We start from the raw sequence: 72,089 nt of genomic DNA on the forward strand, positions 1-72,089 counted from the left end.
CACATAAACACACACACACCCCAAAATAAAAACAAACAAAAAACCCACAGAAGTCTTCCCTAGAATTCATTTTTTTAAAGGTAAAATTTAATACACATTACATCTATGCTTTGTCATACTTTCAATCTTTATCTCACAAAAGGTCACATGCTTTGTTTAGTCTCCAACCAATGCTGATGTTGGGAGCTTTAAAAATATGGGTCCTAGTAGACAGCAGTAATGTCATTGTTCACATTCTTAAAGGAGATATTGAGACCTTGGCTCTTCCTTTTCTCTTTTGTTTTCCAGATATGGTGATATGGAGAACTTTAGTCTACTACATTCTCCCTTGTTCATCACAGGTCTCATACCACAGGGCTAGGGGCCACTGGCATTGAGTTTTCAAACCACAAGACAAAGTAAGTCTTCCCTACTCTCTAGTGATTTCTCTTTAAAATTTTGTTATAGCAGTGGAAAACTACTGACATACATGTTTCCTATATTACTTTATATAAGGCTTCCTCATTATTTTCTCTTCTAGAATGGAATTTTAGTAACTGTATTTGTACCTAATATCTATACTTGTAAACATGCATAAGATTGTAGCATTTATCACCTTTACATAATGTCTAAAGAAGGCATTTAATTCTCCTCCCTGTTTTATATGTGTTATTTTTATCTTAGAACAGAATATGACACTAAACAAATTCTGAGACCTTATTCACAGCCTGTTTTACAAGAGTAGTCAAGAGTTAAACATGCACCAACTTTGTCAAATTTTTACTTTGGTGAAACTCATATGCTACAGTTTCCTTTAAAAGAATTTTATGTACAGTATTCCATGAAGATTATAAGGGTTTTGACTTTTTGCTTGTGTTTTTGTTTTGTTTTGTTTTCCTGTAATTTCTGAACTTAAAGAACAGCTGGAATGGAATAACTGATTTTATTACCTTTATTATCTTGGCTTTCTTACAGTTTCAATCCTGGGGTTGTGAGGATAGCTCAGTTGGTAGAGCACTTGTTTTCCAAGACTGTGGACTAAAATTAAATCTTAAGCACTCTGTGAAATACCCAGGCTTGTCTATGTGTTGTTGTAATCTCAGCACTTGAAAACAGACGCAAGTTAATGTTAAGAAGTTTAGGCTAGGGAGCCTAGATGAAACTATGACATTCTGATTCAGTAAGAGACCCTGTCTCAAGATAATAAAGTATAAAGTGGAAAAAGATAGCCAATGTCTTCCTCTGTCCTCTGCATGTATATTCACTCTTAAACATGAATGCACTACATACATAGATACACACACACACACACACACACACACACACACACACACACACACACAGCAGGTTTGAGACACAAATAGTTTGAAGTTTGAAGTCTGGCATTTCTGGATAGTCTCTGAGCTCAGTATAGAACAATGGACTCCTTTTCTTAGTTGGGTTCCCACAATGCCTGACCTTGGAAAACCCCAGATTTTCTAAGGAACATCATATATCCCTCAGCAGCCAGTGCTCTTATCTGGTGAGCCATTTCTCTAATCCCAGTATGTGGAGAGCCATGTTAAATTCAGCCATGTTAAAAAATCCTGTGCTTAGACTGCATGCAGTGACCTTATCTTTGGATTGTTTACCTTTGTATGAAATAAGGAAAATTTTACAGGGAACTACCCAGAGAAATAGGGAAGTTCTTACAGGGAACTACCCAGAGAAATAGGGAAGTTCTTACAGGGAACTATCCAGAGGATTGTATTCTTGCCTGGGGGCTAGGGAAAGTGAGATTACAATAGAGCTTGTGGTAACCTAGCTATATAAAGTCTATTCACCTGCAATAAAGTCTTGATCAGAAATCTCCACATTTGACACCATTTTTCTTGTGTCTCTGTGCCCCACTTCCAATCACCACTCCCTCTTCCTTGGAACCCTGTTCAATTTGTCCCGTCGGCTGGGGCACCAGTATTAAATACTTTCTTGTGTAATTTGAAAAGCTAAAGCAGGCTCTTTTCAACATATACTTTAATTTTTAAAATATTTTCTTCATGTCTTTTCTGCCTTCTGGCAGTTTTTATGATAGATATTTTACTATTACTATCCTGTTTATATTCTTAATTTTAAATCTCTAATTTACATTACACTTTTGGAATTATAGCTGCTTTTTAAATTACTTTTAACTCGTTCTGAACTTTTGCCTGGATTTATGTCTGGTTTTGTTCTAATACTTTAATTTCTCAGATACCTATTTCATACTTTATAGTGTTTATTCATGAGTTCTTGGTTTTTACTTTTATATTTTTATAATTCTTTGTGTTAGATTTCCATATCTTGAAATAGCATCATATAGGTGGGGAAAATTAGTGTTTGATTGGGCCTCAATGTCTCCATCTGTATTGACACAATAAAATGTAGCTTTTAACATAACTATGACATAGAATTTTCTTCTTCAACTTCTCCAAGTTATATATTACCTATATAAATTGGTATGTTTTGATTTTTCTTTCTTTTTTCTCAACCTGAGTGATACTGAAGAGACCTTCCACCTTCCAGTCTTTCTTTTTATCTTCCAAAAGAAGAATTGTCAACCCATTGCTGAGTCTGGAGATGCTCAATTTTCAAGTCCATTCCTTTAGCTATTGGTAGATGGCTTCCTAATTTTTCTAAAACTACAAATTCTTACTATCTCCACTCAAAACAGTTCACAATCCTGTAATTAACACTATGAAATTAACATTATTAAATTAGTACCAATTTTACTTGCACATTAAAGATTTTTACTCAATTCCTTCTTGATACTGCTTGAGTGTAGACAAACAAAATTTTTTGCCACCTATAAAAAAGAAATTCCTTGCAAAACAAAAAAGGGGGCAGCAGTGTTCTCATTGATTGTTCTTATTGATATGTAAGGCTCCTTGGATGAATTGCAATAAATCAGCAAACAAGCATTTTTCATTAACACTCTGCCTTGGAAATGAAAAAAAATTACTCAAAAGGAGAAGATGAAGCTGTTCAAATGGTATAGAAGTCTACCTTACAGAGTTTAAATGGGTCTAGTTTAAAGAGTTGGTTCAAGCTGAGCAAAAAATAAATAATAACATTGAGTCATATGCTAAGATGTAAAATATGTCATTGACTCTGTGCTGTTATAAAAAGAAATCCAAATCAATAAACAAGACCAGAAAAGGAACAACTTTTCCTGATAGGCTTTCATTAGTAAGCAAATATTCACAGTGTCCAAGGCAATTTATTAAGAAAGAAATTTAAATCATGGTGGGAAAAGCAGCAGTAGATGGAGAGGCAGGCATAACACTGACACAGTAACTGAGAACGTATATCTTAACTTGCAGGCAGTATGTAGTAAGAGAGGAAGACTGGGCCTGGGGTAGTGCTTTGAAACCTCAAAGCCCTACCATGCGCAGTAACTAACCACATCTCCTAACCCTTTTTAAGCAGTTCTACTAACTTAGTATGCCACATTCAAGCATGTGAGCAATGAGAGTAGTTCTCATCCAAGCCACCATATACAAAGAGGAGCCAATTAGAGAAGTCCATTATTCACATAAAAGATACTTATAACAGCAATGTTTCAAGAAGAGATGAAAAAAATCAATAGTTATTGAATAAAATGCCCAAAGTATATTTTTCAAAATATATGTAATGATTTTAAAGGAAAAGATAGGAACTTTATACTTGTTCCTAAAAGCACATTGCCAAAAAAGCATGTGTAACATGCTCAATAATAGAGTAGGTTGGCACTACTTGTGGTAGCATGCAATCTTTAACGTTGCCTCAGTGTTTCACTAATAAAGAAAGTCGATACTTGCGAAGGGCCAGAGGAAGATAGGCATAGCAAAAATTTACAAGCTTTGGGAGAGTGGGATCTTGGGAAGAAGCAGATTATATGAGAGGATTGCCATGGGATAGAAAAGAGCCATGTGAGCCAAGAAGAGAAACTTTGAAGCTCCATATGGAAGAAATGACATAGATGAACAACCTTAGCATGTATGCTGCTATTACAGATGGGAAGTTTCCCAAAGAGAAATAATTAGAAGCAGATGGAATGGGATGAAGATAATGGAAAGTAGTGGAGGGTTAATATCTGCCATGTCCAAGGTGGTAATGTTATTCTAAAATGTATCAGGTGTCTGTATCTTTATTGATTTTGAAAGCAGGTTAAACAATACTTAAATAATAATTATAGATATAATAAACATTTATTAGGTGATAATTTTATATTAACAACAAATCCCTGTAATTGCTGCTTAGTTGATCCTTTGGGCCATGTTCTACTGGTGTCAAGACAGGGAAAGGGTGTCCAAAATAGATCCTGCCTCACAAATATGTCTGTCAGATACGTTGGGCTAGAAAGCTGAAGAAGATGCTCCAACATTATAGAGAGTTTTGGGTGACTGTTCAGGTAGCAAATTGTCTCTGTCATCTTCTCATTTAGAAACCTACTAATCTGATTTCCTGGTATACTCAGGTAGTCAATTTTATTCCTTCCAAGTCTCTGAGGGAGTTGAAGACCAGACAGTTTAGTTTTATAGTTAAGCTTAGTTGTTTATGGGTTAAGATGTTTTTAGGTCTAGTTAGTTGGTTTAACTTCATAATGATGAGGTTTGATAGATATTGATTTACATTCAGAATTTTAGACACACCAACATAGGAAAGATTTTTTCTTCAAAGCTGCCAAATACACATAGCTGAAATACTGAGAGTGTAACATTCAGATAATTCCTGATTGTGTCATGGTTCTTCTTGACGTAGTAGTTGATTTTTTTATCCAGCTACTTTGCTAAAGGAGTTTATTAGCTGTAGGAGTTCCTTGATAAAATGTATTCATTCTTTGATTGATGGAGATATTTAATCATCTTAAGCATTCAACTTATGTCATCTTTAGATCTTTGTATGAAATCAAATAATAGTTAATATTATCAGTCTTGTTATAGAGACTAAGCCAGCACTATGTTTCATAGATGATAAACAAATGGCAATTCGATCATGAATATTGTCAACTTATTTTACTCATGATTTCATTTAACTTTTCAATGATGCAGTCTTGCAGAGTATTATAAATATTTATTACAGAATTAAATACTTTAGATTTATTTGGATGCCATGGGAAACAAGAGAAAATCTTTGCCTTCTTTGGTCAGCAACGAAATGTCTAAGGTCATTTAGTTACATCCTACTGTTAATACCCTCAAGTTGTGAACACTTAGATTAGTGCCAGATATAAGGATCATGAAGCATTGCTGATCTGACGGAACTCATGACCTGTAGATGGTAAAAACCAGCACACAACTACATTTCCAGCAATACAAGGCATTGTCATGGAACAAATGTGCATGCTCAGTTTGCCTTTGTCCTCTGCATTCTGGAAAAGTGCCTAGTATTCTTACTCATCCCATTCACAAATTTCTAATTATTCTATTTACTTAAATTTGCACATCACAAGTTCCTCCTTTCATTACCTCAATTATTCATCTTTCATTTGAAATTTCTTTCTCAAGTTCTGCTGAAGATTTAAGGAGAAAATATCTAGCTTTTCTATTCCTACAGATGCCTTTCTGCTTTGTGCAAATGATTTGTATGATTTTATATCAATTGAACCACATAACTCACTTTTGCCTTCCACTTTAAAAAATCATTTCAGTCTGCATCTGAAGATCACATTGATGCCAGGAACTCCTTAGTCAACTTAATGATCTTCATTACACAGTAAGTGAAGACCCACAGTAGTAATTTTAGTCAAGTGAGCCCTCTGTATTTGATTTGGTGAAAAGATCAAATCATTCTGTTAAACCTAAGTGACCCTATTTGAACTTTATATTTAACAAATTCTAGATTAGCTTTGACTTGTCAGTGATCATCTTTGCATAAGATAAAACATAATTATAGGACATTACTAACCTATTGAAATTGCCTGTAGAGGGGAAAGATATAATTATTTGGAATTATTGAAGGAAGGATGGAAAAAGAGATGAGATTTTTTATTTAGTTATGCTAAATTCATATTAACCAATGTAAATATTGTGCATAGAACTTCTCAGTAATGCAGAGTGATGGCTAATCCTATTGATGCTGAGATGAGGAATGGTGTTTGAGAGAACCAACGTCTGAGTTTTACAAATACCACAGAAATAAGTTTCTTTTCTTTCAGATACTGAAAAAAGACACTCCATAAAACCATGTAAGTTAATATTTTACCCATAAAAAGTAAGTGTAATCTTGTAAGAAAATATCTTGTAGTGTTTTACACTTAAAGCGCAATATGTTTCGTCTATTACATTTTATTCTATGTTTAATGTGTGTGTGTGTGTGTGTGTGTGTGTGTGTGTGTGTGTGTGTGTAATGCTATGTTTAGTAAATACGTATATGAGGGATATGCAAATATTTATTTATTTATTCACTTTACATCCTGAGCATAATCCCATCCCTTCTCACCTCCTAGTCCTAATCTTCCTCCCTCCCTTCCCTAGATCCTTGTCTCTTAATTTGCAGAAAAGAGAAGTACCCATTCCAATACACTCCATTTCATGAAGTCATATAAGAACTGAGGGGGTACTCTTCCCCTGGGTCCTAGGAGGCTGTCTTTCACGGGAAAGTAATTACAAAACTGGCAAGATAGTCCATGTAAGAGACAGTTTCTTCTCTCAATCCTAAGGGACCAATATTAATCATGAGCTGCCCATCAGCTACTTCTTTGTAGGCTAACTCTAACCCAAACCCTAACCCTAAGCCTAAATTCTAACCCTAGTCTTAACCCTAATCCTAACTTTAATCGTGGCCGAACCTTAACCCTGAACCTAACCCTAAACATAAACCTAACACTAAACCTAACACTAACCTTAACCCTACCTCTAACCTTACCCTTACCCTAAACCCAAACTCAACCCTAACACTAAACCTAACCCTAACCCCAAACCCAAGCACAGCCCTAAACCTAAACTGAACCCTAACCATAACCATAACCATAACCATAACCATAACCATAATCCTAACCCTAACCTTAACCCTAACTCAACCCTAAATGCAACCCTAAACCTAACCCTAAGTCTAACCATAACCTGACCCTACCCCTAACCCTACCCTAACCGTACCCTAACATAACCCTAACCCTAATGCTAACGCTAACCTTAACCCTAAACCCAAACCCTAAACCTAACCCTAACCTAATCTTGATCCTAACCTAATCCTAATCTTAACCCTGACCCTAAACCTATGCCTAACCCTAACCCTAAACATAACCCTACCCCTATCCCTATCCTAACCCGAATCCTAATACAAACCCTAACCCTAATCTAATTCTAACCCTAACCCTAACCCTAACCCAACCCTAACCCTAACACAAACTCTAACACTAAACCCAACCCTAACACTAAACCTAACCCTAACCCCAACCCCAACCACATCCCTAACCATAACCCTAACCCTAAACTAACCTGAACCCAAATGCTAACACTAACGCTAAGCCTAGTTCTAACCCTAACCTAACAATAACACTAACACTACCCTAAACCTAACCCTAGTCCTAAGCCTACCCCTACCCCTAACACTAACACTAACCCTAAACCTAAACCTATCCTTAACCCTAACACTAACCTAATCATAATGCTAACCCTAACCTAACCATAACCCTAAAGCTGACCTTAACTCTAAACTTAACCCCTAACACTAACACTAACACTAACCCCTCACCCTAACCCTAATCGTAACCCTATCCTAACCTTAACTCTTACCCTAACAATAACCTAACCCTAACTCTAAGGCTAAACACTAACACTATACCTAACGTAACCATAAACTAACCCTAAAGCTAACATAACCATAACCCTAATCATAATCCTAATCTACCCCTAACCCTAAAGCTAACCCTAACCCTAACCCTAAGCTTAAGCCTGACACTAACCCTAACCCTGACCCTAACCCTAACTGTAACTCTAACCTAACCCTAACCCTAACCTTAAACCTATCCATAAACTTAACCTAACCATAACCACAACCCTAACCCTAACATAACCCTAACCCTAACCGTAAACTAACCCAACCCTAACCTTAACCCTAACCCCAAACTCAACCCTAACATTAAACCTTACCCTAACCCCAACCAGAACCACAACCACAACCACAACCCTAAACCTAAACCTAAACCTACCCCTTGCCCTAACCCTAACCGTAACCTTAAAAATAAACCTAAACCTAATCCTAACCGAGAAACTGTCATTCCTGTTAGCACTGTATTCCTACACACATGTTAGCAAAAGGGTGAAATGGCACAGTAACACATCTTTCTCCCAGCAAATACACAGTTTCTAAGAAATGTGAACATACTGAGAAAACACTTGTGGGAGCTACTGTGACTAAAACTGAGCTTCCCTACACACAGCGAAGCAAGAAAAGTGCTGATTTCATCAAACACAGTTACATATTCAGAGTCTGTACTACTCCGTATATAGGCAAAATTACTGTGATATAATGCAAGCCTATTTAGGCAAAAAACTCATTTCTAAGAAAGTTGCACAAATGAATATCAGAGTATGCAACTTGTTCCCTGAGTTAGAAAACATTGAAAAACTGTCGTTTCAGCCTACACACGTGTTTGCAGAAGGGTGAAATGGCACAGTAACACACCTTTCTGCCAGCAAATACACAGTTTCTAAGGAATGTGAACATACTCAGGAAACACTTGTGGGAGCTTCTGTGACTAAAACTGAGCTTCCCTATGCACAGGGAAGCAAGAGATATGCTGATTTCATCAAACACAGATACATACTCAGAATCTGTTCTACAGCGCAGATAGGAAAAACTAGTGCGTGCTAATACAAGTCTCGTTATGCATATAACTCATTTCTGACAAAATTGAACAAATGCATCTCAGAAGTGTGCAACTTGTACCCTGAGTTAGAAATCGTCGAGAATCTGTCATTTTGCCTAGCACTGTACTTGTATACATGTGTTTGCAGAAGGTTGAAAAAGTACAGTAACGCATTTTTCTGCCAGCAAATACACTGTTCCTAAGGAAATGTGAACATATAGAGGAAACATTTGTGGGAGCTTCTGTGACTAAAACTGAGCTTCCCTACTCACAGGGAAGCAAGAGAAATGCTGATTTCATCAACGACAGTTACATACTCAGAATCTGTACTACTGCGCAGATAGGCAAAACTAGTGCTTTCCAAAGCAAGTCTGTTTAGGTAAAAAACTCATTTCTGACAATGTGGTCCAAATGCATCTCAGAAGTGTGCCACTTGTTCCTTGAGTTAGAAAACGTTGAGAAACTGTCATTTCTGCTAGCACTGTACTTCTACACACGTGTCTGCAGAAGGTTGAAACGAAACAGTAACGCATCTGTCTGCTATGAAATACACTGTTACTGAGGAAAGGAGAACATACTGAGGAAACACTTGTGTGAGCTTCTGTGACTAAAATTGAGCTTCCCTACTCATAAGGAAGCAGGACAAATGCTGATTTCATCAACAACAGTTACATACTCAGAATCTTTACTACTGCGCAGATAGGCAAAAGTATTACGTTCTAATGTAAGTCTCGTTGCAGAAAAAATTCTTTTCTGACAAAGTTGCCCAATTGCATCTCAGATGTGACACTTGATCCATGAGTTAAAACGTCCAGAAACTGTTGTTTCTGCAAGCACAGTACATGTATGTAGAGGTACAGTGCTAGCAGAAACGACAGTTTCTCGACATTTCCTAACTCAGTTAACAAGTGCCACACTTCTGAGATGCATTTGGATAACTTTGTCAGAAATGAGTTCTTTCTGTAAAGAGACTTGCATTAGAACGCACTAGTTTTGCCTATCTGCTCAGTAGTTCCCAGTGTCATTTATGTCCCCAAAGCATCCATTGTTGATGAAGACCTGACCCGCAGATACCACACTCCTGGGGGTGTGGTAACTCCTCAGGTGTGGTAGAATCTTTGGGCAAGCAGCTCTCAGACTCGGGTAGTTCTCAGGAGAGGATGTTTTAGACTCTGGTTTGTTCACACTCACACTCTTTGAAATAATGTATTTTAATCTCCACACTTTTTTGCAATTGTTGTTTCTATGTGCCATGAGGCGATATAGTCAAGGGGCAGCCTTCACTGAGCCTGCTGTAAGCCATTTGGACCTTAATTCCCCAAAACTGTAAGCTAAATAAGCCACCTTTTCTTCATAAGTCCTGGTGAGAGAACAAAAGTCATAAGGGTACGGCATATGATTAGACAACATGGCGCTGGTGTAGACAACATGGGCATCAGGAATGACTTACTTAAGATGGCAGATACTGGACATCTGAGGAACCACAAGAGTGCAACAAGTGTGGTCTATCCCTCATCGCATACCCACTTCTGGCAAAATGCCACTTTTATGGGATTCTGAATAAACGTCCCATCCTAAGACTAAGGCGTTGCCATTCACGGAGAGTGACTACTTTGGCACGCTCTGCCCTTGGATCCAGAACTCACACTCACCTATTGGGATTTTCATTGTTTCAAGTTGTGCTTTGTTGTTTAGACCAGCCTTGACCTCTTGACCCCCTGCTTTCACTTCCTCAGTGCGAAGACTATAGATGTGTACCACCAAGCCCAACCTGGGTACTTCTTTTCTTTTATTTCTTTTTCCAAGACTGAGTTTCTCTGTGTAGCTCTCCTGAAACTCACTCTGTAGACCAGGCTGGCCTAGAAAACCACCTTCCTCTGCCTTCCCAAGAGCTGGAATTAAAGTTGTGGGCCATCACTGTCTGACCATTTGTAATCAATGAAAATCCAGCTAGGTGTGGTGTCACATGCCTTTAATCCCAGTTCTTGGGAGACAGAGCCAGGTGGATCTCTATGAGTTCCAGGCCAACCTGGTACGATTTGCAAGACAACCAGAGCTGTTACACAGAGAAACTCTGTTTTGAACCACCCCCTCTCCGCCCCCACAAAAAAAGTGAGAAAGAAAGAAAATGTAATTAACACACTATATATCAGGCTTTTTATTAGTAGAAAAGTCATGGAAGAATTTGACGCCAAACCCTAAAGATCACTCGACAACATGCAGGAGTCCCTTTTTAAAATTGGTATTATAATTATCCTTAGAAAGGTAAAAGAACACATTTAGTGCAAGAAAATGATTCTGTTTAAAAAATAAAAACAAAAACAAAACAAAACAAACCTCAACAGCCTCATGTAGTGGTGCATGCCCTTAATCCCAGCACTCAGGAAGGCAGAGGCAAGCTGATCAATGTGAATTCTGAGCCAGCCTGGTCTACAAGCCTGGACAGCCAAGGCTACACACAGAAATCTCTCTCGAAAAAACAAACAAACAAACAAACAAAACCCAGAATCAGAGCCAGCAGGATGACTCAGCAGGAAAAGGTGCTTGCTACCAAGACAAGCAATCTGAGTTCAAGCCCCTGCATCTACCAATAAGAGAAAATCAGCTCTCCCAAAATTTATTCTCTGACCTTCACACATACACCATGATGTACATCCTCACACATTCGAAGTTTACAATGTAATAAAACATTTTTTAAAATAAGTAAGTAAAATCAGCCTGACTGTAAGGACAAGGAAAAGCTCTGGCGCTGAAGTGAGCAGGAGTCTGTGGAGTTGTATTAGTAATGGATTTACAACCTCCCCTCCCCCACACCCCAAGAACACTGAAGCTGCAGAGGCCACAATCTCCTGTGCCCCACTTCTACTGGAGGCAGCGGGATCTGAGAACTTCTCTAACTCAATGGGGCTGTACCAGCACATCGCTCCATGAATATTCCCTCTCTCAGTTTCTATTGCTAATTTCTACTCTAGCACGTGTCTCGTGATGGTTTTGCCTGTTTTTACATTGCTCTGTTAGGTCTTGGGACCACTGTTTATGTCCCCACCCAGTTTACTCTAAGGCAATCTTTGCTCTCCTCTTCAGCCACATCTCATACACCACACACGCATTACATGACTTCTTTCCCTCATCCTGGTCCCCTGCTCTTCTTACTTCCTAATTATAAACTTCCGTAGCCTTAGAGATCTCTAAAACCTGTGGACCTTGACTATATCACAATTTCCCCTCCTGGTTACTTTCCCAAAATTGATCTAATGCTTAAACCTTATCCTCCTGCGAACTAGTATTTCAAAGTAAATCTGATATTTAATATGCAACTTTTACCTACCTTTCCTGCTTTCCACTAATATTATTAACTAAAATCCAAGCATATGCCACACTCTTCTTGGTTGTTTATCCTGCAGCAGTTATTGAAGGCAGAGTACCCACCATTAGTGATTGGCTAGTGTGTTTGCACAACAGTAAAATCAAACAGCCATGCTGCTCTGCCAGTGAAAGCCCTCTATGGACGCAATAGCGAGTGTTCTCCAGGCACCCAGAGCTCCTAGTCTGAGGGATCATGTTCTGAGAGACAGTCCACTTGAACATGCAAATACTTTGCCTGAATGAAGTTAGCTCATAAAAATAATAATAATAAAGCCAGGGACTGGAGAGATGGCTCCGTAGACAAGAGTATGCACTGCTCTTGCAGGGGACCAGAGTTAGGTTCCCAGCACCTGTGTCAGATGGCTCACACAGACTGTATCTCCAATTCTCAGGGAAATCTGACATCTCTGGCCTCCACAGGATCTGCACACACACACACACACACACACACACACACACACACACACACATTACATACATCCATAATTAAAAGCAAATCTTTAGAAAATAAAAATAGCCAGGCGTGGTGGCACCCACCTTTAATCCCACCGCACGTGAGGCAGAGGCAGGCAGATCACTGTGAGTTGGAGGCCAGCTTGGTCTATAGAGCAAGTCCAAGACTGCCAAGGCTACACAGAGAGTCCCTGTCTCAAAAAACAAACCAACAAAAAATTTTTTCTTTTCTTTTTGGATTTACTTATTTTATTTTATGTTTTTAACTATTTTGCCTGCATGAATGTATGTGTGCCACATATGTGCCTGGTATCCACAGAGGCCAGAAAGAGGGCATCAGATCCCCTGGAGCTGGAGTTACAAGGAGTTGTGAGCCACCCACATAGGTGCTAGGAACCAAACCCAGGCCCTCTGCAAGAGTGTCCAGTGCTCTGGGCCACTGAGTCATGTCTCCAGGTCCCATTGCCTGTTCTAGTTCCTTCCATGTGTGCTCGTGATTCTGTGTCTTCTGTGTTTGGTTCCAGATGACTCAGTGAGTGTCATCAAGGTTGCCCACAGAAGCAGAAGTGAGCGTTATTCACAGGGGCACCAACACCTCACTAGTGGCTCTGCTGCTGAATAAAACCTCTCCTATTCCCAGCAAATTCCTATAGACTCCCAGGGAGGGGTTGAGCCCCGCCTTTCTAAGAAAGATTTTCCTCAGAAAGAGAGGAGACCTCAAGATAGAATGTCAACAGCCCAAATCTGCCTTGGTCCCAGCTGCTGAGAAGCCAAGAGTGTAACAGTCGCATCCTGGCCAGAAGGCAGCATTACAGAACACTCCACACCTTTCCCCAGCACGTGGGTTTTTCTACCCACTCTTCTGCATTGTTATGAGTTCCTGTAGTAACCATTGCCCACTACAAACAGAGGTTTCTAGGACCAGAGGCCACAGCACAGACCTATGACCACAGGCTATGACCCCGCCCCTCAGCCACAGGCATTTGATCAGGTTTGGTTTTTGTTTTGTTTTGTGTTTTGGAATAATAGTTTCTTTATGGGCCACGGGGATCACAAAGCTGAGCCAGGTGGCCAGGGTCACTGGTGGCCAGGTCACCGGCACAGGTAGTTGTCCCGGATGTGGGCAGCGATCTCAGCCTCCCGCTTGTCACCATTGTTAAGTAGCTTCTCCTTGTTGTACAGCAACTTTTCCTCAGGCGTCTCAGCGGAGAACGCCAGGTTGGGACCCTGGACAGTCAGCTGGGCAAACCCTTCCCAGGAGGCTGTGCTAGCCACCTTGCCTGGGCCACTCACCTCCACGATGGCATTGACAGGGTAGGCCTCCTGGCAGAAACCACGGTAGACGCACTTGGTGGTGTCAATGTGATAGGGTGTAGTCGGGCGGCTGCCATAAGTTCTTGGCTCAGCCTCAGTGGTGAGGGCCTGTGCAGAACAGATAGCCTCACAGAGCTTGCAGGCGAGGCAGCATTCCACCACAACTGGCTAGCGGCGTGGTGCATGCTCCCCATGGAAGCGTGGACTCAGTAGGCCTTTCTCAGATGGGTAGTTGATGGTGGCAGGCTCCCGGAAGAGGTAGCTCAGGGTCATGCCCAGACCTCAGAAGAGTTCTGTCCACATTAGAGTCCGAGCTACACGGTCAGTCACAGATGTCATGTTTACCTCATGAAGTTAACATTCACATACTTGAAGGTTGCTGCCACTGAACTGCTTTGGAGGCTTTGGTCATTATGATGTCCATTGCGCTTGGTCTGCGCCATGGCCTGGCCCCTGGCAGCATGGGTGATGTCAGCTGGTACATCTTGAAGCGCAACGGCTCCTTCCTTGGCCCTTGACCAGGTTTGTAATGCTGGATTTGAATTCCCTCTGATAGAGGAGGCCTCAAAGTCAGTAATAGTAATATGTGTGTATCAAGGCCAACCTACTCTACAGAGCATCGTCCAGGACAGCCAGGGCTACACAGAGAAACCCTGTCTCAAAGAAACCAAAGAAAGAAAGAAAGAACGAGAGTCTGGGTGGTAGTGGTGCACACCTTTAATCCCAGCACTAGGAAGGCAGATGCAGGTGGATGTCTGTGAGTTCGAGGCCAACCTGGTCTACAAAGTGAGTCCAGGACAGTCAAGGCTACACAGAGAAACTCTGTCTCGAAAAACCACAAAAGAAGTAGAAGAAGGAGGAGGAGGAGGAGAAGAAGAAGAAGAAAAAGAGGAAGAGGAAGAAGAGGAGAAAGAAAGGGAAAGAGAATATATTAATTCTATTATATTATTATTATTATTATTATTATTATTATTATTATTATTATTAGCCACTTCAGGACAGTTCTGCCATTATTGTACCAATGGACACATCTTTACCAATCAGGTTAGAAGTCAAACAGGCAAGGTCCACAGCTGAGTACAACTCTTGGTAACAATACTCCCCAGCAGTCTGCATTGTACCTATGGCACTAAGAAAGCTGGTCATAAAAGCTGGTGCACCCAGTGCAATTCCAGACTGACTTTTCAACATCCTGGTCCCAAAGAGTGTGATGTGCAAAAGGGTCATTCCATCTAGTTCTGGGTTTGATCCCGGCACAGACTAAATAGGGTATGATAGTGTAGGCCTAGTTCTTGGAAGGAAACAGGAACAGAAGTTTAAGGTCATCCTTGGCTACATCTAAAGTTTGGTGACATCCTGGCTACGTCAGATTCTGTTTCAGTGAAACAACAAACAAATAAAAATAAAATTGTTTATGTGGTCCTTTTTATAAAAAAAAAATTTTTTTTAACTCTTTTTTGTGCAGCCTAGGCTGTCCTTGAATTCACTCACTCTGTAGACCAGGCTGGCCTCGAACTCACATAGATAGGCCTGCCTCTGTCTCCCGAGTGATGGCAGTAAGGCGTGGCCCACCACTGACTGACAGCCTGTAATCCCATCACTCAGGAGGCAAAGCTGGGAGACCTTTGTGAATTTGAGGCCAGCCTGGTCTACAGAGTGAGTTCCAAGACAGCCAGAGCTACACAGAGAAACCCTGTCTGAAAAAGGGGAGCGGGAGGAAATCCAGTAGGTGTAGTTCCCCAATTTGACCATTAGATGTCACTCAACACCCAGAAAGTGAGAGACATGGGCAGAGTGTTTTGGGGTTTTTTGTTTTTGTTTGTTTTGTTTTTTATTTTCTTTTAGAGCACTTTATTTGATTCAATGCACACTAAAAATATTCACTTCTTCGACAATTACATCAAATAGTTTTCTGAGGAAGTCTACAGTCTGAACTGCTTAGGTTGAATTTTTTTAAAAGGCAAATGATTTGCCACACATCTGCTGATACCTGAAGTATTTCTGATGTTGAGTTCTGCTTTGGTCACTTTATACTCTACTGTGCCCATACAGAAGTAGGACTACAGCTCTTAATCTAACAGAGAGGCACACACCATCTAGAGCACACTTGATCTGAGTGTCACACTGAAGAGGAGAAAAATAAGCCAGAGCAGTCGGTCTACCTGCCCCAGGTGCTGCTCCTGTCATCAGGAGGTTAATAAAGTTGGGCTTACTCCAGTTAGCATTCAAGTGGGGATTGGCTCATTTTCAGGATTTACTTACAGGTCTGTTCTAAGTCATTTAACGCCCCCAGTCCATGCACGTGTCCCATTTGGTGGACAGATGAGTAATCTAACTCCACTGGGTTTATTTCAGTATTTTGATATTTCAATAATAAGCTGCTTCTGAAGATTTTTTGAGAAGTCTGTTCTCTATTAAAATAAGATAGAACCTCAAAATATGAATGTGAACATTAGAAATAGACAGCATATATTACAAATCCATTCTTGGTAGGAACATTAGTAAGAATACACATTAGCTTAAAAAACAGGCTCAGCAAACATTGCTGATCTGCCAGAAGTCTGAGCTCACTATTTACAAATAAGACAAAGTGAAATACAGAAAACTGTACACATTTGGTAGCTGACAGATTTCTGTTTACCAATAGTGGTCTACTGGAAACTGGTATGAAGACGGACTGGGTCAAAGTTAGTTGTCACCTTCTCAATGTAATTTACATGTACAGAAATTCTGAAATAAATGTCCTGTCTTTTGAGGGAATAACTAACTGTGTGTTCAAATGATCTGACCAGAAAGTATAATTGTTTTGATGGGTTTTCTGGAAAGGACTTCTGTAAGTCTGTATGGCCCACTACTGAAAGTTATCATCATTTTAGTGCACCACTGAAGTTGACTAAATAATCAATGGTTATACTCCTAGACCATACAACTAAGTAGAAAATAAAACTACTGTTGAGTTCTTTAAACCAGTTTAAAAAATAAGGCCCAATAGATCAATATGAGAGAAAATACAGTGGCATGATTCAATTCATCTTTAGTGACATTCAAGTGGAATCTGATCTACTCAATTTTTAACCAGAAAACAACCCATTCGTGTCTGTGGAGGGGGAGGCTTTTAAGCTGTTCGACTGTGTGCTCTAGCAGAGACACATCACACAGCATGATCATCTACGTTTCTAACAGCCAGAGAACCATCTTCATTTGTAACAAATTCCCAAACAATTTCACTTGTAATTTTGTTCTTAAAGTTACCAACAGAGTTCTCTCCCCCTTTCTTGACAAAAATGTTTTGTGTCCATTATTTCAATCTAATACTGTGTGAAAGCTACCAGCTTCTTTAAGGAGGTACCCACTGTACACAGGATATTCCAGTAACACTTAAATAAAAGGGTGTTTTACTTATTTCTTTTGTTGTTTCCTTCTTTTGAAAAACAACTGATTTAAGTCCATGTCATTCTATTTTATGTGCACCAGTCTCTCATCTGGCTTTAGGCGCTTTCTGCAAGGCTGTCTTCATCAGAGTCTTCGGTTACTTCGCCATCTTCCTCTTCCTGCTCAAACTCTGGCAAAGGAGCGAAGGGGTCTGAGTACCTCTCTGAGAGTTTATCTTCAAAGTGCAATGCAACTGCTTTTTCCAGGCAAAGTGTTTTGAAGCTCTTGCTTGTCATTGAATCTCTCTCTCTCTCTCTTTCTGTCTGTCTGTCTGTCTCTCTGTCTCTGTCTCTCTCTGATTTATTTATTATTCATACAGTATTCTGCATGCCAGAGTCACCACGTGGTTGCTGGGAGCTGAATTCAGGACCTTTGGAAGAACAGAGAGTGCTCTTAACCTCTGAACCATCTCTCCAGGGCTGAATCTCTGATTTAACTCATGTACTTAGAACTGTATGTCAGTTTCTTGACCAATATAGGCCCTAATTCTCTCATCTGTCTAGAAAAATGTGTTCTCCTTATGTTTGTTTTTTAACAAGGTTTTATGTAGCACAGGCTGGCTCCCAACTTACTGTATAACTGAAAATGACTTTTAACTTTTAAAAGAATCGTTTAAATATGTATTTATTTCAAGTTGGGTGTGGGGGAGTATGACTTTAATCCCAGATCTTGGGAGGCAGATGCAGGCAGATCTTGAGTTTGAAGCCCGCCTGGTCTACAGAGATAGTTCCAGGACAGTCAGGGCTACACAGAGAATCCTTGTCTCAGAAAAATTATTTATTTCATTTTTATGTGTGTGAGGTGTCACTTGCATGTGTGTCTGTGCACCACGTGCATGCTTGGTGCCCACAGAGGGAGCTGTGGCTATAGACGGTTGTGAGCCACCATGTGGATACTGGGACTCGAACTCAGATCCTTTGCAAAAAACAGCCGCTGAGACGCTTCAGCAGCCATGATCTTGGACTCTTGACCCTCCAGGCTCTACCTCCTAAGTGCTGGTATTGCAGGGACACACCCCACACCTAGCATGAAACACCTTGGTTTATCACATCAGCCCATGTCCAGTTGAAGGGATTTCACTTACTTGTAAAGGACCAACGTGCTCTACAGCTGAATCGCCACTCGTGTTCCACGACCGCTCATGCCACATTTTCTGTGGAGCTGTCTCAGTGTGTGGGGGAGGGAGGCAACCAAGGGTGTAGATCAGCAATCGTCACTTGTTTGGACTGTGTAAGGTTACTACAGTCTTTTTTACTTCTCTTTTTATTTCTACATAGGTGTGTATGTAAGCACACATGTGTGCAGGAGCACAGGGAGGCCAGAAGAGGGCGTCAGATCCCTTGGGATGGAGTTAAAAGTGGTTATGTGCTGCCCTGTGTGGGTGCTAGAAACTGAGCTAATATCCTCTGCAAGAGCAGCAAATGCTCTCAACTTCAAAGCCACCACTCTAGCCAAAAGCTCTGGGTTATCCCAAGTAATGATATGCATGTGTGTAAGAGCAGGAAGGCAGTGGGGAGGTTGGAGAGATGGCTTAGTGGTTAAGAGCACTGACTGCTCTTCCAGAGGGACCCAGGTTCAAATCCCAGAGCCCACATGGCAGCTCATACCTATCTGTAATTCTATGATCTGATACCCTCACACAGACATGCATACAGGCAAAAGACCGATGCACATAAAATAAAAATGAAATAAATATTTTTTTAAATAGCAGGAGATGGGTAAAGAGAACATAGAAACAAGAGAGCTGGGTATGGTGGTGCACACCTTTAATCCCAGCACTTGGGAGGCAGAGGCAGGTGGACTACTGTGAGTTTGAGGCCAGCCTGGTCTACAAGGTGAGTCCAGGACAGCCATAGCTAACACAGAGAAACCCTGTCTAGAAAAACAAAAAATAAATAAATAAATAAATAAATAAATAAATAAATAAATAAGAGCCATGTGCACCTAGAATGAGTGTGGGAGGATGCTGAGGGGGTGCACATGGGTGTAGAGGCCCAAGGCTGATCCTGACAGTTTTATTTGATCATTTTCCTCCGTATTCATTGCTGTAGGGTATCTCAGTTGAACATGGAGTTCACCAGTTAGCTAGTTTTGCCATCCAGTTCCTTTCTGGAATACTTTCCCCAAAGAGCTGGGGTTACAGGCAGATTGCCACACTCAATCATGTATGGATTCCAGGGACTAGAATTTGGGTCTCGATGATCCAGTGGCAAGTGCTTTACTCAAAGGACCATGACCAGCCTCAGATCTGTTTCTGCAGCCCTTCATGCAGGAAGCTGAGGCGGGATTGTCAAGTGTAAGAGGTAGCCTGTGCTATGAGGTAGCTTGAGCTATAATGTAGATAGAGACTATGTTTAAAACAGACACAAGCAAATAAGAGAACGTAAAACAAGCAAGAAACTGTGAGGGCTGGAGAGGAGGATCACGGCTTAAGAGCCCTTGCTGCTCCTACAGAGCTGTAGAGTTTGGTTCCCAGGGCACAGATTGGACAGCTGAGAGAAGCCCATGATTCCAGCACCAGGGGCTCTGACGGTGTGCCCTTCTGTACACAGGTAATTAAAAGGAAAACAACACCATTAAAAAAAGCTTAAAGTCATACCCCACTCTCCACTCTACTGTGGAGAATGTTCTGTCTATTGGCTAGATCTGGGTAGGGGTTTAAAGTTTACGGCCTGTATTGTCCTTGGCTGGTGCCTTAGTTTGAGCGGGACCCCTGGCCAGAAATCTGCCTATCATAATGTTCTACTTGTAGGTTTCTAGGACCCTCTGGATCCTTCTACTTTGCAATTCTCCCATGCTTCTCTCATCTAGAGCCCCAATAGGATGTCCTCCCCTCTGTCCCAGGTGCCTCATATTTGACCGTGTCCCCTGGAGGGGGAGACCTGGTGACACTCTGAGGAAGGATAGCAGACTACCAAGAAGAGACTTGAACCCTATGAGCATATACAGGGGGAGGTAATCCCCCTCAGGAACAGTCATAGGGGAGGGGAGTAAAGGGAAAATGGGAGGGAGGGAAGAATGGGAGGATACAAGGGATGGGATAACCATTGAGATGTAACAAGAATAAATAAATAAATAAAAAGTTTACAGCCGGGGGTGGTGGTGCATGCCTTTAATCCCAGCTCTCAGAGGCAGAGGCAGAGGCAGAGGCAGAGGCAGGCAGATCGATGTGAGTTCGAGGCCAGCCTGGTCTACAAAGCGAGTCTAGGACAGCCAAGGCTACACAGAGAAACCCTGTTTCGAAAAACAAAAACAAAACAAACAAAACAAACAAAACAAAATCAGTTTACAGTAGGTTCCGGTGAGTTCCAGGTGGGAGTGCAATGGGGGCTTCTGCTCCACTCTTCGTGTGCGATGGGACTTATGGACGGCAGGTAAGCAAAATAGAGCCATTTTAACGCGAGGGGGCATGTAACATGGGCCTAGCAAGTCTTGGCTGTCTTGAGGTTCTGGTGCGAGATGGCCAAGTCCATCTTCTGGGCTGCCTGTCAGCCATTGTGGCCAAGCAGGTACAACTAGGCCGGAAGGTGGTGATTGTACGCTATGAGGGCATCAATATTTCTGGAAATTTCTACAGAAACAAGTTAAAGTATTTGGCCTTTCTCCATGTGTGGATGAACACCAACCCCTTTTGAGGCCCCCACCACTTCTGAGCCCTGAACTCCGTTTTTTGGTGCCCTGTGCGAGACATGCTGCCCCACAAAACTAAGAGAGGCCATGGAATACCCCAAGGTGCTGGATGGGATCTCTCCATCCTATAACAAGAAAAAGCAGATGGTGGTCCCTGCTGCCCTCAAAGTTGTGCAGCTGAAACCTACCAGAAAGTTTGCTTACCTGATCATCTGGCTCGTAAGGTCCGGTGGAAGTACCGGGCAGGGACAGCCACTCTGGAGGAGAAACGAAAGGAAAAGGCCAAGATCCACTATCAGGAGAAACAGCAGCTCCTGAGGTTATGGAAACAGGCAGAAAAGAATGTGGAGACAGAAACCAGCAAGTTTAGAGAGGTCCTCAAGACCAATGGACTACTGGTGAGCACCCAGTAAAGACTGTGCCTCATGCCTGCCTGCTTGCACCTCCTACACCGCTGTCCAGGGAAGTGGGGACAAAAGATGCCTTAGTTACTGTTCCTGTGGGTAAAGGATACTTTTAGACAGCTCTTGTTGAGTTTTATTAAAGTGGATTTACTTGGGCTCCAGAGTTTAAAATGTCAAGAGCAGCTGGGCTGCCCTGCCCATCTTCCCTAGTGCCATATTCTGCAGCTATGAAAATGCTCCCCACCTGCCACACACACACACACACACACACACACACACACACACACACACCTGGGCTGAGATGACATGGCCAAGAGCATGCACTGCCTTTGTTCCTATGCCCCTCTGTACTCCTGGAGGGTTCTGTGTGATAATAAATTATTTGACTGTTTTAAAAGAAATTCAGTGTACAAGAAACTCAGGTTTGTGGTGCATACCTTTAATTCCAGCAGTTCTGAGGCAGAGGCAGGCAGACCTTTGTGAGTTCAGGGCCAGCCTGGTCTACATTGTGAGTTCCAAGACAGCCAAGAGATACTTAGTAAGACCCTGTTTACTATCTTTCCCCAAAAAAAAAAATCTCTCCCCCACCCCCACGCAGAGTCTTACCATGAAGCTCTGGCTGTCCTAGAACTTAAAGTATGATTTGTAGATGAGGCTATCCTTGAACTGACAGAGATCTGCCTCTCTGCCTGCCTCTCTCTCTCTCTCTCTCTCTCTCTCTCTCTCTCTCTCTCTCTCTCTCTCTCTCTCTCTCTCTCTCCCCCAGCTCTTGCTGTTTTATTTATTTTTAATGAATATTTTATTTATTATAATTTATTCATATTACATCCCGATTGTTATCCCTTTCCTCCTTGTTTTTGTTTTTGTTTTTGTTTTTCAACATAAGAGTTTCTCTGTGTAGTCTGGACTCGCTTTGTAGACCAGGCTGGCCTCAAACTCACAGAGATCTGCCTGCCTCTGCCTCTTGAGTGCTAGGATTAAAGGCCTGCACCACCCCATGCCTGGTTTATCCCCTCCCTCTTATTTTCCCATTCCCACCTTCCCTCCCTCTTCTGCCTATTCCCCTCCCCTACGCCTCTGATAGGGTGGTCCCTGCTATCCCAACTGTCTGGCAACAGCCTATTAGGTCTTGCCAAGGGGCAGTAACCAAATCATGTTCACCAGGGGCATGTCAGAGGTTCAGCAGCAGTCCTTTCCTCCCTCCCTCCCTCCCTCCCTCCTTCCTCCCCCCTCACCCTCATGGAGAATCCTGCCTCTGCCTCCTGAATGCAAGCACACAGTAGTCTAGTACAGCACTGGATCTCCTGGAGTTAACAGACATGGGTTCTAGAAACAAGATTTGGGTCCTCTTCAAGTGCAGTGTGCATTCTTAACCATTGAGTCACCTCTCCAGTCCTCTCGTTCTCCCCCCACCCCCGACTCCTGCACAATGTTCTTTAAAGATTTGGGGTGAACTGGGCAGTAGTGAGTGCCTGTATCCACAGGTGGGGGACACAAGGATCAAGAGTTGTAGGTTATTCTTAGCTGCAAACTGAGTCTTATGGTAGTGCGGGGGGGGGGGGGGCACAAAAGGGGACAGGAGGGTGGGGAGGGTGTAGAGAGAGAAGGAATGTGGCTCCTTGTGAAGACCTATTTGAGATGTGAGGAGGCTTTTGCAAGACTTCAGTAGGGGGAAGGGAATGCTGGCCTCGGGTGAGGGGCGGGGCTAAACTGACAGCTGAGAGGAGAGTGATTGGCAGCTGCTTCCAAGACCAAAGGTCTGTGGGCAGTCCCTCCCTCCACTGGAGTGACTCTTGATCACTAACTGGCAGTCCTATCATGTCTCTGTCTCCCTCTAGGTGGCAATGTTTGGCGTTTATCATCTTCATTTTTCAGAAGGCCTAACTTTATCTCTGAGGAGTGCTTTGGAACATTTTCTATTACTCTGGGTGTTCTGAGGTACCATCTGCCATTCACTCAGCGAGTGTTCCACCCTCCCCACATCCAGTGCAGTATCTTGGCGAACTTCAGTCTCACCAGATGTGGGAATCACAACATTGCAGAGTTCACTTGGCCACAGGTGAACTGCCTAATAAAAAGCTGTGCAGGAAAAAAAAGAAAGGTTCCCATTTGGATCTCACATGGTTATTACCATAAAATAAGAAACTCAACTATGTCTTCAAGAGTCCTCACTGCCTGAAACATGAAAGCAGGCTCACATAAATCAGAAGTGTGGAGGAGATAAGGAGATGGTTGTTACTGACACTGGGCAGCTCACAACTGCCTGTAACTTTACATCCTCTCCTGGCTCCTGAGGGCTACACACACACACACACACACACACACACACACACACACGCACGCACGCACGCACGCACACACACACGCACGCACGCACGCACATGCACACACACACACACACACACATAAATAAATATATTTTTTGAAACACCCCAGAAGAAGGGGGAGGGCCTAACATCAACAACAGACAAAGTTGAGTACAGAGCTCTCACATAACCAATTTGCTCTCTGAATACTTATTCACCAGACACTGAGTATTTGACCTTTCTTTTAATTTGTTCCCTGACTTACAACTGTCTGGATTCTGTGTATCATTTGGCCTGCCACTGTTTCACTATTTCAAGTACTTTATATATGAGAGAGAGAGAGAGACAGACAGAGACAGAGAGAGACAGAGAGAGACAGAGACAGACAGACAGACAGACAGACAGACAGACAGACAGACAGACAGACACAGAGACAGAGACAGAGACAGAGACAGAGAGAGACAGAGAAAGGGAGAGAATGTGCATGCGCACACTTCTATAATCTCAATTTACGTTTTTCCTTGACCTCATGCTTTGGTTTTCTCCTGACAGCTGCACTTTTTTTCTTCTTGTAATACACACTTTGCCTTGGACTCCAGCTCTTGGCTTCTGTTTCCTCCACTGTCTCCCTCTCTATTCTTGGAAAAAGGTTTCCATTTCCCTATGATGATCCCACCCACCCCTCTTTCCTTTCTCCTCTAGATACCAGGAAGTAAACCTAGGACCTCGAATATATCCTATGTACCCATCAAGCTTTCGACCATTGATCTACATCCCCCACCTATCGTTTTTTTTTTTAAACAGGGTCTTGCTGTGTAGCCCTGCTCTCAAACTCTTTATTCTCCCGCCTCCATCTCCCGAGTGCTGGAGTTAAAGTGAACATGGTCAGTTTCCCATTTGCTTCCTCTTTGCCAGCCCCTGCTGCACAGAGCATGTTGGCTGATGTGAGTTAAACCGGAAGGGCAGTCCCAGGAGACTTAGTTTTTGTCTGAGGCCAGGGCCCTCTGCACCGTAGACTACAATCCTACACCACGGTACAGCTGCAGGCTGTGGGCTTTTCTGCGAGGACTTCTAAGCTCTGATTATCACCGATAGGTTATGAGCTTGGTGCCAGGGTCTTCACTGCTGTCAGGTGTCCAGCTATTCTGTGGGAGTGTAGTGGTGTGTCTGTCTTTTGTTTGCATTTCCCTGATCTCTACCTACAGGGAGCATTTCCTCAGGTGCTACTCAACAGTCACTTGTCTTCTGGGCGAAATGTTTATATTTTCTCAGTATATATTGAGATTGGGTCTCATGGCTCCCAGGCTAGCTTCAACTCACCACTTCCCAAGGACGACCTTGTTTGTTTATTGTTTTGGTTTTGGTTTTTTGAGACAAGGTTTCTCTGTGTAGGCCTGGCTGTCCTGCACTGGATCTGTAGACCAGACTGGCCTTGAACTCCCAGAGATCCACCTGCCTCTGCCTCTCTGAATGCTGGGATTATAGGCTCTGCCTAATCTTCTTGAGCATTAGAGGTAAAAAGCCTGGGTTTATGTGTCACCATGCGCAGCTTTATATCTTTTCTGCAGGGCTCTGCTGGTTAAGGTTGAAGTCTGGTCTTCTCTGGAGAGCTGATTCCATTCTCAGACTATGAAGACCGACTCCCTTTGTCAGCCGGGCCCCTCACCCCACCTGATCTGGTGACTCCAGAATTTCGTAAGGGATGTCACATAAAAAATACAGGCCCAACTTTTCCTGACAACAGGCACATGGAGTTCCAGGAAGTACTTAATCCCTTACTGAGATCTTAGCCTCCAGAAAATGATTTTTAATTACACCTAGGCACCATCTCCTCACACATAGGATAATTAAATATTGTCTTCCTTTCTGTGATAAAGGCTCCTTTGACTAAGGCACTGTGTCACTATGTAGATGAGGAATCCAGGCACACTGAGCTCTAGTGAATCAGACACATTCACCCTCACTGCCTGAGATTCTATAAATCTCTAACTCACAAATAAAGTTGGCTTGGCTTTGACTTCTCATTCCACTATGACCTTCTGAGACTCTATTCACTCTGGGAGGAACCAGGGCTGGATCCCTGGTGATCCAGGCTGCAGTAGTAGAACTAACTGCCTTTGTAGTCTCTGGGGCAACCACTGCTGGTGGCTCAGCTAAGTGCTGACCCCTGGGGTAGTACTAGCAGAGCCTGCAGTAACATTCCTTCACCACCTCCCCCAGAGAGACTGGGAACCCAGCTCTGTCCCTAAGTGACAAGCCTCTGGGGAAGCATTTGCCAAGTACCTGTATCTCCCTGTCTCCCCGTCCTCCTCCCCCATCAATGCTGGGCTTGGGACCCAGACCTGCCTTCTTGGAGGAACCCAGACCTTTGGGACCCACCAGGTCAGCAACGCAGAACCACACTTTCCTTCTTTAAAAAGACTGATTGATTGATTTTATTTATATGAGAGCTCTGCTTTCATGTACACCAGGAAAGGCAATTAGATTCCATTACAGATGGCTGTAAGCCACCATGTGGTTGCTGGGAATTGAACTCAGGACCTCTGGAAGAGCAGCCAGTGTGCTTAACCTCTGAGCCATCTCTCCAGCACCTCAGCCTTATATTCTTGAAAACAAAATAAAAGCAGAATCGGCTATTTTATTGTCATTGGAATTGCTGTCACTGTTAATCTTGTAACAGGGATGCTGAATAATAAAAAGTCAAGCTATTTAGCTGGACATCGTGGTGCATGCCTGTGATCCCAGCCCTTGGGAGGCAGAGATAGGAGGAGCACCTCAAGTTCAAAGGCTAGCATGGTCTACGTAGCAAAGCCAAGCACAATTACATGGTGAGACTTTCACAGTTTGACTCTTTGTGCCATTGGAGCAAGGAATAGGAAATGTAGACATACAGAAATGGAAACAGGATGTAGGGCTTTCATGGTGCAACCACCATACTCCTACACACCCTTTGTGGCATGTTTTAATTATGTTCTCATGTTTTAATTATGTACTGTATCATCTCACCGTGGTGTGCCTGGGCCTCTAGGAGGTTAGCACGTGGTTCAACTGGGGCAAAAGTAAAGGAGTAGAAGTTATGATTATAGGATCGGTGAGTCAGTATCTTGATTTATGGCCCTGTGTTTTACTGTGAGTGAATGAGATGAGACAGTTTTGAAGGATTTTTGTTTTGAGATAGTGTCTTACTATGTGGTCTCAAACTCAGAGATCCATCTGCCTCTGTGTCCCCAGTGCTAGCACTGTAGGCATAAGCCACCATGCCCAGCTTTGAAAGGCTTTGAACAGAATATTACATTGATGCTGTATTGAAAACATAGGTTTGGTAAGTAGGATGAAGTGGAGGACTTCCAGAAGAGACTAGTTAAGAAACCATTGTTGCTGGGCAGGATGGCACACGCCTGTAATCCCAGCACTTGGGGAGCAGAAGCAGGCGGACATCTGTGAGTTTGAGGCCAGACTGTACTACAAAGTGAGTCTAGGACAGCCAGGAATACAAAAGAAATCCTGTCTCAAAAAAAAAAAGAAAGAAAGAGAGAGAGAGAGAGAGAGAAAGGAACCATTGTTAGCTGTATATAATTCTAACTATTTGGTAGGACTCTCCAATTAAAGCTTGCCTAGGTTACTGAGTGAGTTCAAATACAAAGAGGGCTAGGAGCTGGGCATGGTGGTGTAAGCCTCTAATCCCAATTCTCAGGGAGGCAGAGGCAGATGGATGTCCCTGAGTTCAAGACCAACCTGGTCTACAAATCCAGGACAGCCACAGCTACACAGAGAAACCCTGTCTCATAAAACGAGAGAGAGAGAGAGAGAGAGAGAGAGAGAGAGAGAGAGAGAGAGAGAGAGAGAGAGAGAGAAAGCTAGGATATGGCTCGGCAGTAAAGCACTGCTTATTGTATGTGAGGCCCCATGTTCAATCTCAAGCACAGGCAAACTAAACCAACAATGAAAAGCCACTGTAAACTGGACATGGTGGTACACTCCAGAGGAATATAATTCTATACTCAGGAGGTAGAGACAGGAACATCACTGTGAATTTAAGACCACAGTTGTCTCAAAAGAAAGAAAGAAAGAAAGAAAGAAAGAAAGAAAGAAAGAAAGAAAGAAAGAAAAGACACTTAATTCCACACTGCATTATTGATTTACTTAAAATGTAACCTCTTTCCTTTTGAAACAGGGTATCATGTAGTCCGGGCTGGCCTCTAATCCTCTGTGCAGCTGGCATTACGCGTGCCCACTTCTGGTGGCAGCAGGGTTGTGTGTGTGTGTCTTCTCAGCGCTGGTGATAAAACCCAGGGCCTCATTTAGGTTGCTCGTTAGTAACTCTGTCACCGGTCACAGTCCCAGCTCGGCTGTAGCTCTGACTGCTGCACAATGGATTGCACACCAGTGTCTTGAGCAACACATCACTCCATTCATCCTGTGTGACACTTGACACAGATCACTTTTGTCTTGCATAATGTTTCATCATTCCTGGGACCAACCTTGGTCTCGACTTGAGTCATTTCCTGCTAAATTTTTACATATACCTCGTTATGCCAACAGGTTTGCTGGTCTTAAAAGAAAAACAGGTAACTCAACAGCTCTGTCAAGCTCTGACCTTTGCCCTAGTTTTTGGTATAATGGCATGTGTGCTCTGGAGAACTTTCACAGTAAGTCTGATTCCCTGACATTATTGATAGTAGTGAAGGCGAGCCTATTACTCACTTTTAGCCTATCTAAATATCTCCTAATCATCGTTAGCGCATGCATTTAAAAGCAAAGCAGTCTCTCATCTTTCTTTTCTCTTTTTGCTGCTTTCTGAGACAGTCGCCTGCTCCTTGGGCTGAGGATGATTGGAATTTCTGCTCCTCCTTCCAGCACGTCTTGGAGGGCTGCAGTTAAAGACATGCCCCACTGCATGCAGGTTGACTCTGTGCTGGGGTTCAAACTCAGGGCTTCAGATAAACTAAATGAGCTACGCTCCCAAGTTGGCCTCAACTCAGATTTGCCTGTCTCTGCCTCCCAAGTGCTGGGACCAAAGGCAGGCACCACCACTGCCCGGCTGTTTGCTCTTTTGAGAGAGAACCTCACTGTGCCCACAATTCCAACACTCTGGAACCAAAGGATGATGCGTTGCTCCAAGTTTACAGCCAGCCTGTGCCTAGAGAACCCTGCCTAAAAAGGCCAAAAAGCTAGAACGTGCTTTGCACTATATCTGTTCAGTTCTTTATATTTTAGTACCAGGGACTGATCCCAGCCCTGCTTAGGGACCAGCTCTACTACTGAGCCTCATCCTGCTTCCTTTGTAAACTCTCTGCCCTTGGGTTGTAGCCCTGTCACACACCTCCAGACTCACAAGATCACCCCCAAGAGAAAAACCTCCTCAAACAACCCTGAGCTCTGTATGTGAGCAAGGACAATGTGTGCAGACTATGGGTTACACCTTGAGAGCAAAAGTTGAGACCAGAGGGTGGAAACCTTTGTCTATAAATGGCAATAGGTTTGATTTTGCAGGCCATGGGTCCTCTATCCTGATTTCTCAACTCTGTCATTATTAACTGAAAGCAGCCAGTGAGTGCACAGTCAGATAGACACTGGCCTTCTTCCAGAAGGGTGTATTTGTAATGACAAGTGGTGGGCAGGAGTTGGTTGTGTTTACCAATCCCTGCTAACTGCTGATTTTCTTTTTTTTTTTTTTTTTTTTTTTTTTTTTTTTTTTTTTTTTTTTCCATGGATGTTTTTCATAGTCAGTTTTTTCCTACTATAACAGAATTCATTATAATGAGAAGATTATAAATAATACAAGTTATTTAGACCATGTCTTTAAAAACTGGAACATACAAAAAGGCATCTATGATGGCCTTTGTGTTAGACATAACAGAATAGAATTGTTTGTAAGCCTCAGTAAGACAGATAGGAAGCATAAGGGCCAGACATAAATTGTATTAGAAGGTTGCCTAAGAAAATTAACATATTTTGATTTTTAACTAATTCATGAAGACACGAGCCTGATGGCCTAATTACTTCTTTACAGCTCTGTCTTGCAGAACTCTTAAGATAGCAATGAAATTTCAACCTGAATCTAGAAGGGCATAAACTACAGCAACTGTTAATCAAATGTAAGATAAGTTATAATGAACTTTTATTTTTTTTTTTTTTTTTTTTTTTTTTTTTTTTTTTTTAGAATTGAGATGAATTTTTATTTTATTTTTTTTTTTTAATACATTTTTATTAATTTATACATATTACATCTCAGTTGTTAGCCCATCCCATGTATCCTCCCATCCCTCCCTTCCTCCCACTTCCCCCCCCTACTCCCCTCCCCTATGTCTGTGTCTGAGGGGGATCTCCTCCCCCTGAATATGCTCATACGGTATCAAGTCTAACTGCTGATTTTCAAACAAGCCTTTTGATAACTCCTGTGGCTGAGAAGGGACAAGAGGAAACAACTAGATTCTTTTCTCCCACCTTCTTCAGGCAGACATTAAACTTTAATAGATCTTGTTTACATGGTTTTTACTTTAGATTTACATAGTCAATAGATTTTGTTTATGTAATTTTGTTGTTGTTGTTCTTTGAGACAAGTTTCTCTGTACAGCTAGCCTTGGCTGTCCCAAAACTCACTCTGTAGACCAGGCTGGCCTCAAATTCACAGAGATTCACCTGCCTTTGCCTCCCAAGTGCTGGGATTAAAAGTATATAACTAATTTCTGCAGTGAGTTTGTAGCCAAAAATTTAGAAAGCTTCTTATTTGGTGTGTTTGTTAAAGTTCATTATAGGTGTGAATCGTCAGGTTCTTCAGTCTAAGCCACTCTGATCTGGTTCACTTTTCTGCTTAGTAAGCTATCTGATAGCTCATTTCTTCACTTATGTATTCACTGGTTTATATGTATGTGTGTGGCCTGTGTGTATGTATGTACATACACCAGTGTGTACAGAAGCCTTAGAGGCCGGAAGAGGGTGTTGGAATCCCCTGGAATTGGAAGTGTAGGCAGTTGTGAGCCACCATGTAGATGCTGAGAGCAAGACCAAGTTCTCTGCAAGAGCAGCAATAGCTCTTAATGACTGGGCCATCTCTAGCCCCTCCAATAGCCACTTCTGGTCATGGCACCTCTCACACTACAGTGGTCCCCAATTTACCACCTTTACTCTGTCTACTCTCTCTCCTTAAAAGGAAATATTTTCTATTTGTGAGCTCCAAGGAAGGAGAGGCTTTTGACTGATCTTGTAGACCAGTCCCTAGGCTCTCTATATAAGACACCTTGGTTTCCTGCATGTTCTGTTGCCCAGTGTACCGTCTGCCACCCCACACTTTCTGCTGGTGGTATCCTCAAATGCTACTGGCTTCATGCAATCACCTCTTTTTCACCACCCAGAGGTTCCTTGATGTTTCTTCTGTTCTCTCTCTCTCTCTCTCTCTCTCTCTCTCTCTCTCTCTCTCTCTCTCTCTCTCTCTCGTGTGTGTGTGTGTGTGTGTGTGTGTGTGTGTGTGTGTGTGTGTGTGTGTAACTCATGGCCTATGAATGCAGAGCATGCGCTTTACCACTGAGCTATGTCCCTGTCACAGCTCTTGGGGCTTTTATAGGTCCATGTCCCTCCCTGCTGCTGGATTAACGTTCCTAAGCTCAGGGAGCAAGAGGCTCCTTGTGTGGCTCTCCCAGCACAGACATCACTCACCATAGCAGATACCTCAGTGCTTTCTTGGGGCAGAAGTGGAGCATGGCTTTACAGAGTGCAGCCTGTGTGCTCAGCTCATCTTAGCTGGCCAGTCACCCACTCCTTTTCCTCCTGACTGACCTTAAAGGTCACAGCTTTGATGCACAGGTGCTTCTCTCCATTCAGCGATTATTAGACGGCCTATCTGGAGCTCAGGAGATAAGAAAACAAGATCCAGGTCAACTAGTGGTGAAGGCCAGGAAGATCTGTGAGTTCAAGGCCAGCCTGGTCTACCTGGTTACTTTCTGGCCAGCCAGAGCTACATAGAGCATTCTTAGAAATGATGGTATAAAATAGTGAATACACTTGGGATGCAGAGGCAGGCAGTTCTTCGTGAGTTCAAGAACAGCCTGGTCTAAAAAGTGAGTCCAGGACAGCCAGGGCCACACAGAGAAACCCTGTCTTGAAAAATCACTAACACCAACACCACCACAAACACCAATGAATGCTATCACAGTTCAGAAGAGGGTAAATTGGCAAAGGGTATGGGAAAAGATTAGTTCTTAAGAGAAATGAAATTGCCCACCCATCCCTTTTAGCTAGTAAAGTCCTTGTCCTTGTGTGTGTGTGTGTGTGTGTGTGTGTGTGTGTGTGTGTGTGTGTGTGTGTGTGTGTGTTTTAAGGCATGGTCTCATGAAATAGCCTTGGTTGGCATAGCTCAGTAAGTAGACCAGGCTAGCCTCAAATTCAGCAGATATCAGCCTGCCTCAGCCTATGCAATGCTGGGTTTAAAGGCGTGGGTACCACACCAGCCCCCTTGGTTTCCTTTTTAATCATGGCAGTAGTAAAAAGTCCACTGGTTTTGCCAGCAGTAGTTGTGCACTACCTTGCCAGCCCTTGGGAGGCAGAGGGAGTTAGAGCTGGAAGTCCCTGAGTTTGATTTGAGGCTAGCCAGAGCTACATAATGGAACCCTGTCTGAAAATAATACAAGATGCTTGGTCTACCTGGCAGGTGACTAGGAATCACCGGGACTCCAGTTACAGTGCAGGCTCTCCTTTAGTGACTGTGGACGGAAGTTGCTGACATTGTGCCTTTATGACTCCATGCAACTGGTCAGCAGAAACCTCTGAGAGAAGCCCTGTGCTGGTGAGATAAAGAAGGACACATTTGGCAAGGGGTGGGGGATTGGGAGGAGGGACAGAGGGATGGCTCAGTGGTTAAGAATGCCTGCTGGGTCTCATAGCCAAAACCTGCTAAGGTCAAGAAGAATGAGGTCCACAAAAGAAGGTTAAAGCTCATTAAAGAGAGTGACACCAGAGGGCACTCAGCATCGCCATGGGTGACTTACAAGTGAACAAGAAGTGCTCTCCAGGGCTGACCTGAAAAGCATCCTCAGAACCAAGAAACCACATTTATATTTTGGGAGTGGGAAGGCTAGCCTTTGGGGATATGGGTTGAAATATTAGGCTAGAAAAGGATTGAGAGGCAAGGCAGCACTCAGTTTTTTCTTTTTCTTTTTTTCTTTCTTTCTTTGTTTTTGTTTTTGTTTGGTTTTTTGTTTGTTTGTTTTTCGAGACAGGGTTTCTCTGTGTAGCCTTGGCTGTCCTGGACTTGCTTTGTAGACCAGGCTGGCCTTGAACTCAGAGATGCACCCATCTCTGCCTACCAACTGCTAGGATTAAAGTTGTGCGCCACCACTGACAGGAGGCACTGGGCTTTTTCAACAAGCCGTTGACATTTGTCAGTTTTAGCAATGGAAAAAACTGGGAATAATAGTTTCTAGACTAAAAAGAGTTCTAGTCAACTCTGATGTCAGGCAGCACGTGGCCTAGGCTGACCTCAAATTTGCTGTATAGCTAAGGATGACCTTGAACGCCTTTGCTCCTTCCCAAGTGCTGGGATTAGAGGCATGAGCCGCTGTGCCTGGCTATAAAACTTACATCAGTGCAGACTTTGAAGTTGTTCTTTGATTACTTGTTTGCCTTCTCTCGTTCTGAATCCGCACTCATTTCACTTACAAAGGCACTTGGGTTTGCAGTTATGCGGCCAACCAAGGAGGTGGGTTTTTTTAAGCAGGCCAGAGGTCTCATTTGCTCATTCCTCAGGGAATGTTGTGAACCCACAGAACCTGGGCTGTGAGCAGCAGTCTTCACTGTTGAAACAGGGTCATGAGAAGAATGGAGGCATTGTGACTCTGGGCAGAACACCACTTCACATGGGGTAGGGAGGAGTCGGAGGGACAGAAAGCCTGCTATTATCTCTAGGCGCTTCGTGGAATTGGCAGGCAGTACCTGGCGAGGAATGGCTATGGCATGAGTTCTCAGTACTCTGTGGAGTTTAGACTGACAGACCAGAGCTCTTCCAGGGGCCCAGATGTGATTCCCAGCACCACGTGGCGGCTTAAAATTGTCTGTAGCTCCAATCGCAAGGGACCCAGCACACTCTTCTGCCCTCTGAGGGCACCAGGCTTGCATGTTGTGTACAGACAGGTAAAACATCCACACAAATAAAATACAAACCAATGTATATATTTTTTAAAAATCATCCATGGGATAGAAGGGGACTGAGCGTTGGCTTAGTGTAAAGGAGCTTACCATGCAAGCCTGGAGACCTGAGTTTGACCCAGACCCACACAGAGATGAAGAGACTGAGTGACACAACATCTCCTCTGACCTCACCCATATTCCGTGGTGTGTGTGCTCATCCTACTCCACCCCAAAAATAATACATAGATTCAGAAAATAAATAATTTTCCAAAAATTAAAAAACAAAATCATCCACCCCCCTTTGCTATGATTGATAGAAAGCTGAATACTACACTTTATAGTCCCTTAAAGTGTCTGTACATCCTTAGTTCTGGTACAATTACTTTCTCCCATAGCCTTCTCTTCCTTCTATTTTCAATATTTACTAAAGTAAAATGCATGGTTTTACCTCTAAAAAGGTATCACCTTTAATTCTGCTAATCACAGGAGGCAGAGTGTGACTCTAAAGAGGCGCTTTAATGGTTAGGGCATAACTCAGTGTCAAAGTATGTGCCCAGGGTGCTCAAGATCCTTGGTTCAATCCCTAGTACCAGGAAAAATGGGAGGTGGGGCTATAGGTTATGGTGTTTAAGCCACTTATGTTCCTTAAGACTCTCAAACCTCTGCATACTGGCACAGTTGATACGCGACATTTTCATGCTCAGTACTTGAGGACTGCAAAGTGACTTACGTGTCTCCACCGATGAAGCAATACTGTTAGGCCATTTCCAAAGTCGGTTTATACATTGGATTCATTAGTTTAATATTTATTTATAAAAGTAATGCATGTTCACTATAAAAATTTGATATCATTGAAATATACAAAATTTTAAGTAAACATCTTCAACTGTTCTCATGATTGCTTGACTCTCATAAATACCCCTATGACTTTTTTTTATATGTGTAAGAATGTTTGCCTGCAAGTATGTTTGTGCACTATGTGTGTGTTTGGTGCGAATGGAGGTCATCAGAAGTAGACATGAGATCTGTTGTTACTGGAATTACAAACAGTTGTCAGCTGCCATGTGGGTGCTGGGAACTGAACATGGGTCATCTGAAAGAGCAGACAGTGCTCTAAACCACAGGCCATCTCTCCAGCCCCAAGGAAAGTATCTTCACTCTGAGTCAGCCTGCCCACTCCCCCTGTGGTCATGAGCGCCGTTTTATGTGCTGCCTGTCAAGGCACTGGAGACGCACAACCCTTAAACAGACCGGGACCCTGGCTGTCAAGGGAGCTTTCACATTTCGAGGAGGAGGAAGTCAGTACTTTCTCTAGCCCTTTACTTCCTATATTTGCCTGAATAGATCATTCAACATCTGAGAGTTAGTTTCTAACATTTAAAACAGAAATTACACAGATTTCCCCAATTATCTCATAAGGTTTCAGAAAGATCAAGTGTATGAAATTGAAAGCATTCAGCAAACCACAAACCGGTGTTCCTCAGTTGTTAGGACATGGTGGAAGGAGAGAACTGCCTTTCAAGTTGACCTTTAACCTCCACATGCAGGCCCCCTTCTAATAAATGTTAAACCACAACAATAGAGCAACTCAAGACCCAAACCAAGCTGGGCGTGGTGGCACATGCCTATATTCCAGCACTGGGAGGCAGGGGCAGGTAGACTCTGTGAGACTGAGGCCAGCCTGGTCTACAGAGTGAGTTTTAGGACAGTCAGGGTTACTTAGAGAGGCACTGTCTCAAAACACCCAAGACAAACTGCAATAAAAGCCATCCCAAGCTCCAATAACACAATACAGATATAAACGTAGTTTATGGGCATTTAAAAGCTACTCAGTATCCCTCTTATAAATACGTTTATTAACTTCTATATGTAATTCATTTCTGTAATTACAGGGCCAGATTTATTTACAATTAAACCTTTCAACTGACTTTGTTTAGATTGTTTTGTATCTTTGGTAAAGTTTGATGGGTTATTTGAGGGATGGTTTCTTTTTTTTAATGGTCAATCCAATTTTATGTCTGGTATCTTATTTTCCCTTTAGGAACGCCTAGTAATGTCTGCCCCCCCTTTTGTCCAAAATACCTCTAATAAGGCAAACTTTTGTTACATCCTCAAAGCCTGAATGAGACTCTCCCTGTGGCTCGTATATTTCAAAAATTGGTCCTCAGATGGTGGGAGTATTGGGAAGGATTAGGAGGTGTGACCTTGTTGGAGGAGGGTGTCACTGGAGAGAGGGGCTTTGAGGTTGCAGAGGATTTGTGCCTTTCTCTCTCTTTCTCAATCTGCTTCATGAATGAGTCTCAAGATGTGAGCTCTCATGCTGCCTGCCACGATGGTCATGGACTCTGTCTCTGAAACTCTAAGTCTCAAACACACGAATTTTTCTATAAGTTGCCTTGGCCATGGTGTCTTATCAGAGCAATAGAAAGTGACTTGAGGCAAGCCTATCCATCATGACCTTAGGTATCTCTGCACTGTTTCCTCCGCTCACATCTCGTTCTTTTTATCTCTGGGTGCAATACCAATTACTGCTGCTATGGTTTCAATATGAAGTAATCCCTCACAGGCTCGTGTGCTGAAGGACTGGTCCCTAGCTGGCAACCTATTCTGAGAGTTAGCAGAAACGTCGGGAGGTTGGGTGTAGCTGAAAGGTCTGCCTGGAGGAGGGAGGTCACTGGGTGAGCAGCTCTCACCCAAACTCCTTCCACTGGGATACTCTGCTCCTCCTCAAAGCAAGACAACGGAGCCATGGGACTGTGGACTGAGCCTTAGAAATAGTGAGCTGAAACAAATCTTTTCTCATTTGTTTATGGGAGATATTCTGTCCCAGAGCCCCACCTCCCCAACATAATTCTCCAACTAACACAGACGACCATAACACTAAGGCTGTTCTAATATAACAAAAGACTCTTCAAATTCTAAGTTTGTTCCTTCCTTCCTTCCTTCCTTCCTTCCTTTCAACAGAGGGCATCATGTGGCTCAGGCTGGCCTTAAATTCAGTACGTAATGAGGCTGGCACTGGTCCTCCTGTCTCCACCTCCTGAGTGCTGGGATTATAGACATGAGTCTCCATGACTAGTTCATGTGGCATTGGAAGGCTTCGTGCATGCTAGGCAAGCACTCTACCAACTGAGTGACACTCCTCATCCCAAAATTTCATAATTTAATAAAGAGACTATCTCTTAGATATCAGATCAAAACTTAGTCTTCTAAATAACTATTTACATGCAATAAGTATGTGTCTGCACATGTGAGTAAAGTGCATAAAGATGGCAGAAGAGGGTATTAGATCCTCTGCAGCTAGAGTTACAAGCAGTTGTAAGCCACCCTCTGTGGTGCTGGGGTTTTCTGCAAGAACAGTAAGTGCTCTTAACCTCCATGCCATCTCTTCAGGGCCACACACTGTAAGCTCATGTCATTTTTATTTACTGCCCTTTTGCTAGTTAACCCTTCAGACCCCAAACACAATGCTTTCAGCAATGTATAAACAATATTTGTTTTATCAGAAAAAATTTTAAGGCTGAACTGTAGTTTCCTGGGGCCCTATGACCTCTTCTGATGGCTGTGGGCACCGGGCACATATGTGGTACACATGAATGCATGCAAGGAAAATACTCAATATGTAATTTTTAAAAATTAAATTACATATATTTATTTGTGTGTATGCCGTGCATTCATGAATGTGTAGCAGTAAAAGAACAACTTGTGGGAGTCCGGTTTTTTTCCTTCCACCATGTAGGTCCCAAGAATTAAACTCAGATTGTTTAACTAACTAATCAGGCCTGGTGGCAGGTGTCCTTACTTGCTAAGTAGTGGCCTTGCTAGCCCTAAAACACTGTACTATATTTAAACAGTCTTCAGTAAATATTTGCTGAATAAAATGATAGATTTTAGGCTGGTTAGACGGCTTAACGGGAAGAGTGTTCACTGCTCTTGCGGAGGACCCAGGGTCAGTTCCCAGCATGGGCACGCCTACTTATGGTTGTCTCTAACTCCAGCTCCAGGGCATCCGAGGCCTTCTCTGGCCTCTGGGGGCACCACCCATGTACCAAGTACAGACAAAATACTCACACACACACAATAGATACTTTAAATAAAATTTTTTTTTAAAGAATGGAAAATGTTATATCTTCTATTTATCTTTTGATCTGAGAAGACTCAGGCTGAGTCCAAGTCAGATACTGTATCTCCCAAATATTAAGCCTAGACAAGACAAGAATAAGACATTTGCTGAAAGCCACCAATTAAATTCCTGTTTTCTATTATTTCAATGAAGGAAAATGAGATACTAACCTACACATTGAGGTGTTTGCTTTAGAGCAACAATGCAATTTAGCCCCATCAAGGCCAGTTGAGGGAGGAGGGTGCACAGTGACTCCAGGGTGAACCGACTGTGAACTTTCGAGGAAACACTGCCAAAGAGGATCCTGAGGCAAGGGCTGGGTCTTACAGCCCTCAATGAGACCGTCAACAATCTCCATCTCTGTCTTCTTAGACATGAGAATTCTCTTGCAGGCATTTTGGCAAGCATGGTCTTCAGCTCTGTCACAGCAATATAAACCTGCATTCAGGATACAAGCCCCTTATTAGCTGGTTTTATGACACATACTGCTCAGAGAAGAAGAAGAAAATGGCGGCTGGTAGAGAACCAGAGCCCTCTATGCAAGTCCCTGTGTGCATAGCCTGCTCTCCATCATTCCACAGCGCAAACCTTGCAATGCTTCTCTTCCCAAAATCAACCACAGTCCTGTCATGAGCTTTCTAGAACTATCCTTACAAAATGAATGCCATCCCACACCTAAGGCCTCACATAAACCACTTTATGTTCTTGGAAAAGATACTGCACATCAAAGTGGGCTTATTTCCTGCTGTGCCTAGTGGGGACTCTTCACCTCAGACTGATGTCTAATTTCAGTGACATTAAAAACATTCCATTTGATCATATCCTTAGACACCACAGACTTTCGTAAGTCTGTAGAAGCTAATTAATACACATTGTAATTTAGATAATATGAACTCTGACAACATCTTAGTTTATTTCTGCCTTTAATTTTCTTTTCTTTTTTGATGATGGGGATTGAACCAGGACCTCAAACACGCTAATGGGCCACTCACCCAGCCTTTCATTTTCTACAAGGAGCTAGAAACTGAAGGAATACTTTCAGCCAGGCTATCGACCGCAGAAGGTGGCTTTCCCAGGTGTCTCCATTTGAAGATGCACACTCAATTTGAAGCCTTCCTTCCTAGACTCCTCTGTACTAGGACAGACACTGGGTTAATTGTTCTACCCATCAAACCTCTTTCTGACTAGGTTTTCTTGGAGCTCCTAATCCCTCACTGCCAGCAACACTTCAGCGCAGCCAAAATGTCAGAGAGCACAGAACTGCTTTTTAAAAATGAAGGCCACGTCTCTGATTTTCACCACACTGCTACATCACATTATGTCCAAAGCCTCACATTCTGATTTCAATTAAGGCCAAACAAGGCACACCACTTTCAAGATTATAAAAGAATTCTTAGGATACGCCAGTTTAAAGCAAAACACTAGCATGTGGCTTACCAGTCAGTCTTTCTTCAGTCTGGTTGATTAGTCAGTTCTTTAAATCTGACTACCTCTAGAGGGGCAGAATGTAGTCTAGGATATACAAAGTAGGTGCTTTGAGGATCCCACAAGGACAGGCTCATTAGGTGGCCTTGACTTTTCAAAAGCATCATTCTCTTATTTTGATGATTTTTTTTTTATTATGAAAGTAACAACTTCTTGTTGATAGAGGTTCCGGCACTACAGGAATTTATAATGTGGAACAGGGAGGTACAACTAAGACTATGCTTTCAGTTCTGAGACCTGCTTTGTTTTCTTAATACATCCTGGACCCTCTGTATAAATGTACTCCTTTTTGTTAGTTGTGAACTACTGTTATTGTATAGAAATATAATTTAATCAATATCCTACTGATGCATTTTGGGTAATTTTTATTTTTCTCATATGCTACTATGTATATGTTCAACACAGAAGTCTATTATATGTTATAAATTATATATATATTCATATATATATGCAGTCCGTGTAAGTTTCCTGTGTAAAGGACAACATGAATGTCCAGGTCAAAAGGTAGAATCTGATGCTCTAGCATGATGATGTGGCTTCCCATCAATATGTCTATACCAAAGATCTTACCCATCTTCAAAACAGAATTTCCTTTTCCTCATGGTCTCCACATTCCCTTCTTTCTTGGTACCCTATAGCTGTGAAAATTATGTTTATCCCGTGTGTCAAAACCAAACATCGAAGAAATCTGGGTGTTTCTCAAGTGAACTAGACCACAGACACCTACATGAACGCATCAATTTCTAAATGAATTATTTTATCAAAGACTGAGACAAGAAGAATACACCCCTTTACTTACTATCTGTTGGGTTTCGCATTGGATAAGACTGGGTGTAATTGTTCACACAGTGTATTAACTGTGGGCTAATAGACGCACAATAGTTTTCCACTGCTTTGATCTGAGATGGCCCAGGAGAAGAGTCTGTTCGAAAAATGGCTTGACAGAATTCTCGGCAGTTTGTGTGATGGCCTGCATAGCTGCAGCATACCGAGCCCACTGTGGAAAAAGAGACAGCACTGAATGCAAACATCTCTTGTTATGTTAAAACTCATCACCACGGGGATGGACAGTGATGGTGAGAAGCAAGCATGCTGTGGAGGACAAACACTGACTCAGCAGGCTACAGGCACAGTCATGGGAGTCATGGGGTCACTCAGGTGCTCACTGATGGAGCCCGGTCACACTCATCATCTTAGGCCTCCAGCCAACTACATCCCTAGAGGAGGAGTGCCACACATGTAAGAACTTCTGCAGGTTATAGGAACATAACCTGGTGTTTAATGCATGTCAGGGCTGCTAATATACTACAAAGCACCTAAAACTGTCACATAGCCAAAGCTGCCTCCCCGAGTGTCCGAAGCGCCCATGCCGAGAAGACAGGAACAGCCTCTTTCCATGGTGCACTCGTGGAGATTTATAGACAAAGCAAAACCAAACCAAAGAAAACAAAATGGCAGGGCCTTACATTTATTATTTGGATCAGCAAAAACTAGGAGAGAGCAAGGCAATTTAACACATCTAACAAATGTGTACTTTGAAACTAAAATATCAAAATTTCTACACAGTGTGAACATTTGCAAGAATGTTCCTATACTGTAGTAGTCTTTGCTTCATAACCGATAAAATGTCTCAAGTAAAATTCAAAGCAAAGTTATTTGAAGGTAAATAACTGAATTTTGTATTTGTAAAATAAGTCAAAGCCAGGGGTGGTAGCACACACCTGTCATCACACAGCACTTGGGAGATGGAGGCAGGAGGATCACAAATTTAAGGCCACTCTGAACTATGTAAGATGAAAACAAAATGAAGCAAAGCACAACAACAGACCCAATGGCAGGAGTGCTGGTGCACATCTGCAGTCCCCAACACTTGGCAGGCAGAGACAAGAAAATTAAGAGTTCAAGGCCAGACTGAGGTACATACACAACGAGACAAAACCACAACAGCACGCCACTTAATGTGGGAAAGGGAAATGAGTGGCTGGATACAGGCGTGAGAATCCCTCCCCAACCCCCACCAGGGTTTCTCTGTGTAGCCTTGGCTGTCCCGGAACTCTCTCTGTAGACCAGGCTGGCCTGGAACTCAGAGATCCGTCTGCCTCTGCCTCCCTGAGCACTGGGATTACAGGCTTGCACCACTGCACCCGGCTAGGCGTGGAGATCATAACGGAGAAGGTCAGGACACCCTCATAGCATCTATATATAGCAGTGCTAAAGAAGCAGAGTAGATGCGTGGCAGGAGGGTTTATAGACAGGCAGCTAAGAATTCCTAACCGGTATTAGAAATGGCTATGGAGGAGCCAGAAACAGGGCACCAGTGAATCCCACAGACCAATGAGCAAGGAATTCAGGTGACTTCAAGAAATAATGTCGAGTCATGAGCAAATTGAGTAAGCGAGCGCTGAATTAACCTCAGTTTCCTGGCCAGAACACTGTTCCATGCCTATTGTGTACAACTTTATTTGTAACTACTCCCAAGTTGTTTATGTCTCCTGCCAGAGCTCGTGTTCACTGTGGGGAGCGACCGCTTTTCAGTACTGCTGTGTTGCTGCTGGAGATGACCAGCCACACACACACTCTCCTGCTGTGCCACACACAAACAAGTCAGGGCTGCACTTATTAGTGGTGCTCTGGGGGTAAAACAGGACCAAATGCCTGTCTTCTGATTCTTCCAGGAGCTTAGCATCCTTGCCAGTGTGGCAGGACCTAAGACTGCCTGTCAAAGGCTATATGATGGTACACTCTGCACTACGCCCGGGGTCGGAAGGGTAGAAGTGCAAGATCGTGTTCTCTTCAGTCTACTGCATTACGAAGCTAATCCAATCAACCACTTGTTCCTCGGTTGTCTTTCCCCTCACATGGTACACTGCTCCTCCAGTGTCCACAGGACATATCTTTTTCTGCTCCTCTCCCACCCCCATTCCGCGAATATCTTATTTACATTCAAGGCTAAGCTATGAACTCCATGAGGTCTCCTCTAAGCACCATTGCTGTGGGATCCCTGTTTCCTCCAGACTGCTGCACGTTACCAATGTGCTACCTCATAGTCTACTCTACTTCTGAGTTCTTTGTGTTCTGGTCGTGCCCTCCACAGAGAGGTGTCTGCCCCACACCAAGCAAGCACTTAATAAAAATATCTGTGGGCAGGACTGAGAGGCAGTCTTTAGCAAGGGCTGTACTTGCTAAGGACAGTACTACTGTAGATGTATTTCTCCTCAGAAAACGACCCTATTGTTGGGTGTTACCTTCCTCTAGCCATCCTCGGACATGGGAATCATTAGAATGCAGGAGTATTTAACGTGAACAGGTAACTGCTGAACAGATCTGTGTGCCTGCTTCTTTAGACGGCTTAGCAGGCGTAATGCTAAGGGCACGAGCATCAGTTCTGACTGCTAACCACGTCTGTAAAGTGTCTTGCTCTCTGCACTGCTTGAACAATCACTGATAATATACTTACTTTCATTTCTGCTAATGCAACTGAAAAGAGCATTCTGTAAATTAAAGAAAAACAAACAAATTAACAAACAGAATTTCTAATTTTATTCCATTTTATAATTATATGGAAATCAGGATATCATACTTTTTAAGTCTTTTCTAAGTTCAAGACTGAAAACATAGAAGCTTTAAAACAATTTCCTGGCTAAAAGAGTAACCATCACATAACCAAGGTAGGGATCTCTGAGAGCTCCAGCTGACATTCGAGGACAAGCAAAGCTCAGGTGACATGTGTTAATGGGTGAAGGTGCATGCGGAGGGGGTCACAGTGGATTCATTTACATTTTTTTCTTGTTGAATATAAAACTTTTTAAAAAGGAAATAACATAATAAATGACACTCAAAGACACATTATTTCCTGACATCACTGCATTTTAGAGTTGGTCTGACCACAGACATTACTTCTAATTGTTCTCACACATGACTGTGCGGTGGAACCAGCCACACTTCCCAGAACTACCCAGGTGACAGAAATCTACATTATACACAAAGCTTCATTGAGTCTCCTTGTGACCAGAGTTTGGGAAACTCCCTAGCAATTTACAGAGAGGAAGTGTTCTACAGGCAGAGGACGGATACCTGCACTAGACCCCAGAAGTTGCCAAAAGCAGAGCCTGAGACCAGAACCAATTTTAAAAGAAGTCTTAGATTACTGTTCAGAATGTCCCACCCTGTATTAAGCTGTTGCCTGAAAAATAAGATAAAAGAAGAAAGAAAACAAGACCAAGACAAAAGAAAAGAAAAACCACAAACAGCAACAACAAAACTCTCCTTGTCCAAAACACCTAACGAAGGCATTCAGGGCCTGTCAGCTCTGAGTATCGTTCATGATTGGACGAGAACAACTTACTAAACGAGCAAACAGCATGGAAGGAAAACAAACAAACATACTGCTACTGTCAAACCCAGCTCGGTGCCTGGGCACACTGGCAATGCTTGTCCCTTAGCACGGGGGAGACTGAGCTAGGAGGATCTGGAGTTTTTTGTTTTTAATAATTTATTTAATTTTATTTTAGTGTGAGGGTGTTGCCATTCGAACTGGTATTACAGACAGTTGTGAGCTGCCATGTGGTGGCTGGGAATTGAACCCAGGTCCTTTGCAAGAACAGACAGTGCTCTTAACCACTGAGCCATCTCTCCAACCCCGGATCTGGAGTTTTGAAGCCAGCCTGAGCTACACAGTGAGCTTTGAGAACTTGCCTTAAAAACAAAGCAAACCCAAACAAACAAACATGAGAGAAAATACAAACCAGAAAAAAAACGGCCAGCATTACCAACACTGCAAACCTAGCTTCAGTGGTTCTCTAAGAATGACGGCCACTGCCTGTGACCCAGCCTGTGACCCAGCACTGGGGAGGCCCAGCTGGGAGGTTTGTCACAGTGTGAAGCCAGCTTAAACTACATAGTGAATTTCATGTCAGAGCTACAGTGTAAGACTGTTTAAAAAGGCAAAAGATGTCTGTCTATACTGTTGGTGAAGCTGCAGGGTTCACTTTCTCTACCACAGGAACAAGTCACAGTGCACTTACTCATGTAAAGCAAAAGTAAGTTAAACAACCCCGGGCCTCACAGGAAGGGACAATGAATTCCTCTAATGGGAGCTATTTCTGCCAGAGTTGCTAGATCAATCTAAATAGTGGGAAAGTGAATATACTCTCAGGATTCTTATACAGTGAGCTGTTTTGTATCTCTCTTCCCCTGTGTTCCTTTGTGTTCCTGTGACTTTTCAGTTACCCATCTCAGACAACCCTCCACTGGGGTTCACCAGCCCCAGGAACATTTATCAAATCAAACAATCAAAATCAATATTAAAAAGTAGTCTTCAGAGAAATAGCTTTCATCAGGGGTGCCTTCACCTCCTAGGGACACTTGATGCCTAGAGTCATTTTCTGTTATTGAAAGTGGGGTGGGGTAGGTATGAATTAGCATCCTGTGAGCTAAGTCCAGGCCAGATGTCCCTGGTCTCAAGGATCCAGATGCCAATGTCAATCATACTAGTTCTCTGACCCCTGCCTTAAGACGTATTAATCTGTCCAAGCTAGATTATAAAATTTGACCTTATAAGTAAGAGAACTATCACTTCTACATCAGCTCTGTGATCACTTAGCCCAAGAGAAAGGCACTAGGGCAAATAAAGCCTTGAGCATTGGAGATCGTCTAATTCAATGTCCTTATGTGACTGACGTCACAGACTGAGGACAGATGGGAGGAATGGCTACAGAACCCAGTCTTCCCCCATGGCAAACAATGGCGTGCACGCCAAGTTTGCCTGTGCTTGTTTATAGAGCTCTAATGAAGCGTGGCCATTCTGCTTATACACCTTACATGGCTACTTCATGCTACCCGTGCTGTGACGGCAGAGCTGGGCGGACAAAGACCACACGGCCTGCAAGCCTCAAGTGGGCAGAAGCTGCCCTTTGCAGAGTTTGCAAACTGCGGAAGAAAAAGGAGGACAAAGCTCTCGTCCTTGATGTCACCTACAGAATAGAGGTATTCCCCAAGCAACTACCATGTCTCTTAATGTTCAATGATACATACACCTTTCACAACTAGGTTTTCACATGTATGTTGAATGAGAACTTGAAATGTTTACAAAGAAGCACCATTAATAAGTACTACTTCTAATCTTTACTCATTCTCACTTAAGTATTAAATACTCATTTCTCATATTAAAAATTTGTTCTGTCTGGGTCTGGAGAGATGGCTCAGTGGTTAAGAACACTGGCTGCTCTTCCAGGAGACCAGAGTTCAATTCCCAGCACTCACAGGGCAGCTCACAACTGTCTGTAACTCCAGTTCCAGGGGATCTGACTCCCTCACACAGTCATACATGCAAGCAAAACAGTAATGGATATAAATCACTTAAAATATAAAATAAATAAAAATATGTCTTGTCACTTTAGTGATGTAGATGAACTCATCTATCTTCTGCTACACCCATTTTGATTTTATAGACTAATCATGTTCAGCTTTGATAAAAGATTCCTATGTTTGTTACAAGTAACTCTTCATCCTTTTTAAGTCAAGCTGTCCTCAAATTTCCAGGTGCAGGGATTACAGAGTGTGTGTCAGCATGCCCGATTATCATCTACTCTTTTAGCTGCATAAACTCTGTTGATTATTAATAGGCCTTAAGACATATGTACGAGTTATAGCATTAGTTTATAATCCTTAAATCCCTCATTCTGGTGTCTTAGCTGGTTAACTGAGTCTTTCAAATGTCTGCTCGCCATCTGGTGGCCGGAGCAGGAAGTAAGCATTTCCACTCACTAATGTGGAGCCCTGTCTGTGACCAGAGCACCATTACCACAGCCATGGGACCCCCACATAACAGCTCTCCATCTTAAGACTTAAGAACAGATAAAAATGACAGTGGGACTGAGGTGAGGTGTAGCACATGGCAGTGTACTGAGGGTGACAGGATCCTAAGATCAAGATTTTCTCCTTAGGCTGGGGACGGGGTACCCCCCCCCCAGGTCCCCGTGTATCTCCTGCAGGTTTCTAGCCACATAGTTGCTCACTATGTTTTCAGTCTATGTGGATTTCTCTTCCCACGGACTAGACAGCTAACTTTAAGCAGACGGTGGCTCATCACTGAGAACGTTCCTATACCACTGGTGATCAGTTCTGTGTGCATCATCCGCCCAATAAACGTTAAGTAAATGAGTGCGAGGCAGACGTAAAGACACCTGCAGAGCTCTACTCCAGGGACTCAGAGCCCATGTTAACCAAGACACACTTATGAGACAAATAGATTTTTATTTTTCTTTAGGGGGAGGTTGAGACAGGGTCTTTCTCTCTATAACTCTGGCTGTCTGGGAACTCACCATGTAGATCAGGCTAGCCTCAAACTCACAGAGACCCGCCTGTCAATGCTTCCTGAGTCCTGGGATTAAAGGTGCGCTACCACACTTGGCAGTAGACGTAATAGCCAGTGACCTGTGGGAGATGATGAGAACGAGAGGAGGGTAGATAGTATCTGTTGACTTTAGGTTGCTTACATCTGGGAAGACTGTATTCAGCAACTCAGCAAGATGTAAAAAAGATGACAAGTGTTGGTGCGTGTGTGTGTGGTGTGTGTGTGTGTGTGTGTGTGAGAGAGAGAGACAGAGACAGAGACAGAGAGACAGAGAGACAGAGACAGAGACAGAGACAGAGAGACAGAGAGAGACAGAGACAGAGAGACAGGGAGGGAGAGAGAGAGATAATTTATGGGAGTAGGGAGAGAGAAGGAGAGTAGTGAATACCAGAAAAATCAATAATTAATTTGGTTAGTCAGGTATGGTGGTGCATGCCTTTAATGAATCTCTGTTAGTTTGAGGGTAGCCTGGTCTACATAGCAAATTACAGACCAGCCAGGGATACGCAGTTGAAACCTTGTCTCAGAAAGGAAGTTAGCAGAGAAAATTCTGGTTGCTTGCACTATCATTATTAGATAGGGTAAGTAAAGCTATGGGTCTGGGCTAGGGAAGTGGCTCAGTGGTAGAGCATGACACCCTGGGTTCAACTCCCAGGACCACAAAACCAAACAACAACCAAGTATGAAAAGATGAGACAAGACCACAGGCCCTTGGGGATACTCTTATTCAGCTAAGATATAAACTGGAAAGGAAATGAAGCAGCAACAAGGACACTAAGGAAGAGTTCCTCCCCTCTTAGGACAATAGTAAATGACTGAGCAGAGCAACCCTAGCATGCCTGACTCTCTTCGGCCTAACAGGTTTCGCTCTTTTTGGAGCTCATCAGCTGCAGGTAACAGATCTGATAAACATTCCTAAACGTTTCCATCACAGTGCTATTTACTAAGTCCCAACACTCTTGGCATCTCCTCAGCATTAATATATACTTTATATTTAGATCCTTAAGACTTTATTAAGGCACAGCGCCCCTTGATTTGTGTATGTTTAAGAACAAGCATATACGCACTAGGGACTGAGCCAAGGGTTGCTGACCCACATCTCCACGTTGTGTAATTTTGTTACAATAGCCAAAAGATGACTGAATGAGGGACAGCACAGCTGTCCATAACCTATGTTGTTACCTGCCACACCAGAACCACTGCAGCAGACTGCCACCACCCCACAGCTTAGGGCTCTCCAGCTGCAGTGAACACTGCTGATCCTACTCTTACTATTCCTGTTCCCTTAAGCCATTCCCCACCTACCTTCCATAATGCTTCTAACACACAGTAAATCCAGAACCAAGGCTAACTTAAGAAAAAGGAACCCAAACTTGGTACAAACGTATCTTCCAGCATACATTTTACTGTAACACTCACTTAGGATATGGCACAATCCCAGCAAGCATATACAAACACCCACTCAACACTGGCATCTGGGGAGAAAGGGCAGAGCCGAGCGCACGCTAAGCTACCACAGTGGTAAAGGTGGGAGGGGACTATATATACATATTTCCTTTCTATATATAAAACATCCCTGGGGACTCAGGAACTTACTTGGATGTAGTAAAGGAAATAGGAAAAAGACTTGATTATATGCTATTCCGAACTTTAAACCACACGAATAATAAAAAACTATAGCTTTACATATACCTGCACCTTGTCACACATAGTTATGTGTTGGCAGTGCTGCAGTCAGAGCTATGACTGGGAATCTCCTTTGGTTTTGTGGTCAAAGATGCCTTGGTGCCACCTTCATCTTAGCTCTCTCACAGAACCAGCAGCAAAACAATCTAGTTATATTAGCAATTATTTAATCCAAACCTTTTGTCTTAAACTTTTAAAATTATTTTATTACTTTATACATATGAGTGTTTTGCCTGCATATGTAACACATGCATGCCTAGTGACCCTAGAGATCACTTAGGTCAACAGAGTCAACAGAGGGTGTCACATCTGTGGGTTGTAATTACAGATGGCTGTAAAAAGTCCTGTGGGGGCTGGGAACCTAGGCACTTTGTAAAAGCAACAAGTGCTCTGCACCACTGAGCCAATTCTCCTGCTCCTTTTTATTTCATTTTTTAAAATAATTTAATTAGGGGGCTGGAGAGATGGCTCAGAGGTTAAGAGCACTGGCTGCTCTTCCAAACATCCTGAGTTCAATTCCCAGCAACTACATGGTGACTCCTAGCCATCTATAATGAGGTCTGGTTCCCTCTTCTGGCATGCAGGTATACATATAGGCAAAACACTGTGTACATAATAAATAAATAAATCTTAAAATATAATTTAATTATTTTTACTTTATGTGCATGGATATTGTGCCTGTATATATGTTTGTGTGAGGGTGTTAGATCCCCTGGAACTGAAGTTGCAGACAGTTGTGACTTGCCATGTGGGTGCTGGGAATTGAACCCAGGTCCTCTGGAAAAGCAGCCAGTGCAAGTTTGAGGCCAGCTTGTCTACACATTGAATTCTAGACTAGCCAGGGCTACATAGTGAGACCTTATCTCAAAAGACAAACTAAATGGCTGGAAAGATGGCTAGAGGTTAAGAGCACTGGCTGTTCTTCAAAAGGTCCTGAGTTCATTTCCCAGCAACCACATGGTGGCTCACAACCATCTATAGAGATCTAGTGCCCCCTGGCTGGCAGGCACAATACTGCATTAAAAACAAAACAAAAACAAAGCAAAACAAAAAATCTTTAAGAAACCACTGTTTCATTGTGTGCATGTAATATGTACATTGTGTGTGTGTGTGTGTGTGTGTGGTGTGTGTGTGTGTAGAGCAGTGCCTCTGTCTCCCATTTTGCTGCTACAGTACTGGACTTACAGACACTATGCTGGCATTATCTGTGCATACAGGTCAGGTCCTCATGTTTTCACAACATGCGCTTTACCCACAGAGCTGTCTCCTTAGCCCAAAGCATTTTTAGTTAACATACACAGTAATAGGTTTCACTGCTTCTCTCTCTCTCTCTCTCTCTCTCTCTCTCTCTCTCTCTCTCTCTCTCACACACACACACACACACACACACACACACACACACACACACATCATTATATTTTGTTCTTACTTGTCCCCCCCACGCTCACTCAATCCGACTTCCTCCTTTCCAATTACTAAATAAATAAATATATATATACACATATATTTACATACACATACACACATATATATTTTTTAATAGAGATAGGGTTTTTCTATGTAGTCCTGGATGGTTGTCCTTGCAACTCTTTTAGACCAGCCTGGCCTTGAACTCACAGAGATCCATCTACCAATGCCTTCCAAGCACTGGGACTAAAGGTGTGCACCACCATGCCCAGCCCCTTTTCAACTATCTTAATGATGCATTATTTTCTGAGATCTTTTTTTAATACAAAAGTCTAGGCTGATAGCTATTTTCTTTAAGAAGCATGTAAATATTGTCTTCTGTCTTTTTGTTTTTGTTGTTGTTACTGAGAAATCAGCCATTGGTCATCTGTGAAAGAAAGCTTTTAAAAAATTCTTATTACAAGTTTTTTTATTATGATGATATATGTTTATAGTATATAGATAGAATCTCTTGGACCCTGGGCTGGCTTGAACTCAGTATGCAGCTGAGTATGAACGTGAGTATGATCCTTCTACCTCTGCCTGGGACCACAGGAGAGGAACGCTACCCAGCTTCCACTAGGTTTTTATTTCTTCAATTAAAATGTTATTTTATGAAATTCTTTCTCAATTATACTTGCCCTGTGTAAACTTGGATTCTGTTTCTTAACCATATTAAATATTTTATGGTCTGCATGTGATAATTTCTATAGAAGAAGTGCCTTGAGGCCTAATTCTCATCACTGTTGTTCTTGCTGGTTCTTGTTTGATGACCTTATTTGCTAGTGAGTTTTGTGATTTTTCTTTTTTAAACTATGAGTTGCTTACTTTCCTTAGAATTCTGTGTGTGGGAGTTTTAAGTCTGGAATAAAAACCCCTTCCTTCAGAGAGAATCTGTGTTGTTTGTCTTAGGCATCTAAGAAAGGACTACCATCTTATAACTATTTTAGCTATATTCTCAGCTTCAGATTTTTCTAAACATCCATTTTATATGAGTGAGGCTTCAAGCTCAAGTATTAATACCAGTTTTCAAGAGAGTCATGAAAATTGAGAGAAGCAATGTATTCCGTTACAAAAGAAGGAAGACGAGCACTTTTGTTTTTCATCCCATATTGCAAGTGTAGCTCTTTTGGGACTAAATTTGTTGGTGAGAAAAAGAAGAGACCTCAGCTGGGTTTTCCATCTTCAATCGGTACCAAGTGCGTGAGACTATAAAGCTTTGAGAATAGACTCAGCGAATGTCTGTCAGTGCCCTCAAACTCCCAACAGTTTCCTGAAACTCCCAACATACTTGATTTACTTCCAATTTCCCTAAGTCCTCATGCATGCAGTATATATTTAAAATGATAATTTTAGATTTATTTATTATACTTCCCATGTATAAGTGTTTTTCCTGTATGCCTGTAGATGTACCACCTGCATGTCTTATGCCTGTGGAGGCCAGAGGAGGGCATCAGGGAGAGTTATGTGTGGTCATGTACCACCCTGTGGGTGCTGGGAATTGAATCAAGTGCCCTGAAAGAGCAGCAAGTGCTCTAAACTGCTGAGCCATCTCTTTAGCCCCAGTATAAATTTCATCCAACCTGACTTAATTAGATACAATCCTTTATTATTTGAAGTTATGTTGTAAACAGTTTAACTAAAATTTTGTCTTGTTTTGAGATAGCATTTCACTATGTATCTCTGTATGGCTTAGAATTCACATTCATGTCTCTGGCCCCAGAGTGCTGGGATTAAAGGTGTGTGCCTTTAGCCTTCAGCTAAGATTTGACTTAGGGCTGGCTCTGAAGTCTGCTTTTTCTAGTTAGATAAAACTGCCCTTGGTGTTCCATAACTGCTCTGTATATGCATTAGGAGCCAGGCCCTATCAAATCTGATGTAACAATGGGTCACAGAGAAGAACTAGCTCATCCTAGGTTGTTAGAATAAAACAGAATCTTAAGTGGCACTGCAATTTATAAACTTTACCCATTTAAGTAAATTTCCTAGGAAATCCTCTTAAAGGAACCAGGACTTGTTTTTATTAAAAGTCAACAAGCTCTTCTGAATATAATCACCCAGTCTTGGAATCTCTACTCAAACCACGTAAGACCTGTCCTGGGTAAATGCAACACCTGAAACCACAAACCTAAAGGAACGGCCATCCCAAGGCTAAGGAAAAGATATTTAAATACCTGGTTTGTAAGACTGCTCCGATGTGAACAGAGAATCAGCAACCTAGAACAGACTGTATTGTACTGAATTTACCCAATTCACGTTAGAACTGTTGACAGACAGTGCTATCTCTAGACTAGACTTTAGCTGTGCTTTGCTTTGGGTCTGCAATGCAGACTCACTTTCCTGAATTAAAGTGCTGTTGCTTTTCATTGTTTCTAAATACTATGTAAGAATTCACATTGAACTTTGAATTCTGTTGAATAATTTGAACTTTTAATACAAATTAAAGAACTTGCATGCCCGATAAATTTTGAAAAACAGTTGCTTAGTTAATTCTAGGCCAGATAAAGACAGGCAGGCTGGGAAGCAATCTCGGTTGTAGCACAGTGTTTGTCTCTCTTACCTTTCCTGTCTCGTCCTTCATCAACACACACTGCAGACATCCTAGGGCAATGCAGAAATCCAAACAAGAGAAGGAAGCACACTAAAGTAATGGAGGACAGGCTACAGGAGATGGACAGTATCAGACATCATGTGGAAGAAAAGAAGGAATTATCACAATTAGCCACTTTTGTTCAAGAGAAACCCAAACTGGTCATTTCAAAGGTAGAGGTCAGAAAAAATTTAAAAAGATCCTTCCCTTCTTTCTAGCTGGCTCGTTTCTGTCAGAACAGAGGGAGGCTGAAGCTAATTTGGAAAATTTGTCTTTGGAGACCAGATGTAACTTAACAGAACAAAGGGACAAAAGATAAATAAGATTCTCCAGTCTAAAAATGCTAACAAAGAGGTATAATTATAGACTTGAGAAAAGAAAACTACTCAGAACTGTAATACAGAAGCAGTCAGGAATTCCTGTTTCTCCCAGTACAGACTGTTAACAGGACCCTCACTGCTTAGACAGTAGTGTCACAATGACACTATGCATTACGTCTCCTAATCACATGGCTTTATACTTGGAAAGCAATACAAGTGTCACACTTCACGATGGGTTCTAGAAAATGGACACTCAAAGGAGGTCTGCATATTTGTACAAGGCAAAATATCTCTACTTCCACTCTCTTATCTTGATACTAGGGGCACAATGCTGGAAACCTGCCCTGGGAGAATAGGGCTTCAGATCTGCGCATTTCCCAAATGCAAGGTGTTGGAAGTGTGACGTGCTCACAGAAGCAGTTTCATTTTGTAGTTTACATTTCTTCTTGATACAGGCAGTTTGTGAAAAACGAACACCAAGGGGGGTCCACAGACAGGAAGGGGCAAAGAGGATACAGAACCATGAAAAACAATTTCAGAATCTCTGTATAAGTAGTGGCTTTGTTATGAAAACAGTATAGGTAAAATCTATGAACGAGAGATTTCTTGAAAATCAATACTTAATTTCAACAAACCTCAAAGTCAAAACACTTTAGAGAAAATAAATGATGTTTTTATCGGGGCTAAATTTTCTAAGTTAGAACACAATTTGTTTAAAAATGAATTAATTTTTTAAAATTTACGTGGTTTTTGTCAGTTCTGAGAACACTGGAATAATCTATCCAAATTTATTAAATAAGATACGTACCTCATATTCTTTTCTGCAAACTGTAGAAATATCATTCTTTGAAGATGCTTAAAAGCAAACAGAAATCTTCATTAATTCACTATGGATGCTGTTTCTTCTGAACAGGACAAAAAAACACAAATCAGTATATATTATTATATATAACTGTTGGTAAATATTCATTATTTCACCAAGGAAAACCTTATACTCCAGTATTTAGATGTTCCTAAAATCAGCAAATCTTCTGCAGTGCTTTAAAACAAACAGCGCCCCAGGACTCGCACCCTATGCCGAGCGTCAGCCTAACTGTTATGGTTCCAATCTCACATAACAACGTGGTTCTTTTGCTATTTTGGAAACTAGACGACTTTGAAGAAAATGTAAATCAGAGGCCTTTTAAAAGCCAAGTTCCACTCTAGTAAATTTTCTTGTGAAGTCCTGCCAGGGTACTTGCATTTTACTTTTTCTTTAACCCTTCATATTCAATATCGTATACCAACTAAAATTTCCCCAGAAAAGTGCCACGTATAATGGAGAGGCAGCTGAAGAGGAATATGGTACTCTGGCAGACAGTAACCACACTGCTCTTCTGTGACCCTCTCAACATGTGTGCAGAGAAGGCACTAAGCCCTCTATTGTCCAAAAGACTGATCTCAGAAAAACAGTGAAGTATGTGCTTCTGCGCAAAACAAATCTGCTGCCAAGTGGTTATTCTTCTACATGTCATGGGTCTCAGTTAGAGACATTGTTCCAGAGGCCAGGATCTCGTCCCTTGTTTCACTTCCTCCTATTCTGTCACCCAGTCCCCTGCAATTTATAACAAACTAGCTGATAAGAATGGGGGCCATGGGGGTGGGACAGGACAAGGAGATGAGTGAGCTGGCCGCTGCTTTACACCCCAGGATTAGCTCAAGTCCTATATAACTCAACTTTATCTCAACGTTTGGAGAACAGTAGCAACCTGGGTTGTGTGCTGCCCAAATGTTCAGGGCAGGCCACAGCCCAGGGTATGTGTAAAGGTGAAGGTGAGGCTGGGTGTGGTGGCTCACTCCTATAATCCCAGCACTCACGAGGCAGAGGCAGAAGAACTGTAAAATGGGACCGGCTTCATCTACATAGGAGTTACAGGCAGCCAGGGCTACACAAAGACCCTTTCACAAAAACACAAACATAAATTCAGCGACTGAGGTGAAGGTGACATTGGCATCTCACATATCCTAGAGAAAGTTCTCTAGAGCAAGCTTCAGGCTGTTTTCAGGTTAGTTTAAGCGACCACATGAACAGCTGGCTTCCCAGTTGGGCCGATAGCCACCACTTGGAACAGAGGCCCAGGAAGCCAATATTGCTAAGCGGAGGAGCCACTGAAAAAACATGCACTAAAGAACTCGGGGCCTGTTGATTGGAGCAGAGATGCACCTAATCAAAGAGAAGCCTGGCTTACAAGAGTCGCATGCACCTCAGAGCAGAGAAAGGATAGGAGCACACGCTCAGTAAAGCCACAGTGAAAAAGAGCAGGGAAGATGAACACAAAATAAACAAACCACATTGCTGCTGTCATCCAGGAAAACCCTGAATTTACATGACCATTTGGAGTGGCCGAACCACTCCATGTCCTGTGCAAAGGACGAAATGCCTTAATCCCAATATATTCTTCTCTGTGTGGCAAAAAGATGGAAGGAAGAAAACAGGGGCTGGAGAGCTGACTTAATGGCTAAGAACACTGGTGCTCTACGAGAGGACCCAGGCACCAGGTGCACATGTGGTACATAGACATAAATACAGGCAAAACACCCACACACACAAAATAAATAAAGAAACAAATAAACCTAAGAAAAGAAAGAAAAAGAGCCAGAGAAGGCTGAGGCCCTCACATGCAGCGGCAGCAATCAAGAAGCAAGCCTAATGCTGAATGCGCAGTTTCTGTGGTCATCTCTCCACTGCTATGAAGCAGACAGGTCTCAGAAACAAACCACACAGCTAAAACTCAAACTGCACTCCACGATGCCTAAAGCTTGATTGTCAGGTGTTACCTGCTTGCATGCCTGTTGACACTCCAAGCCAATAGCCAGTTCACAGCAGCCTAAGCCAACCCAGCCATCAGACTTCTTAAACACACCTGAAAGACAAAATGTTCAAAATTTTTGGTCATAAGTATCAATGAAGACAAATAATATAAAAAGAATGGATATTATTACATGTCACTATATGTCCATGAGAAAACTAGTTCCGACAGCAAGGCCTCAAACGATCATGAACTCCCCTGGCCCAGGGTCCAGAATTTAGGCTTTATTGCGATGGAAGTAGAAATCCCCTGAGGTATTCTTTCAGACAATGAGAAAGACAGATGTAATGCACTTAGACATTAATCATAAATTAATTATACTATTCTATCCTAAGAGTGTAGTAACAAAGACTTGAGCTAGGAATAGAAAAGACAGATACAAGATCTTGCAAAGGCTGTGTCACTGGATCTATGAAGAAAGAGCAATCAAAGGTAATTTGCAGCTTTTTGTCCTGGTATCTTTCTGCTAACGCTGCTTTTGTACTTCAGATGTAATCTGAACATAGAGATCTAGGCAGTGATGTCTACCAGTTACAAACAGCAAGCACCCTTCCTAGAGGTGACTAGTAACAACCTAGCTGGCCAGTGTGGGAGAGGAAGGGAGAGTTCTGCAGAGTAGAAAAAGTATAGAAGAGGAGGCAGATGAGAGTATAAGGTTACAGGCAGCATGAAATTACAGGGAGGTAGCAGCTGACAAGATCACTGGCAACAGGAACATCAAAGAGTAGGAAGACCCAAAGGTCCAGGGGTCAGGAGGTGCTGGGGATCTCTCAGAGACTGCTTTCAGGAGAATGGCAGAAGTGGAGGTAAGAGCTGCAGTTAGGGCTAAGTATGAGAGCTCACGTCTTTAATGCCAGCACCAGGGAGGCAGAGGAACTTGGGTCTCTATGAGTCTGAAGCAGGCCTGTTTGTTCTACCTGGAGAGTTCCAGGCCGGGCCAGCCAAAGTCACTACCATTAAAAAAAAAGTTATATAGGACTGACAGGATGAGATTAAACTATACATTTGGAAATGCAGGTGTTAAAGCCAAAGAGAGGAGAAAATTTCTGAATACTCAGGAGCTGGTGGGATGGCTCTGTATGTGAAAGTGCTTCCATGTACTCCTGACAATGTCTGAAACTCCGGTAAAAAGATGGATAAAGCAAGTAGTGCACACCACACTCCTGGCACGCCTACGGCAGGACAGGAGGCTGAAGCTCAAAGGCCAGTAAGCAGCAAAGCAGAAGCAGAAGACCCTCCTCAAAAGGCAGGAGGAGAGTATCAACTCCTGAAAAGTTGTACACACATGAGCATGTGAGCACATGTGCTCACACATATACTCATACAATGCAATAACAAATAAATCATATGATGCAGATTTTACATTCTTAAAATAAGTTTGCTTACCTGGCAAAGATGAATTCATGCAACTCCAAATTTCAACCTGAAATTGTAATTACCAAAATGTTTTTATGCAAATAACTAGCTTCTACACATGATAATTTCCACAGAAATTTTGCACAATTAATTGGGTTATGGCTGGGACCATATAGTCAATGTCCTAGGGCTAAATTCATATTTAAAAATAATAAAATCTGGGTAGGTGTGATACTTCAGTGGGTGCTGCCAATCCCTGGGCCCCGCGGACCTGCATGGTGGAAGGGAGAAGCAGCTGCACACACTGAGCTCTACTCTCAATGCACTAGCCATGGTGCACACACGTACACATGCATGCACACGCACAAAGTATAAGAAGCCATTTTAAGACGGGAATGAGAACTACTGCATATTGTTTTCTTGTTTTCCCACTTAAAAGTGCTAAGAATGAACCAGGTCACTCGGGTTATTTGTTGGTTACCTTTTCCAGGGTCTGGAGAGATGGCGCAGCAGTTCTAGAAGACCCAGGTTCAATTCCCAACACCCACATGGCAGCTCACAACTGTCTGTAACTCTAGCTCCAGGGGATATGCACATGCATGCAGGCAAACTACCCATACATAAAATAAAAGAAAGAGTTACCTTTCCAAGCACACAGAAAGTGTCTGCTGAGCAACTTAAAGGAAAGCAGTCAGAACTGTTTGACCATCATCGGCCTCGTCCCCTTTCCATATAACAGAGGCTACTCTATCTAAGGTTCCTCATGAACACTTGCTCGGGCTCTCTTGGCCTGGCCCCCACACACTCCAAACAATGAAAACAGCCCAGACTCTGGCGACACGTCAAACTTCCTGATTCAAACTTCAAGCAGCGTATCAATAATAGTGTGCCAGAAAATAGAGGTAGAAATAAACCACACACTCTCCCTTATCTCACATTCAATCTTCCAAATCCAAATAAATGTAAGATTTAGTTATTATAGTTTTCATAAAATTAGTCAAATCAATGATAAAATTCTAAATTCTAGATGAAATACTAGAGTGATATTTAAAGACAGAATACATTTATATTTAAGATTATTTGTATACCTAAGCCCTAAAATAGAAGATAAAAGGTGAAAGACACTAATCTATTTAGAAATGTGTAAGATTTTTTAACAGTTATGTTTAAATTTTTATTCTGATCACACATTCCAGCCACAGTGAAAAAGTTTGATAAATCTAAAAGTAACTCATCAGAGCAGCTCGTGTGTGCAAAGCTTCCTTGGCGACAAGACTCACCATCGTCTCTGGGCAATAATCTGGGGTTCTCTGCAGCAGGTGTTTCAACCGGGATTCGCTTTTTGAGGAGAAAATCTGTTTGACAGAAAGAAAAAAAAGGCAAAATCTTTTAGACTTTTTTTTTAAGAAAGAAGGGTAAAAGTATTGTCCTCTAGCTGTATCAGCTACCTAGAATGCTTCTCTTTTATAAAGGGACCGTTGGAGGCTCTAGATGGAGATTTGTCACACTTGGTCTCACTCCCAGCCCCGGCTGCTGTGGGCTCAGGACCCTCCTGCCTCAGCCTCCACCATGCCAGCATGGCATGGGAAGCTCCTGAGGTAACATTTCTTCTAACATTATTTAGGAAACAAACAAAAGCAGTCCAATCACTGCAGGTTGGGAATCTTCTCTATTAACTGGAAGTGGAAGAAAATAAGCTAACAACCTATGGGGGGCGGGAATAAAAGACCAAGAGAGGAAGAAAGAGAAAAGGAAGAAAAGATGACTATTTTAGCTGTTCTACAAGTTGTTTTTAATCAACTGGTGGTAATTTCAAAATAAACCACATTTACTTTACCCTTGCTATTAGTGAGGTAAAATTTGTTAAGCACCGTGGCGTAAGCTTAAAGAAAACACCATGGAACAGAGACAGAGCCATCTTTGAATGTACATGCTGAAGAGCTGGCAAGGTTTGCTTTCATGCTAAGTGAGTAAATGACCCGCCCCACACAGCAATTTCACTAGCACAATTATAGTTTGGTATCTCAGTAAAATATAAATCGTTATGTCACAGAAAGACCTTCCCAGTTACCTGCAAAGTTAAGGCTGTACAATGCATGGATGGTAAGGACAGTGAAAAGGATTCATTTCCAGTTAACTGTACTCAGTAGCCACCTGTTTCCATAACCTGCAACTATAATTAGAAAGTAACAGGACCCAGACTATCACCATTCTGCACTATCTAGTGAATCAGTGCATGGAGGCGATTGTCAGCAGTGACTGTGACATCATAAAGAGAGACAGCTACACCTAGTATCATTCATGGAGAAGACCTGCCAAACAAAACGTCATTAGGGAGATGTAAAGCAAACCTGGCTGTTCAATTTAAATATAAATAAAATTAAATCAAATAAATAGCAGAGTATGGGGCACTACCTGTAATCCCAACACACACACACACACACACACACACACACACACACACACACACACACACCCTCTTCCCAGAATTAGGTTGTACAATGAAGACTCTGGGTGGCTTTTATTCTGGCTCTTGAGAGGGAAGATCGTAGGCCCTTGGAATTTCCTCAACAGCAGGAGTATTATTATGGTATGAAGCAAGCCAACTGGGTGCTTCAGGATGGGGACTTGGCAGACCTGAAAGACTAGCTCACTGTAGCCAGAGGGTTGGGGATTTGAGTGCTTTGTCAACTTGTCCTCTCAACCTTTGGTGGTGGGAGAGGAGTGGGGAGTGAGTTCAACCATTTGACCCATACTTCAGCTAATTCTAGACAAGAAACTCTGACATAGAAGCTCAGTTAAGCTTCCCTGGCTGGTGACCACACTGATGTGCTGGGGAGGTGTTATACATGTAAACGTGCATTGATTCTGCAGGGTCTGGTGGCACGTGCCTTTAAACCTAACAGAGGTGTCTGAATACAAGGCCAGCCTGGCCTACATAGTGAGTGAGCTCTAGCCAGCCAGAGCTACACAGTGAGACCCTGCTTTGAAACTAAGCTGTACACACACACAGAGAGAGAGGGGGGGGGAGGAGAGACAGAGACAGAGACAGAGAGAGGGAGGAAGGTGATTGATTCCTTGAGAAGGAACAGGGTGCTCTGTACTTCCTCCCAGACCTGGCCCTGACAGTCTTTATTTGGCTGGTCCTCCTGGCTCCTATCCTTTATATAAGACAGCAGTTATATACTGAGCATGTACTCCACCTTGGAGCTACTCTGCAAAGAGTAATTTAAAGTATATTGCTGCTCTGAGCTCTGAGTTTTTCTCGTGAGCTACTGAACCTGATCACAGGAATGTTGGATCTGAACCCAGATCAAAAGTATGTGAGTGCAGCTGGAGAGATAGCTCTGTGGTTAAAAAGGCTTGCTACTTTTCCAGAGGACGGGGGTTCAATTTTAGCACCAATATCAGGCAGCTCAATATTGCCTTTAACTCTAGCCCCAGGGGATCCAACACCCTCTTTTGGCCTCTACAGGTACCTACACATACATGGCATACACTCAATAAAAAAATAAAAAATTAAATTAAATTTTAAAAAAAAGACTTTAACCTGGTGAGACAGGAGCTAGCTTCCTTAGCAAAGGAGAGATCAGGTGATCAGAAGCTAGTCACACTGCACATGACCCCTTCCCTGAGTAAGAAACTGGCTGGGTTTGTAGATTCCTTAATGGCATAGTCCACATGTCCTCAGAAGCGACCAATTCCAATAGAAATGGCCTCATTCTCTACCCAATTCCTACCATAAAATCCATGAAAGATCACTGGGCAGGGCAGCACACCAGGGCTCCCCCAGCAAGGACCTGCTCACACCTAGGAGTTTTTTTCCCATGGTTTTTTAGTAAAGTTGTTTGCTCTGGTTGATTCTTGTCAATGTTTCTTACTCTCGGGCATGAGACAACATACTCAAAAGCTACCAGCTAGGAGGACTTCAGTGACTGACTATCCAGTGTCTCCAATTCCCTGGTTAAGGTCACCATGAGCTAAGAAAGGCTCCACTGTACTCAAAGAACTTGAAGTAAGGTTGGCATACGTAGAAAGCAGTCTTGGCAAGGCCACGCCCTTTAGCTGGCAGGGTCTGCGCAGACTCTGGGTGGTTATGGCAGAACTGGATTGTAGTATTCCTAACTGGAGGTCCAGCAGAAAGAACATAGTGAAATGAGGTGGTTGATGGGATGGGGGTGTGGGCTCAAGAGGGGGTACTGTGCTGAGAGACAGGAACACTATAGTGAACAAAGGGTTGTATTCTTTAACTTCAGGTAAGCTGCAGTCGGGTGGTAGCATAACTAGCGTTTTAGGGATAGCCAATCTGGCTCTGGCAGCCCTGAAGCAGTGGGCAAGAGTAACTAAGCAGTCCTGGCTACAGTGTGGTCTAGCTGACCTTTGTCTTGGTTTTCACAAACAGGATCCTAAGAACTTGTTCAAGCTGTCAAAAGCTGGAGGGACCAAGCTGGATCCTACACAGTGACTCCTTCTGCTCCAGTAGGAGAGGACACGTGGGGTGACCTGGAAGGTTTGGTTGTTCCTATAGGATTAGGACAGTGCTTATCTCTGTGTCTTCAGCCTCAAAGGGAGTGAGACGGATCAGGGAGACAGATGCCCCTTGGATGATTAATATGCCCAAGGTCAAGCAGAAGTCTGAGCCAAAGTAAAAGAGTCAGACACAAGATGAAGGGTGAGATGCCAGGCCTTGTCCTGCCTTAGGTTCCCTGTGGGTGAAGAGTTCAATGCCTTCTATGAAATGCAGTTTCTAAGTGTCTGTTGTCTAGGATAAAATCCTAGCCAAGGATTCTTAAAGGCAGTGCCAGATGAAGAGGGAGGGGCCAGCATCCACCTTCTGTGTGAAACAGGGTGGGTATGATATCAGGCCTGCGCTGTGTCTTCTTGTGGGCTTGAACTGAAGCTGTCAAGGTCTGCACTGGCCCCTTAAGGATTGAGAAAAGAGGCAAATATAGACACGGACTGTAAGCTTGTGTTCAAACAGGCTACTTTGTAAAATTTCCGTGTGTGTGTGTGTGTGTGTGTGTGTGTGTGTGTGTGTGTGTCTGCACGTCACAGTACCTGTGTAGAGACTGCAATCTGAGGAGTGGGAGTGGCTTCTCTCCTTCTACCACTTGGGCCCTGGGGATTGAACTCAAATCTTCAGACTTAGCAGCCAGTACCATTTACATATTGAGCCCTCTCAACAACCCCAAGCAGCTAGCTTTTTACTGCAGGACTTCAGGAAGCCACTTAAACATTAATGTGTGTTGTTAAGCTGCTAATGAGGGACCTAGTATGGAGATGTCCCAAGCATACAGAATACTTTCTTCATGACAAGTGTTAACATCTCAGAATGCCAGTTTGAGAAATACCAAATTAGAGGAAAGGAAAAAGGATGCCAAACAACACCATGGGCACAGAGGAACTCAGGAATCTATAAAACCAGCAAGAACACACTGGGATAACCAGCTGAAACATATAACTATTCTTGCCCATAAAAGACATAGCTAAATTGATAGAGGACATCTAGGATTGCAAAGTCAGAGACAAGGAGAGAAAAATATATTTTAGACAATGGCTTAAATATATGTAAACCTAGACATGTGTGCACAAACAGCAATATCTATAATATAATTCGCCAGTCAAATAAAATCTACAGTTCTTGTACACAAATGAAATAAACACTGGTTTTTACATTGAAAATAGGATTAGTAGTGGAGGGGGAAAGAATGAATAAAAAAGTGAATAAGAAAGAGATTTTCTTAAAAAGGCAGCACTGCAGTTTCTTCTGTGCTGTTACTGTAAGTTCTCAGTGTCTGACTTAGCGATTCTTTTCAGCCTGTTGGTATGGCGCAGAGCTGCAATCCCAGCATGCTGTGTCCTGACTCTAAGAGTGAAAGTCCCCTGTGTAGCCCTCTGCCTGGGGGACTGCTCAAGCATTCCTGAGATCCCCTCCTGCACACAGGCCTGCAAAGACACTGTATCTACAACCTTCCTGGAGGGAAGGAAGGCCCTTGATTGACCTGATGTGCTCTAGAAGCTGGCACTTTCTTCTACCTTCTTAACATGATGGTCATGTGAGGGCAGAAAATGCAGCGTATTTGTAGCAAAGATAACTCAGAGTAACATATGGTCCCAATAAACATGGGCTTAACGAAAAGAAAACAAGCAGGCAGACAGGAGTCTGATTTGGGCCTAGGAATTTTTTGGGGAAAAAAGTTCCTTGAAGCAAAGGTCTATTTAAAACAGTCACGAAATGTACTCTAATTAAAACTCTGAGAGCAACTGGAAATTTTACTTAAAATATAAATACAGAAGCCCTTCCCCCATTTTACATTTAATACTGAAGGTCAAATGAGAAGTTTCCAGAAAGAAACTGCACCTTCAGCTGAGCCTTCTGCGAGGCTGGTGAACAGTTTCACTTCAACGGCAGTCCAGATCCTAATTACAATTTATCTTGGGCTATCTTTAGCCCCTCAAACACACTGTGACTTTTTGGAATGTATTCAATTAACAAAATCCTAGTTTTCACCAGCCAAAAGGCTAAGAACACTAGCAGGCAGCACGAGGCCCACAGAAGTCACCCCGCTTTGCCCAACCCATCTATTTAATGTCCCCACCGATGTGTCCGGAAGTGCCTTGATTTATGACTTCCTTTGTTCTCTGACTATAAAAATTTCATCAAATTGTTACAACATTGGAACATGGAATTTGGGGTAACCTACATCTGTTCCTGCACTATGGCCACTGATAATATTTGGCTTCAGAATAAACTACCGCCTACCCTTTTGAGGTGACAGTTGTGTATTTGTGTTGGTACAAGCTAAAATAAAAATGCATATGTACAAAAAAGAAAGAAACCATAAAATTTGGGAAATAAAGACAAAAGGGAAAACAATTTTTACTCCAACTGTCCCGCTGCAACCTCAGCTGAGATTCTGGCATATTTCCTTTTAGCTTTTCCAAAGCTTTTTCTGGTACTTCTGACAAAGCAGGATAAAAGAGAGCAGGCAGAAATCCTCCAGTAATAACCCCTTCCCCTCAACCGAGCATCCTCTCTAATAGCACATTTCTGCCCCTGGGAGGACTGCTACCATCCACCAACAGGCCCGGGAGCCACTGCCCCACTCATTCTGTACAGCAGACATTACTGTATTAGTGCACATTTTTCTTACTTTTAAACAATAAAAACTTATAATCTTTAGCATTACATCCTTTTCAGGAAATAAATGTATACACTTACTCAATTCATATCCCTTTACTAATGCAATTAAAGGAGATATTAAAGGTCTTTATCTTTTTTAGGATAATTAAAACGGATCATCATTCAGCTATAACTGGGGCAAAGGGGTAGGGATGACATAAAACAAAATCAAATCAAAACAAGACCGTACCATGCAATGCCGAGTGCTTTCTGCAAGGCAAGTATTCCAGAAACGTTTGGTTTTATAATTTGACTCTTATTTGCCTATTTGTTCACCTAATTTGTTGTAGTTTAAAACTCTGCTCATTGTCATAAAATGGAACTGGACAAGGAGAGAAGAGTTCAAAATAAAACCCGATATTGACATAAGAATAAAAAACATCGGTTTAAACTTACTGAAGAGATACAGATGTCATCTTGCAGTCTTAGTCTAAGACTTTGATTATGAAAGTAATGAAAACCAAAAGGGAACTGCTAAAGGCCATGCTTGCTGGTTTTAAGAAGGATTGGTATAGCCTAGGAATATTTGAGCAGAATTATCCAATAATCAGAAACACCAAGGCCTGGCTGCCGCTGGAGACCACATGCAAACTAAACAGAGGCAAGCAAGCGGCATGCACACACTCCAGCCGCACTAGGAAAATGCAATTGCTAAGGCTAGCTAGCATTTAAGGAAGCAAATATATACCGCAATCTAAAAATAATACCCCTACAATTACAGGCTTTTTGAAGTTAAAAGGGATTTTTCCAAAGAAGCCTCCCCGAGGCTGCAATTCAATCTTGTCATTGCAAAGCCATTCTTGTTTTCTTTGCTAAAGAAAATAGGTTCTCTAATAAATACATCACAAAGAACTATTAAAACAGAATATGCATATAAATACATATATTCATATCTATCCTAGACTATTGAGAAGAAAAAAAATCTGGGCTAATAATGAAATCAGAAACAAAAAGACAAATTTAAAAAATAGGAACTTATTTTTAGTATGTGAGATCTTTTATGATAAAGTCTGACTTTTAAGACAACTTAGAAAGTGACAATCACTAAAAGACAACTGTAACTTTAACTTACAAACACAGACTTGCAAACTGTCACACTTGTATCTTTAAAACATGTAAGGTGGGCACTGTGCTGTAGGCCTGAAATCTTAGCACCCAGGAGGCTCAGGGAGAAGAGTCACGGTGAATTAGAGGCAAACCTGGGGTACAATGTAAGACTGTCTAAAAAGAAAAAAAATCCATAAAACTCCTCAAGTCTCCCCAAAACAAAGACTCAAAGATATGTAAGTATATGCTTTATTTTTATATTTTATCAGCCAAGGGAGAGCCAAAAGCAAACGCTGAGCCATATGCCCAGCACGCACTGCTTCATGTGTCGACACATACACAGAACCAGGCACACATTAGCTTGTTTCTGCATTACAGATCGCGCCCACTGCCTGTCAACACTGCAATGACCTCATTCGGCTCCAATACCAACATAACGTCTACTCAACATCTTCTCACTTTCTTCTAGGAGTGTTAAACTGTGAAAAGTAGGAATCATGAAGGCCTGCTTAAGCCTATGGACGAAAGAGAGGGACTCCTGGTAGGATCCCAGAATGAAGTGTCGGATCTGGTCTGTCACTAACCCTTACTCTCTCTACTTCATGGGCCCAGATAGTCAGTGGGAAGAAAATCTGCTTCTTATTACTTTCCTCCAGATAGGCATTTCCTTTTTCTAACTTAAAATGCATTACATTCTTTTTCAGGATGCTAGGCTATTACATAAACCCTCAAATGTCAACTGTTTGAAACTTGGCCCTTAATGTTACACGTCTTTCTCTCTTTTGTATTATTACAAAACGTCTTAAATGGAACCAGAGCCTCGAAGGTGCCCTAAGACACAGACCCCGGGCCTGCAGCCTTGGCCCCTACCCCCTCCTCTGATGAGCTAATCATTGAACAAGCCGAAGCACTCTCCCACCTTCACCCCAAGAGCAGAATAGTCGGGGCAGACACTGCCGAAGGGGTCAGTGACCTGGAAAGCTGTGTGCCAGAGGAGACAGTCTTGGATGGAGATAATGAGAGGGGAAATGAGACCGCCTGAACAGGACTACAAACCAGGCCTTCACTGAAACACAATTTAATAATTGTGCTCTCAATTTCTGCTTCAGACCTTCTACAGACCCACAGTGGCAGTCTTTTTCCATTATTTTACCAATGCCCTTCACATAAGAAACCCGTACTATATGCTCCCCAGAATGTAGTGCAAGGAATGAGGCTCAACTTACAATCAAACTTGAAACTTCTTTTTATCGAACAGTGCAAACTGGATGAAGCCACAGATGTCTTAGAGATGGAAGGGCTACTGGAAATAACTAGCCCAGTGTGTTCCAAAGTGTTAGAAGGAAAGTTAAATAGTAAACATTTTCTTCACACAGCTGTTTTATTGAGATATAAATCACATCTTGGGAAGTTCACCCCTTTTAAGTGTATTAATTCAGTTATTTTCAGCATACTCAGCTGAAACATTTCTCCCACCCAAAAAGAAACACCCAGTAGCCATTCTCTAGCAAATACGTGTCTTTGGACCTTTTATTGTGAACTTATAAGATGGGCTACAATGTAGTGTGTTTCATTCACTCACATTCACACACACTGGGATGTTTGTTTGTTTGTTGTTTTGTTTGTGACAGGGTTTCTCTGTGTAGCCTTGGCTGTCCTGGACTCACTTGGTAGATGAAGCTGGCTTTGAACTCAGAGAACCCCCTGCCTCTGCCCCCAGAGTGCTAGGATTACAGGTGTGCACCACCACGCTCGGCATCATTGATTATATTTTTGTTCCTCCTTTTCTGCTTCTCATTTTTTGTTTTATTTCAGTCAGGTTATCACCTGTGACCCAGGCTGGCCTGGGTTTTGTGGCAACACTCATAGCTTAGCCTTCCAGGAATTACAAGTGTAAACCATTACACCTGATTTGTCCAAATACATTTTTTTTAAAAAGATGTATTTATTTTATGTATACATATAAGTACACTGTCTTCATGCATACCAGAAGAGAGCATCAGATCCTATTACAGATGGTTATAAGCCACCATGTGGTTGCTGGGAACTGAACTCAGGACCTCTGGAAGAGCAGCTAGTGCTCTTAACCCACTGAGCCATCTCTCCAGCCCTTGTCCTAATACATTTAAGAGCTAACTTTTTAGCGTCTGCTATGCTGAATTCTATACATGGATACCTCACAGTAAAATCTAGAACAGTGGTTCCCAATTTTCCTAAAACTGTGACTCTTTAATACTCATGTTGTGGTGACCCCCAACCATGAAATTATTTTTGTTGTTACTTCATAACTTTAACCTTGCTAGTGTTATGAATCATAATGTAAATATCTGTGGGTTTTGAAGGTCTTAGGTGACCCCTGTGGAAAAAATATGGTTGGACACCCCCCTCCCAAAGGAGTCACATCCCACAGGTCAGAGAACTGCTGATCTAGAAGGTACCACATACAAGACTGTGAATATTAAAGCACAAAAGGATTAAGGGTAAGTAACTTGCTGAAGTCTGCCTAAAGGTTTCACTCTACAACAGTGGGATAAAAAAGGACAACTAGCATTATATAGATAGCTATCTTTGGGCTAACTAGAACCCAGAGAGGGAAGCCGAGTTAGCCATGAATTCCCAGCTTGCTTTCTTTCTTTTTCTTTCTTTCTTTCTTTCTTTCTTTCTTTCTCTTTCCTTTTCTGTTAGTTTCCTTACTAGTTAATAGCTAAATTTAGAAGCTAATTAGTTAATTAATCCCAGGCTCCTGACAGAAGCTTTCCCTTCTCCAAATGCTTGCTTTTAATAAACAACAGCCCGAACTCGTTAATTTTAATATTACAGGTTTTCTTAAAAACTTTGTTAGACTGAGTTTTGTTTTCCCCTAAAGTATCTCACCCTGTAGACAACACATTCCTCCATTACTTTTGTCATCTTTTGTTGGCTAGTAATACTAGGTTTTTCTCATCTCCTAGGTGAATGTCACCCCTCCTCTGTGCACACATAGCCCTGCCGGCATCTCTACTCTCAACACGTTTGCCTGACCAAAGGACTTACAGCTCCTGTCTTATGCTCCCGATCAGCCTGAGGTGTACCGGGAGGCACACGCTAGGGTCAAGTCCTAAAGCTGAGCAAGCGCAAAAAGGGCAATCAGAAGGCTGCCAAGCTTCCTATTCATCTTGGGCTGTAATTGCCCAAGAACACACCCCTCTCCTAAAGCCCGCCTGCTCCAGGGTGATTTAACGATTCATAGTGGTCCCACACCCACCCACCAGCAGGATCTCAGGCTGCAGCTCTGTGGAGCCTATCAGTGTGGACTGCCACTCTCGGGCCAAGTCAGGCAAATTAACAAGTGACAACAAACTGGCTGGGTTAAGGTTAGGGTTAGGGAGCTGCACCTACGAATCCCGTGTGCCCGGCGTGGCTAAGCGGAGCGCAGGCACCTCCCAGCTTTCTGACAGAGACCCGGGCGGGGGACTAGGGTCGGGGAGAGCAAGGGGCTCTCGTCTGGGAGGTGACAGAGCAAAGGCCTGGAACTCAAGTCACCACCCCCGGGGGTCGGAAGATCTTCAAGTCAGAGAGAAGCCGAGGGCAGGGAGCGGCCTCCGGGTCCTCCGCCGCCCGCGGGTCTGGGGGTACACGCGCACCCACCCCGCCCCCCCGGCCGCGCGCCATCTTGGAGCGCTGAGGCGCTCGCCCGGGACCGCCCCAACCGCGGCTACTCACCCGCGCTGCCCGGGGCCAGGGCCCCCGTCACCTCAGCGACCCCCGCCGCGGCCAGCAGAAGCAGCAGCGCGCCTCGCGAGGAGGCCGCGACGCTCGCCGCCATGTCCGGGCCGGGCGGGTCCGAAGCCGCGGGATGCTCGGACCCAGCTTGGCGGCAGCAGCCGCTGGCACCAGGCCACGCCCCCCGGCGCCTTGGCTCTCTGGTGATTGGCTGGTGCTCTCAGAAGCCCCGCCCTAGCCGCTCTGAGTTTCCAAAAACTCCCCCCGGGGGGCGGCAGCGCGCCCTTGGACCCTGGCTCTTTGTTGTGGGCCAGCTTGTGTGTCACCTTTGGCCTTGGGCTCCTGGATGTTGGCCTTCAAACAGAAAGTCAGAGGCTTGGGACCCCGGCATGCTGGGACACATGGGGACCCTCGCAGCTCAGAGATAACGAGCCGGCCAAGATCACTCTGCAGGTCCGTCTGATAGCCAAGGACTAAGTCAAAGCTGAACCATAAGAGTTGCACCCCTAGCTTTGTCCTCCTGAATCCTCTTCAATATCCCGTCCAGCCTGGACCTAAAGAAGGTCACCTGGCCTCCCGTGAAACCCAAAAGGCTCTGCTGAGGGCATGGACTCACAGGGTGGCCTCACTGTGCCATTCACACACTGCAGGTACCTTGTTCCACTCAGAGAAAAGGACAGGGCAGCTTGTATGATTAGACTTGGGAGACCCTTGAAATTCAGAATTGGTCAGAGAGGATTTGGAAGTGGATCTTCCCACGCCACTCCAGCAGCGTGGAGAAAGTTCCAGAGGATCTACTAATCAAAGCTAATTCATTGTGTAGGAACGCCTCCCCTCTTCCTGGCTGCTGCGCTCTTGAGCAGACAGCACAGCTTCCATTTTAGAGTTACCTTGCTGTTCAGAAGTGAAGCCAGTTGCTTTTTTTCCAGATGCCTCTACTCTGGTCACTAAACGCATGAGTACTGCATTGCATCTTTTCTTCCCGACCCCCCCCCCCCCCAGGCAAATAATAGTGGAAAGAGCAAGGTCCTGGCGCACTCCTTGCGTTGTACACTGCTCCCAAGTAGCCCTGTATCTACGCGTGAGAGCATTTTACTTCTGAGTCCCGCCCAACTGTCACGCTGGGCTTCCTTGATAAGATGAATGAAGATACTGTGATTATTTATTCGTGTATATTTTGGAGATAGGATCGCATACGACTCAGGCTGACCTTGAATTTACCAGGAAACCAAGGCCGGTCTTGATTTTCTTATCAAGTGCTGAAATTACAGGCATCCAGCTTGTACTGTATTTAGAATGCCTAGGACAGTACTTGACCCAGTTGAGTAATGTGAACACTCTCAAACTGAGAGAGCTTAACTTGGGCCATGGGACTAGCTGGCTGTAGTTATTTCCCACCCTGCCTCAAGTACTTTGTACTTCTCTAAAACGACAAGACTTCCTTCCTTCTTTCTTTCTTTTTCTTTCTTTTTTGTTGTTGTTTTGTTTTTTGAGACAGGGTTTCTCTGTGTAGCCTTGGGTGTCCTAGACTCACTTTGTAGACCAGACTAGTCTCGAACTCACAGAGATCCTCCCGCCTCTGCCTCCCTAGTGCTGGGATTAAAGGCGTGCGCCACCCCGCCCGGCTACAATAGGCTTTCCTTAAAAACAACTTTTTTTTTGAGAATTTTATACATGAGTACTATATTGCATCATTTCTCCCACCTTCTTCCCTTTTCAACTAAGGCTTTACTTTTTAGAGAAGTTTTAGGCTCGTAACAAAGTTGAATGGAAGGTACAGAAAGCACGTGTCTCTTGCCCCTCGTGTCCCAGCCTCACAGGCGACCAGTGTCTCCTACCATAGTACAGTGCGCCTGCGCTGACCCATCAATAGGATTCACTATTAGGACTGTGCAGTCTGTGCGCTTTGACAAATGTATGTTTATCTACCCTCTCTTCCTATTAACCTTTTGTTTGTTTGTTGTTTTGTTTTTTATTTTTGTTTTTCGAGAGGGTTTCTCTGTGTGGCCTTGACTGTCCTGGACTTGCTTTTATAGATCAGGCTGGCCTCGAACTCACAGCGATCCACCTGCCTCTGCCTCCCTAGTGCTGGGATTAAAGGCGTGTGCCACCACACCTGGCCACCCTATTAACTTTTAAAAATGTAGCAGCTAGTTAGAAAAATTATACAGCGCACTTTGGAGCTCACACTGTATTTCTGTCCTATAATGCTGAAGTAATCCTGTTTCGTTTTAAAATGATTGATGGTTAGAGATTAGTGTGGTACTTTTTAAAAGGATTGATCGACCAGTAATTGTTCTGATGCAAAGAGCCATCTCACTGTATTTTAAAGAAAACCCATTAAATCTCCCCCCTCTCAGCCGGGCGTGGTGGCACACGCCTTTAATCCCAGCACTTGGGAGGCAGAGGCAGGCGGATTGCTGTGAGTTCAAGGCCAGCCTGGCCTACAAAGCGAGTCCAGGACAGCCAAGGTTACACAGAGGAACTCTGTCTCGAAAAACCCAAGAAAACAAAAACAAAAAATAAAAAATCTCCCTCCTCTCTCTCCCACTCCTCTCCTGTGCTTAGGATTGAAGCAGGGGCCTCACACATGGTAAGCAGGTGCTGTACCACTGAGCTATGTCCCCAGCCCCCTCCACAAATCTTTTGATTAATGGTTTTGTGGTGTATTTTCCCTAGGATTTTATCCCTCCTTTTTGTTTCATTTTGAGACAGGGTCTCCTTAGGTAGTACCTCACTGGCATCAAACTTGAAATCTTCCTCTCTTAGCTTCCAAAGTGCCCCAACCCCCTTAAAAATTTTCAAGTATAGTTCTCTTTGTCTTTTTCTATTCCCCTCCTCATAATAGTCATGCCTCCCCCTTTTAATATTCTTGATAACATTTTTATTTTTATAATGGCAATTTAATGTCCTTGTTTGATTATTCAATTATCTCTATACCTGCTTATATTGATTTTTCCAGTTCTGAGTAATATTTTCCTTTTCCTTTGCATACTGGGCAGATTTTGGTTGTATGCTATACATATGAATTTTGTGTTTGGAGTGCTAAATGAGTGTGTGTGTGTGTGTGTGTGTGTGTGTGTGTGTGTATACTATAAGGACTGTTACTATGGTTTTTCAGGCATGCAGTTAA

The 72,089-nt window shown here is 42.9% G+C and overlaps 1 protein-coding gene and 2 pseudogenes across 3 annotated transcripts; 1 reads left to right on the forward strand and 2 right to left on the reverse strand.

The window, feature by feature from the left end:
* Nucleotides 1-13,699: 13,699 nt before the first annotated feature.
* On the reverse strand, nucleotides 13,700-14,405 carry LOC311602989 (NADH dehydrogenase [ubiquinone] iron-sulfur protein 8, mitochondrial-like; annotated as a pseudogene). Its single transcript has one exon. The product of its transcript is annotated as an NADH dehydrogenase [ubiquinone] iron-sulfur protein 8, mitochondrial-like (transcript).
* A 6,364-nt stretch (nucleotides 14,406-20,769) lies between these two features.
* LOC311602990 (large ribosomal subunit protein uL13-like) lies at nucleotides 20,770-21,652 on the forward strand (annotated as a pseudogene). The gene has a single exon. The product of its transcript is annotated as a large ribosomal subunit protein uL13-like (transcript).
* Nucleotides 21,653-31,071: 9,419 nt separating this feature from the next.
* Nucleotides 31,072-59,301, reverse strand: LOC311602988 (reversion-inducing cysteine-rich protein with Kazal motifs-like). The gene is made up of 9 exons (XM_084791740.1): nucleotides 59,096-59,301; nucleotides 58,305-58,379; nucleotides 57,055-57,091; nucleotides 55,636-55,722; nucleotides 53,628-53,674; nucleotides 42,881-42,914; nucleotides 40,223-40,420; nucleotides 38,109-38,376; nucleotides 31,072-32,472 (listed from the first exon to the last, which is right to left on the reverse strand). Exons 1-9 carry the CDS (start codon nucleotides 59,120-59,122, stop codon nucleotides 32,367-32,369), a joined length of 879 nt encoding a protein of 292 aa, XP_084647866.1. The 5' UTR covers nucleotides 59,123-59,301; the 3' UTR covers nucleotides 31,072-32,366.
* Nucleotides 59,302-72,089: the final 12,788 nt, after the last annotated feature.

This window comes from Acomys minous (assembly GCF_964271855.1).
Source record: "Acomys minous genome assembly, chromosome: 8".
In the NCBI taxonomy this organism is placed as follows: Eukaryota; Metazoa; Chordata; class Mammalia; order Rodentia; family Muridae; genus Acomys; species Acomys minous.

Coding starts and splice junctions, on each gene's coding strand:
- LOC311602988 (XM_084791740.1), bottom strand. CDS start 59,122: ATGCATTGTACAGCCTTAACTTTGCAG. Junction 42,915..53,627: donor TTTGCAGAAAAGAATATGAG/GTACGTATCTTA, acceptor TTTAATTTACAG/AATGCTCTTTTCAGTTGCAT. Junction 40,421..42,880: donor TTGCATTAGCAGAAATGAAA/GTAAGTATATTA, acceptor CTTTTTCCACAG/TGGGCTCGGTATGCTGCAGC.